The 69,641-nt window shown below is 46.0% G+C and overlaps 3 protein-coding genes and 2 pseudogenes across 8 annotated transcripts; 4 read left to right on the plus strand and 1 right to left on the minus strand.

Moving 5' to 3' along the window:
* The first annotated feature begins 2,199 nt into the window (after positions 1-2,199).
* On the plus strand, positions 2,200-4,654 carry HSD17B10 (hydroxysteroid 17-beta dehydrogenase 10). Of its 3 annotated transcripts, none has more exons than XM_081042263.1 (6): positions 2,200-2,449; positions 2,794-2,958; positions 3,532-3,696; positions 3,800-3,928; positions 4,012-4,120; positions 4,318-4,654. In XM_081042263.1, the coding sequence occupies exons 1-6, from the start codon at positions 2,423-2,425 to the stop codon at positions 4,506-4,508; spliced, it is 786 nt and encodes a 261-aa protein (XP_080898389.1). In that variant the 5' UTR covers positions 2,200-2,422; the 3' UTR covers positions 4,509-4,654. The 3 variants fall into 3 exon arrangements, with proteins under 3 accessions (XP_080898389.1, XP_080898391.1, XP_080898390.1); XM_081042264.1 differs by having other exon boundaries at positions 2,420-2,670; XM_081042265.1 differs by lacking the exon at positions 2,794-2,958 and having other exon boundaries at positions 2,412-2,449.
* A 158-nt stretch (positions 4,655-4,812) lies between these two features.
* RIBC1 (RIB43A domain with coiled-coils 1) lies at positions 4,813-18,735 on the minus strand. Its single transcript, XM_081042457.1, has 8 exons — positions 18,602-18,735; positions 18,164-18,278; positions 13,471-13,587; positions 11,735-11,816; positions 11,187-11,531; positions 5,980-6,098; positions 5,164-5,558; positions 4,813-5,046 (listed from the first exon to the last, which is right to left on the minus strand). The coding sequence occupies exons 2-8, from the start codon at positions 18,170-18,172 to the stop codon at positions 4,965-4,967; spliced, it is 1,149 nt and encodes a 382-aa protein (XP_080898583.1). The 5' UTR covers positions 18,173-18,278; positions 18,602-18,735; the 3' UTR covers positions 4,813-4,964.
* A 201-nt stretch (positions 18,736-18,936) lies between these two features.
* On the plus strand, positions 18,937-55,476 carry SMC1A (structural maintenance of chromosomes 1A). 2 transcript variants are annotated; one of them, XM_081041804.1, is made up of 25 exons: positions 18,937-19,128; positions 23,149-23,337; positions 23,449-23,561; positions 24,518-24,721; positions 24,817-25,055; positions 25,734-25,992; positions 26,087-26,227; positions 26,987-27,069; positions 27,907-28,114; positions 29,288-29,473; positions 29,563-29,742; positions 29,834-29,980; positions 30,070-30,207; positions 31,073-31,189; positions 31,297-31,403; positions 34,611-34,752; positions 37,282-37,427; positions 37,519-37,672; positions 38,687-38,797; positions 50,291-50,447; positions 50,919-51,073; positions 51,191-51,342; positions 52,432-52,501; positions 52,786-52,896; positions 53,327-55,476. In XM_081041804.1, the coding sequence occupies exons 1-25, from the start codon at positions 19,020-19,022 to the stop codon at positions 53,408-53,410; spliced, it is 3,702 nt and encodes a 1,233-aa protein (XP_080897930.1). In that variant the 5' UTR covers positions 18,937-19,019; the 3' UTR covers positions 53,411-55,476. The 2 variants fall into 2 exon arrangements, with proteins under 2 accessions (XP_080897930.1, XP_080897931.1); XM_081041805.1 differs by having other exon boundaries at positions 18,994-19,128; positions 23,149-23,341.
* On the plus strand, positions 35,145-35,521 carry LOC308494246 (large ribosomal subunit protein eL28-like; annotated as a pseudogene). The gene has a single exon. The product of its transcript is annotated as a large ribosomal subunit protein eL28-like (transcript).
* A 2,921-nt stretch (positions 55,477-58,397) lies between the features above and the next one.
* Positions 58,398-58,981, plus strand: LOC308495228 (large ribosomal subunit protein uL6-like; annotated as a pseudogene). The gene has a single exon. The product of its transcript is annotated as a large ribosomal subunit protein uL6-like (transcript).
* The last annotated feature ends 10,660 nt before the right edge of the window (positions 58,982-69,641 follow it).

The following is a 69,641-nucleotide window of genomic DNA, read 5'->3' on the forward strand; positions in this document are numbered from 1 at the left end:
AAAGTGGAGAGGAGATGAAGGTCCCTTAAGTAGAGTAGATGAAGGAATCATGAAGCTGGGCCTGCAAATTCTCCCAAGATTGATTGGTTGGTTGGTTGGTTGATTGATATTGAGTATCTAATACATGCCAGGCAGTGTTCTTGGCATTGGGTAGCCAAGAGGTGAACCAGCATGGCAAGATTCTGCTGCCATTGACGTACCTTCAAATAGGGGAAGAACTGCGCAAAGGCCCACACAAACAAGGCCAGGTTAGGTAAGGCTCAAAAGCCTTTAAGCACAATTCCATAATGCCCAAATTTCTGAAAGGCATAAGGTTATTTTTTCATACTTTGGAGCCCAATCTCATTAGGTGACCAAACCTGACCTGAAGTAGTGCGAGGCTATTTATAATCTTGATTCACACTTAGTGTGAATTTTCATACTTTTCACTCTAGAAATATTAATGTTTAATTATGTGACACTCCAGATCTTTTTAAAGTAGTTATGTAATATAGAGTATATGCAGTATATAGAGTTATGTAATATTGAGTATATGTCTTCCTTTCTAAAATTGAAAAAACTCTGAATTCCAAAACAAATCTGGCCCCAAGGTTGGAAAAAAAGATTACGGACCTGTAAGTGCTTTGCAGAAAATTCAGATATGCAATGTGTTGGTTTGCAAACTGGCTCCCATAAATCGAGGGCAAGGAAAGATGGAAGAAAGAGGCAGACCATTCCAGATTGGTAGGTGGCAGGTTTAATAAGCAAGATAACTTACATATGAGACCTGTCTTGGATGGCCACAAGATGAGCAGATATCTGCACTCGCCTGTCAGAATTTTAAAAGTTTATATAGAGGCCTTAACTGGGTTCAGTCACATATACTGTCCAGATGGTCTCAACGACACCTTACTCTCTCAAGGCTGTGTCCTTCCGTAGAAGAGCTCTGGCTGTGCGAATGGTGGACGGAGCATATATTCTAAGCAGAGGAGGGGGTGAGGAGGCATCGATTGCCTGGGTCCAGCTGGCAGATAAACTGGCAGTCACATTCTGTTGGTGACCTCCTCCAACACAATGCGATATTAACTATTAGGTGGTTACAGCTTAAGTGATCAGGGAGGGGAAGTGACATTTAAGGTTAGTTCTGAATAACAGATAGATAGATAGATAGATAGATAGATAGATAGATAGATAGATAGACAGACAGATGTCATGCAAAGATCAGGGGAAGAGCATTCCAAGCAGAGGGAACAGCTAATGCAAAGATGAACACAAAGAGGCCATTGTGGCTGGAGCATATTGGGCCCAGAGAGGAGTGCTAGGAAGGACTTCATGTGGTCAGAAGGATTGTGAATCTGGTACTACATCCTTTGATGAGCATGGGGTAGTGGCCATGTGTGTGGTAGTTGTCAACAATCAGGAGGCCTAGAAGGCAGTCTTCCTGGGTGAGAAAGCACATGGGGAGATACTTCAGATGAAACAGAAACAGAAAGCTGAATGGGGCTGAAAATGTAGAGTAAGATTTATGGCCTGAAGACCTTGGTTTGGGGAGAAGTATAGAAGGAAGTCAGATTAGGTGGGCTCAAGACTCTAATTGGGGTGCTAGTTGAAAAATGTTCAAGGATGACCAAAGACCTGAGTCTTAAATGACAGCCTCTGGTTGAGGTCCAATCTGCAATGTGTGATTTGTGCTTTTGGATTTAAAATACGTTAGACACAGAAGACAGTAGCAAAGCTTAAACTGATGAAAGAAGTTTTTGCTTCTCTGTTTATGCCTCTCTGGGCTTGTGCTTCTCAGCAGCTCTGTCTCCAAATGTCTACCTCCTAGCTTCTCTCAGTGGTTCTCCGCAGCCATATCTCTGTGATCTGATCTGGCATCTGTTCCTTTCACTCTCTCCCTCAACATATTTCTATCTATATGGCTCTCAGAATCTCCATCTTTGGATATCAATGTCTGTGTCCCAGAATCTGTTTCTCTGTCCTCTTCTGTCTGTGTCTGTGCTGTTAATTACCTCTTTTCCAACTGAACTGTGCCCTCCTGGATAGCATGAACCCTTTATTATTCCTTTGGATATTTCCAGTGTCCCGCACAAAGCCTAGCATATAAGAGTCTCTGAGATATATTTATACTTGAATGAAGGCTTTTTCTGAGAAGTAAGGGACACTCTCTCACTCTCCCCCCACCCCCACGGAGCTGGCCTCCTGCCCCCGGGACAGCTAGAGAGTCGGGCGGAGGGTGTGGTGGTATTGTGTTGCGGCTGTTGGGTTCTTTCCGCAGCTGAAACAAGTCTGAAAGCCCCGAACCGCTGCCTAGCCCTCTCGGCACAAGCCCGTGTCCTTCGCGGCGCACCGCCCCCCTCGCCTCACCGCGCCCTCTCCGCAGCTTTGCCTCGGCCAATCAGCGAGCACCAGCAACCCGCCCCCTTGGAGAGACCTGCGCAAGATGGCTGCGGTGTGTAGGAGCGTGAAGGTATACCGGTCCTCGCCCCTGCGGCTTGTCCCGCTGCACCGGCTGCGACGGTGCAGCGGTGGAAGTAGGGGGAAGAGATCGGTGCTGGGAGAGAAGGCCACGCGTATCTAGGCCTGGTATTGCGGTGGTGGGGCTCGGGAGGTGAAGGTGAACTCTGCATCTCACGTGTGTGTGGGGTGACTGGATGCGCTGTCGGGATGAGAAACCTAGCGGTCCCATTGGTAAGGAGAGGACGCACACCTGGGTAACACCTTCAGGGTGACAGGGAGCCTCCCTCGCAGCAGCCTGGAGAACAGGGAGATTAAAGTGTCTGCACAGCGTAGCCTTTGACCGTGCTTTCACAGGACCTGGTCGCCATAATAACCGGCGGAGCCTCGGGCTTAGGCCTGGCCACAGCAGAGCGACTGGTGAGGCAGGGGGCCAGCGCTGTGCTTCTGGACATGCCCAACTCGGATGGGGAGGCCCAGGCCAAGAAGTTAGGGAAGAGCTGCGTTTTCACCCCAGCTGATGTAAGTGGGGTCACCTCACCTCTTCCAGGGTGTGCATGAGGTCACCGACGCCGGCCTGGGAACCCGTGGGGTCCCCTCCCATAGGTGCCTATGTGAGCAGTGTACCCAACTTCCTCTCCCTTCACAACAGTGGGGCTGGGGATTGGACACATCAGAATCTCCTGGAGGGGGTATGTATAGTTTGACAGTGCACATGGTGCCCTGTAATTTTATAGTTACAAAGCTGAAAAACTTTTCATGAAACAAAGTCCAGACAGTAAAGCTTGATGAAATCATCTTAGCAGGCAGAGGTACAAAACTAGTCTACCTTCATATTACTAATTCTCAAAACACTTCTCTGATCCACAGCAATTGAGAATCTCCATGGGTATGTGAATTTGTCAAAAGAAGGTATAGATCTGAAAAATGTTTTGAAACACTGCTCTGTTAGTAACCCAACATTTTCACCTTTACCCCATCTCATTTTCTCTTGGCCTCTCCCTTGATTACATAACTCTGCCCTCCCCTCCCATACATTTAGTGGTGAGTGTGTGTGCTGGGCGATGAATGCCTTCTCCACTTTTCCCTTTGAAGGTGACCTCAGAGAAGGACGTGCAAGCAGCCCTGACCCTAGCAAAAGAAAAATTTGGCCGTGTGGATGTAGCAGTCAATTGTGCAGGTGTTGCTGTAGCCATCAAGACATACAACTCAAAGAAGAGCCAGGCTCATACCTTGGAGGACTTCCAGCGAGTTCTCAATGTAAGGCCTTAGCGTGTCTCCAGGAGTAGGTGTCCCCAAAGCCTTTTTGGGGAAAAGGCTGCTTCTGCCTCAGGTCCTAACCATGTCTCTACCGGTCCTCCAGGTGAATCTCATAGGCACCTTCAATGTGATCCGTCTTGTGGCTGGTGAGATGGGACAGAATGAACCAGACCAGGGAGGCCAACGTGGGGTCATCATCAACACTGCCAGCGTGGCTGCCTTTGAGGGCCAGGTGTGTGGGCAGGGGGCAAGGCTCGTGTCTCCTCAGTGACTTGTTGGGGCTTTCCCCACCTATGACCTCCATTCCTTCTCCAGGTCGGACAAGCTGCATACTCTGCTTCCAAGGGGGGCATAGTGGGCATGACACTGCCCATTGCTCGGGACCTGGCTCCCATGGGCATCCGGGTGATGACCATTGCTCCAGGTAGACATATCCCCTCCCTGCCACACCTGGGATGGGGTGGGATCCACAGGCAATTGAGAAGGGAAAGTATCCATCACCTGAGCAGCAGCAGCCTTCTATCTCCAGGCTTAGGAAGCACCACAAGTAGGACTCAGGTGGGCGGGACCAGGTAAACATGAAAGCAAGGGCCGGCCTCTGACTCTGGCTGTCTTGTTTAGGCCTATTTGGCACCCCGCTGCTGAACACCCTCCCAGAGAAAGTGCGCAACTTCTTGGCCAGCCAGGTGCCCTTCCCCAGACGACTGGGCGACCCTGCTGAGTATGCTCATCTGGTACAGGCCATCATTGAGAACCCATTCATCAATGGAGAGGTCATCCGGCTGGATGGGGCCATCCGCATGCAGCCTTGAAGGGAGAAGGCAGAGAAAACACATACTCTTCCACCCTTCCTTCCTCTGGCATATTGTACTCCAGCTTGGGAGGAAGCCCAGTAGCCATTCTGTAACTGCCTACCAGTCACCCTCTGTGCCTAATAAAGTCTCTATTTCTCACAGGGAGTGGGTAGCGCTGTGTGCCGGGGGAACGGACATTGGGAAGAAAGGTGAAGGGGCGGAGACTGACAGGGCTGGATGCTCAAATCCCAGGGGTGGCATGGGAAAGGCAGTAAGTACCTAACACCTTTTGTGTCCTATTACAACACATGGCCTTGATTTTAGTGGACACCTTTATTACATAGGGTTGAAGGTAGGGGTGCTGGCTCAGCTCTCTCCCACTGGGGAATGGATTGGGGGAAGGGGTCTGCCGCATTTTCCTGATTCCTAGCCTCTGTGAGCTTGATGGAGAAGGAAGAGAGAACCATCCTGAGCTTAGCGGCTGCTGGTGTTGAACTGTAGGTGATATTCAGCTGTAGGTTGATTGGTGTAGATTATTGAATTCAGATAATTCTCCCTGTGAAAGAAGTTCAGCGGCCTTAGTTGATGGGCATTCCCTCTCTCCCTGGCCCTCACCATCCCCTCCCCGCCTCTCCCTTGGCATTCATCCCTGCTGCCACCCTGTGGAACTCACTGGGCTTTTTGCTCTTTAGCCAGCTGCTGGTTGAAGGAGCCCAGCCCCCTCTGGAATTCAGCACACAGCTGTCTTTCCTGCTCTTCTAGTTCCATGGCTGCTTGGGCCAGGCACGTGGTCTGGCTTCCCCATTTGGCATCCAGTGCTTGTTTGGCCTGGCGCTGTGCCTCCTGTTCATGACGTTGCATTTCTTGGGTTCTCCTGATAGCAGCTCGCTGCTCTGGAGTCATGCCTTTCCAGCAATAGGCCAGGACCCGGCGGGGACTCGCAGAGTGTTGGGCGACCTGGGGGTTCTCAGTTAGTAAGTCACTCGTGATCTGGTTCTGGATCTCCATGAAGTTGGCCTCCTGTTGGTACTGATACTCATGGCGCTTCTGCTCAGCCAGCTCAGCTGCCTGGTGGGGTCCCCAAATATAAGGCCAACTCAGGGAACTCCCAGTCACGGGAGGAGGACATGTGGTCCTACTCTCCTCCACTCAGGGAGCGAAGGAACAAAGACATTGCGTGGCCCTTGAATGACCTAAGGGGGAATGGGGGGAATGGGCAGGGAACTTCCCTGCCCTCTGGAAGTCTTTAGACTGAGAGGCTGGGGGAGGGAGGGCAGTGTTCTGTTCTCATGTCATCCTGACTCCAGAGGTAGGGAATGGTATCTTGTGCCCTAAGAGGGCAGAAGGTGAAGGGGGAGGCCCTCAGGTAGAGGAGATGGCTGGTGTTGATTCAAGAAGGGTTGTGAGGGGAAAGATGTGGCTAAGGTTCCCCAGGACTTTGTTCAGGGGGTTGGGGAGAGCCCGGAGCACTGGATGGCTCAGGCCATACCTTGACTTTGTTGGCGTTGGCCCTGGCAGACGACATGGCTATGCGACAGGACTCCTCCAGCTTGGCCACCTGGGTGGCCCGTGCGTCCATGGCTAGGCGCAGCTGGTCACTGAGCTTATCTACACAGAGAAATATGGACAGAGCACCATACCAACCTGCTCTATTCCTGGTTCACTCATTCAGCCATTTCGTTCAACAAGCGTTGTGGATATGTGTATATGTGTGTTTGGGAATGGGGGTGATTTCCTAATTGTAGGGATGTGGGAGGAGCTCTGTGGGACTAGGGATAGCCAAAGTGGCAGTAACAAAGATTCCTCAAGTGCTTAACTGAAAGATGCCTCCAATAGATCTGGGGCCCAGTGCAGCTCTGTTGCTTCCGAGTTATGTGACCTTGGGGAAATCATTTCATTTCTCTGAGCCTCACAGGGCCGTGCGTTGTGTTCCGAGGACACCACAGAATTAGATCATGTCCTCAGAGAACTCTAGTAGAGGAGAACGGATCAAATATAGATCATACTACAGTGTGGTAAGGTCAATGAGATGTGTACAGGGCATTCATTGTGAGAGCTTTGGGTGGTAGGTGAGAGGAAGGCTTCCAGGAGGAGGTGATCCTTCATGTACATGTTGTTTATAGGCAGAAAGCAAAGGGCATACCAGGTACAACATGACCAAAGGTGTTGACACTTTTAATCCAGCTATACTGATTTTGTGGTTTCTAGAACATGCCAGATACTCCTGCTTCAGGGATTTTCAACAGATGTTATTCCTGGCTTATCTCACTTGCTTCCCTCAGGTCTTTGCTGAGTTGTTACCATTTTAGTGAGGTTTTCCCTCTCCTACCTAAAATTGCAACCTGCCTGCCTCCAACATTTATCCCCCCTTCCCTAATTTTTCTCCCTAGCATTTGTCACCATCTAATATACTCCACATTTTAAATTGTTTTGTCTATTGCCTATCTCTCTTCACTAAAAGGTAACCTGTGAGGGCAGGGTTTTTGTCTCTTTGATTCACTACCATGCAATAGCACCTAGAGCAGAGCCTGTCACATAGTAGGTGCTCAGCGAATTCATTTGAGCACCTACTATGGAGCATAAAATGCAAGTGGCTAGAGAGCTTTACAGGGGTCAGACTGAGGGCCAGGAACTTCACCTGAGTGTGGTGGGGAACGTGGTAGGATTTTAAGCAAGGGGTGACAGTTAAGATTTGCATTTTAGAAAGCTCCTTCTGGTGGGGGACAGTGGAGGTAGGGAAGCCATCTTGGAGGCTATTGCAGCAGGCCAGTTGGGAGGGCTCAAAGTAGGCCAGCGATGGGAAGGATGGAGGGGAAATATACAGGAGGTTACATTAGCAGTACTTGATGGGTTGAATGAGGGAGTCAGTGAGAGAGAAGACTCAGGGCTGCTTCCCCAGATCCTGGCTTAGATAACTGGATGCATGGTGTGGCTACCTCTGCAAGTAGAACATACAGAAGGAACAGCAGGTTAGGGGGCACCCGTGAATTCTGTTTAGGGAGCTGGGTTGGAGGTGGTCAGCTGGCATCTAGATATCTAGATGCAGGTAGAGAGCCCTCAGCACAGAGGTGGCGACATGGTAGCTGAAACCAGAATGAGGGCTGAGGGCACTTGAGGTAAGTATGCAGTATAGGGAGAGCAGTGCGCTAGGGACAGAGTCTCAGGAAGGAAGGAGTGGAAGGAAGACGAGCTCACAATGGGCAGACACAGAAAGATGGTCAGGGAGTTACAAGCAGAATGTGCTATTACAGAAGGCAAGGAAGAGAGAGGTTCAAGAAGGAAGATGTAACCAGAGTCAAGTCAAAGGTCTAGTCAAGGAGAAAAATAAACAGCCTCTTGGACCTGATAACCAAGGGCCCTGGTGATTTTAGTAAGAATAGTGACAGTGAAGGTGTGTAGGGAGAAATGAGACCCCAGGGGCTTGAGGTGTGACTGAAAAGTTAGGAAGAAAAGAAGCAAGTGGAAGCAGACTTTTCAAAAAAGCATGGCTGTAAAGGAAAACAGCTAGCTCACAGCATCTAGAGGAATCACAGGGTGGGGAGAGGCTTTTGTTTCTTTAAGATGGGTTAGACATAAGCATGTCTGCAGCCTGCACAGAAGGGGAAGTCTTGAGAACACAGGGGCAGGGATATTGGGGGGCAGGGCATGGAGAAGAGGCCCAGAGCACAGGCAGAAGGCTTGGTTTTGGAGAGGCATAGGGATGCGGACTTCAGGACTGCCAGGCTAGGGCTGGGGGGAAGCGAGAACAGGGGGTGCTGCTTCGTTTCACTCTTCACAGCAACTGGAGACGAAAGGATCAGCCCCATTTTTCAGATGGGAACACTGAGAGGTTAGAGGTGAAGTAAAAATGCCCAAGATTACACAGCTGGCAAGTAGCAGGTTGGGATTTGAATCCAGGTGTCTGGAGGAATCAGCCCATGTTCCTTTCATCACACTACACGGACCTGTCACTCTCACTCCGCGTAGTGCTGTCCCCATGCCTCGCTCTGCCTTCTCATACGCCTGCCTGCTGCCCTGGGTGCCACTGCAAGTGCTTTGACAAAAATCACCAACTACTCCTAATTTCCAAATCCAATACACAGGGCTCTGTTCCTGTCTGGACTGCTCCAGGGCACTTGACATTATTGATGACTCCCTCTTTCAAAGTCCTCTCTTGGCCTCTGAGTCCCCACTTTCTCATGGGGACTGAGAAGGAAAGTAAGGGGCAGTGGTCAAGGGCACAGGCTCTGCAGCCAGCCTGCCTGAGTTCACTTCCGGCTTCCGTCACGCACTAGTTACATGAATTTGGGCAACTTACTTAACATCCCTGTTCTTCAGTTTCCTCTGCTGAAAGTAGGGATAATCCTTGTACTTGCCTCATAGGGTTGTTGTGATAATTAAATCAGTTACATACGTGGTAAAAAGCTTAGCACAGTATGCGGTACACAGTACGTGCTCAATAAAGGTTTGCTGCTATTATTATTATCGTTGTTATTGTTCTTGTTGTTCTATGCATCTTTTTCCTACCTCCCAGATCCCTTCTCAGTCTTTATTATGGGCTCTTTTTCCTGTACTGATTCATTCACTCAAGATACATTCACTGAGCATCTCCTATGTACCAGGTCCTGTGTAAGTCACCGGGATTGTAGTGGTTAACAAGGCAGCTTTGGTCTTTGTCTTCACAGATTGTACCATTTGCTCACCCTTTTCCCAGGCTCTAGGCTTAGCATTCTGCTCATTCGCACACACACCCCCACCATGGCCCCCAGATCTCTCCCTGTAGCCCAGACTGGCCCTGGAACTTCAGGATCATACAGCTACACAGCTGCCTCTGGCCACCTCCTCCTCGCTGCACGAGTCTTCTACCTGATCTCCTTGCCTCTAGTCTTCCCCCTGTAATCCAACCTCAGCAGTGGCTGCCAGAGTTATTTGTCTGAAACAAGTCGTGTGACTCCAATACTCAAAACCCTCCAGTGGCTCCTGCCTCACTTAGTAAAAGCTGAAGTCCTCGCCATGGCCCATAAGGCCTACTTGATCTGGCCCCTCTCACCTCTCTGATCTCACTTCCTACCACTCTTCCCCTCGCTCACTCTACTGCAGCTACTCCGGCCCCATTGCTGTTCCTCAGACATTGCAGACACCCTCCCTCCTGCCTCAGGGCTTTTGCACTAGCTATTTCCTCAACCTGGGCAGCTCTTGCCTCAGATATTTGTGCTGCTCACTCCCTCATCTTCAGATCTGTATTTAAATGTGTCAGTGAGATTTTCCTGATTTAAAATTGCAACTGTGTGCCCTCCTCCAAAAGTCCCCACAGCCCCTTTTGTGCTTTATTTTTCTCCCTAGCAATTATCTTAACCACTTTATATATTTCACTGTTTTATCCTGTTTATTATCCGTCTGTCCCCATTGCAGTGTGAACTCCATGACAGCAAGGATTTTGTTGTTTTGTTCACTGTGTCGGGCACAAAGTAGGTACTTAATATTTGCTGAATATTGAAATGGTCTTGTCACTCTGCTTAAAACTGGTAAGTGGTTACCCACTGCCTACACAGTAAAGTCACAGTTCCTTAGTTTGCTGGAAAAGGGTCTTCCTCCAAGCTCTCAACCCTGGGCTGCACTGACATGAGACTGTTTGGGTATCCTAAACCCCCCGACCATTCACAGCCCTGGTACTTTTCCTCTTGCTGCCCCCTCTGCCTACAATGGCCTTTTCTTCTTCCCTCTCCCCATCCTGACAAAATGTACCCAACTTTTCAAAACTGGTTCCTGACAGCTGACCTGTGTCACCCTCCTACGCGGCTTCCCTTTCCTTCTAAGAAGTGACTGCTCCATGTCCTCTCCACGTCCTGTTTGCACTTCTACCACATTACCTGTCAGAGTAACTAACAATGTTACGGCATAAACATTTGCTGATGAATGACTTCTGCATGTATCTTTCCCTCTGATTCTAAGTAGATTTTCTGGAAGGTGTGGTTCTATGGGCTTCTGGAGGGCAGGGTACCCGTCTTGTGTACTTTGGTCTTCAACTGTTCATTCAACAATGATTTACTGAGCTCCTCACTGTGGCAGGCACTGTACTAGGCAACTGGGACACAGGGCTGGAAATGAGATGTGGCTTCTCTTTAGTGAGCTGACATTTTTGGGGAGAAGACAGACATTCCATGAAGACTTGCAGAGTTAGTTACATCTATGATAAGTGGTACAACAGCACAGAGTTCGATAATAGGAGTGGTTTGAAAGGTGAGCAGTGCGAGTAGGTAAGAGGCGATCCTTGTCCTCGAAGGGCTCACTCTAATGCAAGAGGAGGATGTGGCCCCAGGCGATGTCCTAGGAATAGTAGCTACCGGTTATTGAGCACGGACGCTGTGCTTCACCTTACAGAATCTCATTTCATTCTCATACAAGCTCTATGTGGTATGGATTATCATCCCCATTTGAAAGATGAGGAAACTGAAGCAGAGAGAGGAAAACTCATTTGTTCAAAGCAGCTAGGAAGCAGCAGGCCTATTAGGTCTGTCGTCGCCGTACTGCCTCCAGGGAATGTGGAATGCTGGGCCCAATGGCTAAACTGTCGGTTCCGGAAGGAAGTCAGGGAGGGAGGGTGGGTCCGCTCAGGCTTTCAGCAGCAGCCCTGGGAGTAAGTGTACCCCCCACGTGCGGTCTCCTGCATGCTGTACCCGACGCAGGGCGGCTCCCCGCCTGGGCCCCGCGCCTTACCCGCGTACTGTTCGTCCAGCCTGGCTTGCTGGCGCTCTTGCATCTGCTTCTCCAGGCTGTACCGGAACTGCTCCTGCTGCATTCTCAGGCACGTGGCCCTGTACAGATCCTCGCCGGCGAAGCACTGCATGCTGGCTGGCCCATAGTAGGAGCTGTAATCACCGGCATGGGCTGCAAACTCCTTCCAGTGTTGGTCCGGGTCCCAAAGGTTCGATTCTTGCCTCTTTTTGAGCTGCTGCTTCTGCTCGCGAAACTCCTGGACTTTTTTGGCCAGGCGACGTGTCCGTTCTGCCTCTTCTTTCTGTATCATCTGGGCTACCACATCGTACTGTACCCGGCTGGTACCTGGGGGTTGTGGGCAGGGACATGGAAAAGGCCCCCCCAGGAGGGACAGAGCACTCAGCACGGCCTCTGCTCCTGAGGTCCATCTGGTTTGCCCCGCAGCACACGGGGCCTCAGGCCCGGCTCTGAGGCAGAACTGCCCCTCCCTCAGCCCACGCAGGCCCTCAGTTACCCTCCGGGACTGGCCTCTGGCCTTGGGCTTTTACCATAAGCTGCCTCCCTGCTCCGCTCTGTTGCCTTCCAAAGCTTCTTCTCTTCCACCTGGCTATTCAGGGCTGCCACATCCACCTGACCGCAAAGAAATGAGCTCGATTGGGGAGGAGGGGGTAGCCCAGCAGCAGGCCTTGACTGCTCCAAAACAATCTGCTCAGAATTTACCTGCTTCAAAATCCTCCTGTAGGTCCCCAGTACCTACTGGACAACATTCTGCCATCTCAGTGTGGTTTGTAAGGCCCTCAGCGGTCTAGCCTCTGCCTCGTTCTCCAGCCTCATTGTGGGGATGGAGCTGGGAGTCCAGTTTTCCAGGCTCTCGGCCTCACGTGGAAAGGTGCTGGCTCGGGTAGTAAATGGCCATCAACTGTGATTGGATGACCATCAGCTGTGGCTACTTGGCTGTCAGCTGTAACCAGTGAGCCATTGGCCACTAATATGCGCTTGCAGCAAATGGGGGCTAGCAAGAAGATGGTGGCTGAGCCTGCAAGCGCGGACAGCAGAGAGGTGGATGCCGCCAGCGAGACTATGGTGGGTGGTATGACTCCCCCATCTATGGCTCCGTCGGTGCTCCTTTTTGGCCTCGCCATGTCCTGCATTCTTATGTGAGGAGCGGGAGGAGAGACCCTGCGTGACACCCTGCACGACACTCATCTCAATACCCTCCTCCCCGTCCTACCCCCAGGAGCTCTGTGCTTCCAGTTCCCCCAACATCTTGGGCTGTTTCGAACCGACGGTCTTTGCTCCAGCTGCTCCCTCCAAAGGAATATTCTTACTTCCTCTCTTTATCCAAACTCCTTTCATCCCTGGAGACCAGCTCAGGCTTCATTTTCCTGACCCCTCTGGCAGGTGCCAGTCTCACAGGATCTCAGACTCACTGTCCACATTATATTGAAAAGTTGGCCTCTGTCGATGATCTCCACCAGACTTCGTGCCCAGTAAGGGCCGAGGCTGGGCTGCAGCTTTCTCTTCCCACTGGGCAGCCCAGTGCTTGGCACAGACAAAGCCCTAGGAAACGCTTGCCAGCTGGATCTCAATCCCTCAGCCAACCACTCACTTGTGTCAGGTACTCTGCTCTGGTTTCAAGCCACCACGTGCTAACACTCACCTCAACACTTCCGTTAGCCTCATTTTACCAAGGAGGAGCTTGGAGCTCAGAGAAGACAGGGGTTGCAGCCAAAGCCACAGATCTAGTAAACGGCAGACCTGGCCCTTGAGCACAGGTATGAGGTATTTTCCAGAATACCATGCCGCATCCCCCCTCCATGCACCCACCCAGCAATCTATGTTTCTTAGACTATCAATATTTTCTTTGATTATAATTCATTTAAAATGGTTCAAAATAGTGCAAAAGGGTATATCATTTAGTGAAGTCAGCGTTCGTCCCTTCTTTGTTCCTCAGCCCGGTTCAGTTTCTTAGGTAGCCTTCCAGAGAGAGTTGAGGCGTATGCAATACCTTTACACTTCTTTTGGCTCCATGTTCCTTGTCTCTCGAGAACCAGGCCACTTGGCGAAAGAGTCAGCTGTCATCGGCTCCTCTTCCCCTGAAGCCCCAGCCTCCTTCCCAGGCCCTTCCCATGACTGGGGGGGGGGCTTTTCCCCCTCTCCTTCTTTTCCAGCCCTAAGACCTGCTCGAATCAGGGAGGTGCTGTATCAGGCACTGCTACGCTCCTCTCCAGGTGCGAGAGTAAGGGGGCTCCTGGTGCCAAGAAAGTCCCCGCTGCTCACTCACCCCTAAGACTCGAGTCCGCACATTGAAGATTTGGCTCTGTCTCTCCTTCTCTCGATTTCGTCTAGCTTCAATGGCTGCCACCTCCTTCGGATCTGGTGGCAGGTCTAGCTTAAACATCTGGAACGAGGAGGTGGGATGGCCCATCAGCGCTACCGGCCCCCACTCCTTTGTCCTCACAGTATCTCACCAATTATTGATTCCCTCTCATTTCTCTTCCTGATATATTTCCTATTTGTGTTCTCCAGCTCTTCTGTCACCACCATAATTCAGGCCTCACAATCTGGTGCCAGACAATATTCCGAGAAGCCTTTGTGCCCGTTCCAGTGTTACCCTCCTTATTTCTTCCTCTGCACTGGTGACCAGAGTAATCCTTCTAAAAGCAAATCTGATCATGGTGCCCCTCAGCTTAAAACACTTAAATGGCTCCTCAGTGTTTCCAAGATAAAGCCTATCTCCTCTGCTAGATTTTATAAGGGTCTCCATGATCTGATCCCTGCTTACTTTACAAGTCTCAAATAACACTCTCCCTTTCATATTATGCTTCACTTTTCCCCATTTCAGTAACTGGTGCCACCATTCTCCTTTTATTTGTATTACTTATTCTCTCGTCAAATGAAAGGCTAGAGGCCTTAAATTTGCCTGTGTTCCTTCATATTGTGGGAAGCACATTTTTGGCGTGTGAGCCAGCCAAAGCCACAGCCAAAAACACTTTTGCAAACATAAACCTGATCATATTTCTCACCTGCTTAAAAGCCTCTCTACTGGCTTCCCACGCCCTTAGAATCAGATCCAAACTCCTAATTGTGGGCTTTCAAGATCCGGTCCCTGCACGCGTCTGGAATTGATCTCATGTGGCCAGCTCCCTCGCTGACAGTGCTCCAGGCACACTGGCCTCCATCACGTCCTCCAATGAAACAACTGTTCCCACCTCCGCCTTTATACACTGCCATTCTTTTGTTTGTCACACCATTCCTCAACTCTTCTTCTAGCTAGTTCCAGTCGTTTTTGAAAAACCATTTTGTAACTATGAAATATTAGAATATACAAGGTGTGATCAAACAATATGGTGAATGTTTAAATAAAGAATTTTTTACAGTAAAAGACACATTGCCATTAATCCCCCTCAAAATACTCCCCCCTTGCTTCGAACACACTTATCCCATCGTTCTTGCCACTTTCTGAAGCAGTTCTAGAAGTCCTCTTTCATGTCTTTACTTCATCCTCCATCATGACAATGCTCCATGTCACACATCACTTCTGGTATATGGCAATTTCTGTCAAAAACATTACAGTGTGTCCTCATCCACCTTACTGTATCTGGCACCGTGTGACTTCTGGCTCTTCCCCAAAAGCAAAATGACCATGAAAGGAAAACGTTTTGAATCGATTCAGGACATCGAGGCAGCCACGACAGCACAACTAAAGATACTCACGAAAGAGGACTTCCAGAACTGCTTCAGAAAGTGGCAAGAACGATGGGATAAGTGTGCTCAAAGTGAGGGGGAAGTATTTTGAGGGGGATTAATGGCAATGTGTCTTTTACTGTAACACATTTTTTCAACTTTAAACATTCACTATATTGTTTGATCATACCTCGTATCTGTGGAGTTCTTACTGTCAGACAGACCCTCCTTTAAGCACTGGGAGACACCAAGAAGCATAAGTGATAAAAATCTGAGTCTCTGTGGATATTACTTTCTAGTGGGGGCAGATATACAACAAAGAGTACACTGAATAGTTTGTAAGATGATAAGTGCTATGGGAAAAATATAGAACAGGATAAGGGGAACTGGAAGTGCCAAGGAAATGGGGGGTGCAATTTTAAATATCGAGGTCAGCAGAGGCAGAACTGAGAAGTAATATTTAAGCGAATATTTAAAGAAGGTGAGGGAGTCACCTGTGCAGATATCTAGGAGGAGAGTACTCCAAGCAGAGGGAACAGAAAGTGCTAAGGCCTTATGGTGGACATGAGGGGCACACATTCAAGGGAACAGCATGTGGCAAGTGTGTGAGTGGAGGAGAGGTAGGTAGGAAATGACATTAGAGAGATAACAGAGGGGACAGAGAATGTAAGACTTTGCAGACCACTGTTTAAGGGCTGTGGCTTTGACTCTGAGAGAAATGGGCGGCCTTTGGAGGCTTTTGAGCAGCGGGAGGAACGTGTTCTGCCTTTGATTTCTGAAGGATCACTCTAGCTGCTGTGTGAAGAATAAACTGGAGGTACAGGAGGCGGGGCTAGAAGCAGGGAGACCAGACAGGAGACGATGGTGACACACCAGGTTGGTAACAGCAGAGGTGATGAGAAGTGGTTAGATTCTGAAGGCAGAGCCGACAGGACTTCCTGATGGGTTGCATGAATGGCGTCAGAGCAGCATCAAGAATGACTTCAAGGATTTGGGCCTCGGCAATCAGAGGGGTGCACTTATTATCAACTGAGCAGTCTGTGTGGGGACATGGGATGCATGGGATGGGGGGAGGGTCAGGAGATCAGTTTTAGACTGCTGAGTTTGAGAGTTCATCGATCACATACAAACGGTATGAGACATTTTATTATTGTTCAAAAAGATCTGCTGCTCCTGGCTACAGGAGCATTCTACATCCTTATCTCATTGCCCGCGAGGTTAGCCATGACGCTTGCTTTGCCCTGTCCAGTGTGAGAACTGACATGTGCCATTCCTAAGCAGAACCAAGGGCTGTTAGGTGATAGCCACTTTTCGTCTTTACTCTCTGCTATGAGACTGGTGATGTCCCAGGTAAGGGCTGCTCCTTCAGCTTAGGTCCTGAGATGACGACACAGCAGAGATGCAGCCGACCCACAATGGACAGGGAGGAGCGAGCAATACATTTTGGTTTTTATAAGCTGCAGCGATTTGGGGGTTGTTTATCACCTTAGCATCACTAACCAATCCTGACTGATACAAAGGAATTTAAAGCTCTAAGGCTGTAAGAGATCTCTAAGGCAGCGCACGTAAATGGCTAACAGTGTCCCAGGGGCAGATGCCGTGAGGAGGACCTAGCACTGCAGGCTCCGGGGGAGTGGCCAGGGAGGTGGGAGAACAACCAGGAGAGCCGGAGGAGCCAAGTGAAGAAAGTGCTTTTGGGAGGAAAGAGTGAGCAACTGATGATAGGTTAAGAGGAGGACTGAGAAGCGATTTACTAACATGAGGACTGCTGACGACCTTGACGAGAACCTTTTGGGGAGGGTTATGGGGCCGAAAGTCTGACTGAAGCGGGTTCAACAGAGACTAGGTTTCTGTGGCACATAGTCAGTGTATTTTTTGTAATTGCAAGAGAAAAAGAGGGAGGAGGAACCTGTAGATTAAAAGAGACATATATACAGATGGGAAAGTTTCTCTAGCCTACACCTAGGAGTGGAAGTGCTGGATCATGACACTTAAAGCGTATTTAACTTTACAAGGTAATGCTAACTTGTTGTCCAAGGACACTGTACCAGTTTACACCTTGACGATAGTGTATAAAAACGCCAGTCACTTCACATCTTCACCGACACTTTGTATTGCAAACTTTTTGATTTTTGCCAATGTGTGGGTGTAAAATCATAGTAACCGATTTTTATTGGAATTTTCCACATCGCTAATGAGGTTGCATATCTTTTCATGTGTGTTTTGGCCATTTTTGTTTACTCTTCTGTGAAGTGCCCATTCATATCTTTTGTTCTTTTTAAAAAAAATCAGGTTGTTTTTCTTATTATTCTTAGGAGTTCCTTATGCATTCTACACACTAACCATTTCTTAGTTTATATGTGGCAAACATTTCCAATTTGTGTCTGGTCTTTTCACTTCATTATGATTTAACAATAGTTTTTATTACTTAAGAATCCCGTGATGTCATAAAGATAGTGTTCTGTATATTCTTCTAAAATTCTAGTTTACCTTTCTCACTTAAGTTTTTAATCCACTTGGAATTGCATTTTGTATATGGTATGAGAGGCAGTGATTCAATTTGATTCTTCCCCCCAAGCTCCAGCTCATCTTTTAAAACGAAACAATAGTTCATGTCAGAGTGCTGTCCTTTGGCCATTTTACTCCTCAGCCTGACCATGACTGTTCCTCCCAGTTGAACTTCATTTATGGCTCTTCTCTACTAGAGTCTATCAACCAAAGTTTCTCACTTTCCTGGACTTGTCCTAAGACTTTAAGACTCTTTTCAGCCTCTGGACATCATTTTAAAAATAGTTACAGGAATGGCTATGGCAACCACCAGACCTTTTCCATGTCTAAGTCTAAGCACCAACTCCAGCCTACTCATTCCATTTGTCACCACAATATAAGGTCACTGAAGGGGAAGACTCAGCAGACATTTTAAGCTTCTTGGACTGCTAAGGCCATGGCCTTGGTAATGAGCAGGTATAACGTGAGATGGGGATGAGGGGACAAAGGGGAGGGATAAAAAAAGATTGGGAACAGAGAGGGGAAAGGGACAGAGAGAGCAGAGTGAGGGGTCAGAGAAGGAAAGGAGAGCGACAGGGCGGTTGGTGGGTGTGGAGTACAGAGGGCAGACAGAGAAGAGGAAGGGTAAAGCAAGGGATGGGGCAGAGGGGGATGGAGAGGAGGGAATGGCATGGAGGTGAGGCACGAAGAGAGAGATAGATAAAGGGGGGAGAAGAGAAGAAGGATAAAGGTGGAGAACACTGGGTTAGGGACCTTGACTCCTAAGAGTTCACACAAAATACCTTTCTCATCAAGGCGTCCCGATTTTGAAGCTCCTAGGTGGGGTCTAGGTTCAAATAGCCAACAAGTGGCTCAGGTCCAAGTCTGTCCTTCGGCTACAGCGTCAGTCTCTGAACTCTGCTGGGAGGAAAAGGAGGGAGACAGGGGATAGGGGCAGTACCTGTGGCCACGGTTTTCCCCAGCCCTATCCCTGTGGCTCGAGTACCCTCATAGCTCTTAACACCCCATCCCCCTTCACACTCCATCTCACCTCTAACCCCACCCCACTCCGCCTCCAACCACGAGCCATAGTAAGATCTGAGCCCATCTAACACCGAATCCTCCCGCTGGCCCCTCCTTCCCGTACAGCATTCGACTCCCCGCTCCCCGGGGCCCTTCCAGTACGCCACTCTATTCTAGTCTGAGCCGTCTGGACGGCCAGGCTAAAGCCGAACTCCCACCTTCCTCTTGCCCTGCAGGGCATAACCCTGTAGTGACTTCAGACTTGTGTTAGCAAGAGTGAACTCTGTCTGCTTCTTCGGATCCTAAAAGCTGTTCAGTCTCCCGCACCGCCGCCTCTGCAATTCTCTCTTCTAGTGGCGGCGCTCTGCGTTGCCGGGCAACAAGAAAGGGAGGCGTGGCCCAAACGCTTGTCATAAGCTCTCGCCTTGGCAACGGATCAACAAACCAGCGAGTCAGCCCGAAGGCACCGCCCCTAGCTCCCGCCCACGCCGGAAGCCGGAAATCCCGCTCGGCCTGCACTTATTCTCGCGACGTTTGGGGTCCGCCCGGCCTGCATTGCGGTGTTTCCCGCGCAGGCTACCTCAGTTCCTCGGCGCACGGCGCGGCCATTCGTACCGCCGCCGGCGCCTAGCCGTCATGGGCTTCCTGAAACTGATTGAGATCGAGAACTTTAAGTCGTACAAGGGTCGACAGATTATCGGACCATTTCAGAGGTTCACCGCCATCATTGGACCCAATGGCTCTGGTAAGATAAAGCCGGCTGCGGCCAAGGGCACGTCCCGGACCCCCTATCCAGCAGCAGAGTAGTACAGCCCAGCCCGTGCCACTTGAAATGTCGGGAACCCTAACAGGTTCCTTGCCGCTCCTCAGGGGGTTCGGTCCAAACCCGCTTTCCCGGTTCAGGAGTTCTGACTTGAACCTTTTCCCCAGGTGTCAGTTGGCCGCTCTTTGCGCGGCCCCCGCTCCGGCCCCAGTGGTACGCCCCGGATTGTATATGCCCCCGCCCTCTGCCCCCTCCCGCCAAAAGTGGCGGTCCCTAGCCCGCTGCCAGCTAGCTGGATTCCCCGCCTTCTAAGAACCCTCCGGAAGAAGTGGGACTGCTGGTAGCCCTCCCGTGGCCTCCGGTCTCAAACGGTACACTTACCCGTCCCGCTTCGCATTGGTACGCTCCGATTCCTCCTCCTTTTTTTTTTTTTTTTTAAACTCTTCTTCGGAGGCGGCACTTTTGAATTTGAGACCCAGCGCTCGCGTCTCGACCCTCCACCCCGTCCCCATTTTAGAGGTGGGGATGCCTCATACTCGCCCCTTTGCTACCACTGAAACCGTTAAAACTCAGAACTTATTCGCTCACCAAATTTGTTGAATGCTTACTGTTTTATAAGGAGTTTTTCAAGGTGCTGTGGAAATAGCGGAAAATAGAATAAGCCTTGCTCCCAGGGAATTTACATTCCAGATGGGAAAGACAATAATAAAGGAGAAAATAGAATAATTTTCGGTTGTGATGACTGCTGTGCAGGAAATAACAGGTTGATGTGATACAGTGACGTGGATGGTGTCTTTGGAAAGTGGTCAGTAGTTAACAATACTGTGTTATATATTTGAGAGTTGCTAAGAGAGTAGATCTTAAAAGTTCTCATCACAAGGAAAAAATGTTAACTATGTGAGGTAATGGATGTTAACTAATCGCGGTGATAATTTTGCAATTTATATAAATATGGAATCATAATGGTATACACCTGAAACTAATATGTCATGTCAGTTCTATCTCAGTGAAACGGGGGGGAAAAAAGAAACGGTGGTTAGATAAGGCCTCTGTTACATATCTTAACTCCCCATCTCTAAATGATACACCATGGATTCCTCCCATCTACCCCCACGAGTGTTTGTTTGGAATCTTGCTGTGCTTCACCCCCGAGTTGTTCTAGCTAAATCATTTCCTAGCCTGAGGGGAGCTGCCCTTGCTGAAGCAGTTCTAATTGACAGCCTTGCCTGGAGTCTTGCCCGGGTTTGGCTCGGTTGAGCAGGGTTTCTCAACAGCGGCCTTATTGACGTTTCCAGCGAGATAATTCTTTGTTAAGGGGTGGGTGCTGTGTATTGTAGGATGTTTAGCAGCATCCTTGGCTTCTACCCGCTTCTGACAGTAGTACCCCTACCCCCCACGTGTGACAACCAAAAATGTCTCCAGACATTACCAAGTGTCCCCTGAAGGGGGTGGGAAATCATCCCCTCCCAACATTGTCTGAGAACCACTGGCCTAGAGGGCTAATGCTTGGGGTCCCACTCCAGTTTCTTAGGATTTTGGTGGGGGGGAAAGAGCCAGGATGCACTTTTTGGCATTAGTCCCCTCATCATGTAGTCCCCTCAGCTGCTCCAAAAGGCTCTTGGTCTGACTGCCCTCCCCTCCCCCACCCCCATTCTTCAATGCCCACCGCCACAAGGCATTCGTGGATTCCCCTCAGTGAATTGCTCTTCCTCTCTGGCACACAGTAGACACTTGATACACTTTAACATTTGTTTTCTCAGGTCTCGGTCTCCTATTCATGGCATATGTTTTTGTATCTTCATCACTGGTCTATGCTACGAGTGCCCCAAAGAAGACATTCCTTGAAACCTTATCACTGTTCAGCTCATAATACATGGTATTAAAAATGTTCACAATATTGAATGATTGTGAGTAGGGAGGCCTTGGGTTGTGAGATGTTCTTACTGTTCCTAGAGAGCATGGGACAAGCCCAAAAGTTGGAAATGGATGCCTAAAAGGCTGACTCCTGGTCTGCATGATGTGCCAGTCCTGCTGTGATGAGAGAGACAGCTGAGTCTAGAACTGTTGTTAGGATAGGGCTACTGTTTTTTGAGCACCTACTGTGTGTCAAGTACTTTATTTATTGGGACCTTTTACATTTAAATTCTCACAATAACCCTAGGAGGGAGATCCCGTTATCCTTGTTTTATACTTGAGACTGAGGCACAAAGAGTTGTGATCACTTGCATACTGATTCTCAGAGCCAGAATCAGAACCCATGTCTGTTACACTTTCAAGCTTTTGCTCTTGCCACTCTAACAGACAACTTTATGTGCCAAGCATCATTTTGGATGCTTTACCTTTTTCACATTTTTCAGGTGAGGGAATAGAAGGTCAGCTAAGTAGTAGTGAAACTAAGGTTACAACCTGGTCTATTGGACTAGAACCCACGCTCTTAATCTCTGTCTTGTACTGCCTCCATGGAAGGACCTGGGCTATCATTTTGATAGCTGAGTTGATCGGTGTTGGAAATCAGATCCTCAGTTCACTGTCATATAACATAGTTGGGGAGAATCTTGAGATAGAATTTATAGAGATTAAACTATTCTCCACCCCCAATCCCAGTCCAGATTTTTTAAAATGTTGTTTTCCTGCGTCTAAAATGAAGAAAGTAAAAACTGTGACTCTTAATGTTAACAATTTTGTGTATTTGTATATGTATAGTATACCAGCTAATCAAGGCATATGGTATAAAATTCAAAAAAATATCAAAGGCTATGCAGTTAAAAGAAGACTCCATTTCTTCCTTGATTTGTTACCTACTATTACACTGTTTACATTTTCTTGTATTTTTTTCCTATGCATTTCCCTCTCCCAAGTTTTTATTAGGAAAATTTTCAAGCATACATGTGTGTTTTGCTTAATCATTTGCAAGTCAATTGTACACTTAATGACATTTCACCCCTAAGGGACTCAGCGTTCGTCTCCTAAAATCATTTCTCCTGTGTTACCAATATACCATTATCACACCTAAGAAAACTAATTTCCTCACGTCATCAATCATCCAGCTTATATTCAGGCTTCCCTAATTGCTCCCCAAAATGTCTTTTTGGTTGTTTTTTTTTTTTGGAATCGGAATCCAATCAGAGTTCGTATACTGCCTTTGCTTATGTCCCAGTGATCTCTCATGTTCTGGAATGGTTCTCCCAACCTTTCTTTGTAGACACCGACTTTTTGAAAAGCCCGGACCAGTTGTCTGGTAGAACATCCCGCATTCTGTGTTTGTCTTAAGATTTCCTCATGGTGTTACCTTGTTTCTCTGACTGCTGTATTTCCTGTCAACTTGAAGGGAGGTCTAAAGGCTTGTTTAAGTTCAGGTTAGATTTTGGCAAGGTAACTATAGATGATGCTGTGTCCTTCATGTTGTATCACAATAGGAATATGTCTTTTTTTAAAAAAAAATTGTGGTAAATGCACATAACATAAAAGTTACCATCTTCACCACTTTTAAGTGTCCAGTTCAGTAGTGTTAAGTATATTCACATTGCTGTGCAACCGAGCTCCTGAATTTTTCATCTTGCAAAACTGAAACTCTATACCTATTTACTCCCCATTTCCCCCTTCCTCAGCCCCCCCTTTTTTTAAAAAAAAAAAAACAACCTTGGTTGAGATCAAACTATATTGGGTTTTGTATCTTGCTTGTTTATCCTATTGTGGGCATTTTTCCATTTCATTAAAGGTTGTAGAACAATCCATTCTGTGAATATACTATTTCCTTAGAAGGGGCTGTGGGTTTTGGCTGCTGTAAGTAGTCACTGCAAAGGGACTGTTTTTCTAAGCCTTTGACTCAGGGCTTTGGTTGGCCCCCGTCTTTATGAGGGCAGAGCAATATTTTCTTCTCCCGTGAGTCTGTGCACTGAGTCCTGAGGGAACATTCCTGTTCCTCTCCATGTCTCCTTTATTCCTTTGCTCCTCTCCTTCTTCTTGACTTCTCCTCCTCTGTTTTGTCCCCTCCTCCCTCAGGTAAGTCAAATCTCATGGATGCCATCAGCTTTGTGTTGGGTGAAAAAACCAGCAACCTGCGGGTAAAGACCCTGAGGGATCTGATCCATGGAGCTCCTGTGGGCAAGCCAGCTGCCAACCGCGCCTTTGTCAGCATGGTCTACTCTGAGGAGGGTGCTGAGGACCGTACCTTTGCCCGTGTCATTGTTGGTGGGTGAGGCTGGCCGGAAGGCGCTCCTGTTGTCCTGGGAGGTGGCTGGACCAGTTGGCTGGGGTGGGAGGAAGACTTGATCGCTGAGTGACTCGTGCATTGTCTTGCAGGTGGTTCCTCGGAGTACAAAATCAACAATAAAGTGGTGCAGCTGCATGAGTACAGCGAGGAATTGGAGAAGCTGGGCATTCTCATCAAAGCTCGTAACTTCCTTGTCTTCCAGGTAGGCGTTTGTGGTAATGATCGGCTCTCTGCTTTGTGCCCGCCTTTGGGCCTGCTCCATCTCTGCCTGCACCTCTCTGAACTAATGTCGCAGCTTCCTCACGGGGCTTCCTGACTCCAGTCTGGCCCCTTCCAGTTCATCCCCTAGACCAGGTTCATCTTATGAGGGCAGCAATCTGTTTCTTTCCCTTCTCACCTTAACATATTTCAGTGATGTCTCATTGCCTTAGAGTGGTGGTTTTTAAATTGTAGTCTCCAGATCAGCATCAACTGGGGACATGTTAGAAATGCACAGTGTCGGCCCCCATCCCAGACCTACAGACTCAGAGACTATGGGGGTGGAGCCCAGCAATTTGTGTTTTACCAGGCTCTCCGGGTTCTGATGACGCTTACTAATGTTTGAAAACCGATGCCTTAGCATGAAATCCTGTCATCCGGAAACACCATCCTTTGGTTCTTGCCCACCTCACTAGCCTCATCTGCCAATCCTCCCCTCCTCCCGCCCTGCACTCTGGCCTAATTAACCCATCTCCAGGTAAATTGACCTGCCGTCTTTGGCCTGCAGGCCTTTGCACATTAACTTTTTTTCCATGTTATTCCACGAATAACCTCGTCTCTTACTTTCTTGGTTAGTTCTTCCCCATCTTCCAAATTCCTTTAGGAAGCCTTCCCAGGTGGACACCCCTACCAGTCTCCTACCCCCAAGCTTCATTTAGCTCTTTTCTCTGTTACTTCTGTCACTGCACATAACACACAGTGTCGGCTTTGCTTCTGTGTCTTCTCCCTGTGCACCTCAAAAGGCTGGGAATGTGTCCTCAAAGCCCAGTGGGAGATATGGCACCCGGTGTGTAGGTGTGGGGGGGTCAGTGAAATTTTTCTGAATGATTGAGTGGGAGTAGATAGGAGGAACTGGCCTGGCGAGGGTCTGAGTAGGGAGAGTGTTTTGATCTTTACTAGGGTGCTGTGGAATCTATTGCCATGAAGAACCCCAAAGAGAGGACAGCTTTATTTGAAGAGATCAGTCGCTCTGGGGAGCTGGCTCAGGAGTATGACAAGCGAAAGAAGGAAATGGTGAAAGCTGAAGAGGACACACAGTTCAATTACCATCGTAAGAAAAACATTGCAGCTGAGCGCAAAGAGGCCAAACAGGAGAAAGAAGAGGTAGGTGGCCAGGCTACGTCTGGGCCCTGATGGGCCAGGATGGGGAGCCAGCGCCTTATTGATGTACTCCCGCCCCTATTCCCCTATTTGCACAGGCTGACCGTTACCAGCGCTTGAAGGATGAGGTGGTGCGAGCTCAGGTACAGCTCCAGCTCTTCAAGCTTTATCATAATGAAGTGGAAATCGAGAAGCTCAATAAGGAACTGGCTTCTAAGAATAAGGAGATCGAGAAAGACAAGAAGCGTATGGACAAGGTAGAGGATGAGCTGAAGGAGAAGAAGAAGGAGCTGGGCAAAATGATGCGGGAACAGCAGCAGATTGAGAAGGAGATCAAGTAAGAGGCAGGCCTGGGCCTGCAACTTGTGGGAAACCAAGAGACTATCCTGTTTCCTAGGGCTTCTCTGAACCTGGAGTCCAGCGCACATACTAGTTTCTCTGTTTTCCCCTTGACTTGCTTTGGGCAGAACCAGGCACATTTCTTGATTTGCATTTTAGACGAATAGAGTATTTAAGTACTCAGGCTCTGGGTAGATACGTACTCAGAAGAGGGAGAACTTAGAACTTGACAGAGGCGTGGCCTTGCCAAGCTAGAGGTAACGAGAGGCCCGGGCACTGGACTGGCGGGGAGTGCCTTCCTAGAAGAGGAAAACTGGCGCTGAGAGTTTACAGGACAGAAATTTGGAAAGGTTAGAGCCGATGCGGGTCAGCTAAGTGAACACGGGGTGTTCATAGGAGTTGTTTACTGAGGTGCCTGGCCTGGCTGGTTGAGGTTGGGGTGGCAGCTTTTCCTTATGGAGTGGCTGGAATGCCAGGCTGAAGGTTCCAGGGGGTAGTCACACTGCCCCTTTTTGAGGAACTGTGGGGCATCAGGCCCTTGTTCTTTGAGGCAGTTCTCCGAGGCTGGCTAGGCGTAGGGGTGGGGCTCAGGCCCCCTTTTCTTTGGATAAAAAGCCGGGGAACCCTCCCTTCTCCAACAGCGTTAACTGGTTTTCTCCCTCCCCTCTGGCAAAAGGGAAAAGGATTCAGAGCTGAATCAGAAGCGGCCTCAGTACATCAAAGCCAAGGAGAATACCTCCCACAAAATCAAGAAGCTGGAAGCAGCCAAGAAGTCCCTACAGAATGCTCAGAAGCATTACAAGAAGCGTAAAGGCGACATGGATGAGCTGGAAAAGGAAATGCTGTCGGTGGAGAAAGCCCGGCAAGAGTTTGAGGAACGGATGGAAGAGGAGAGTCAGAGTCAGGGCAGAGACTTGACCCTGGAGGAGAATCAGGTAAGGTCTGGGGGGTTGGGGGTGGGTGGGGAGATCGCTAGGCTGACATGGACTGACTGGTCATCTGTGTCCTCCTTCCCTGTCCCTAACACAGGTCAAGAAGTACCACCGGTTGAAAGAAGAAGCCAGCAAGAGAGCAGCTACCCTGGCCCAGGAGCTGGAGAAATTCAATCGAGACCAGAAAGCTGACCAGGACCGACTGGATCTGGAAGAGCGGAAGAAAGTAGAGACAGAGGTGGGCATGCATTATAGGATTAGGGGAAAGGAAATGATGATAGCCTTTACAGTAACGACAATAGCTAACATCCAGCAAGCACTTACTGTGGGCTAGTCACTATACTGTACATGTATTCACCCGCTGAATTCATCTGTTTTCAGATGAGGGAACTGTACCACAAAGGAGAAGTAATTTGCCTAAGGTCACTTCATCATTAAGTGGCAGAACCAGGATATGAACCTGGGCAGCATAGATCTAAAGCCCGCACTCTTATCAAGTATACCGTTTTCCTAATAATAATAGTAAAATAGAAAGTTGTTATAGTACCTCAAGAACCTACAGTGTTCAGGTGTTCTGCTAAGCACTTCTTCGGCAGTAGGCATTAATACTAATAGCTACCTTATATTAAGCACTTAATGTGTATTTCTGAAGGGGAGGTTACCTGCGTTTTACAGATGAGAAAACAGATGCAGAAAGGCCCCAAAAGCTTTACATGGCTTTGGTGTGAGCCTCCCTGAGTGGTGAGGAAGATAGCCTAGACTGGGTAGGACGCTTTGAGAGGGTCTCGTCGGGTTTGGGGAGGCCCCGTCAGTTAGCAGAGCCACGCCAGCACGGTCTGGGTCTGCTTTTCAGTAGGTCTCCTGCGTTCGTGATAGATTGTCCAAGACTGTTGGGCTCTTGGGTGGGTGGGCCATAGGAGCTATAAGCCCAGGCCCCATGGCCTTGGAGTTAACTTGCTCAGCCCCGGGTGATGGAGCATATTTGTGTCTCTCCCAGGCCAAGATCAAGCAAAAGCTGCGGGAGATTGAAGAGAATCAGAAGCGGATTGAGAAACTGGAGGAGTACATCACGACTAGCAAGTATGTGGCTCTGCAGCCTTCCCTCTTACTTCCAGGCCTCTTCTTCTTCTTCTTTTTTTTTTTTTTAACTTTTGTTTTAATTAGTTTCAGGTGCACCAAACAACGTAATAGTTAGACATTTATCATTTAAATTCCTCACACAGTGGTAACCCTCACCCACTACCCCCCTGACATCGCACACAGCCATTACATTTCCACTGTCTCTATTCCTAATGTTGTACTCCGCTTTTTGTAACTATATATATATAAAATTGTAGTTGGCATTCATTATTGTTCAGCTTCAGCTTCAGGTGTACAGTGCAGTGATCAGGCATCTACATCATCCCTGAGGTGGTCTCCCTAATGGGACACGTGTCCATCGGATACCCTACAAATTCTTTACAACATTATTGATAACATTCCCCAAATTGACTTTCGTATCCCTGTGGCCATCTTGTGGTTACTGACTGTGCTTTCTAATCCCCTCACCTTCCCCTTTATCCCCCACCCCGCTCCCATCTAGCACCCCTCAGCTTTTCCTCTGTGTTTCTACTGTTTCTGATTAGTTCATTCATTTATTCTTTTCTTTAGATTCCACATATAAGTGAGGTCATATGGTATTTGTCTTTCTCCGTCTGATTTATTTCACTTAATATAATGTTCTCTAGGTCCATCCATGTTGTTGCAAATGGTAAGATTTCTTTCTTCTTTACGGCCGCGTAATACTCCATTGTATAAATGTACCCCAGCTTCTTCTTGTGAACCCTACGTGTCCTGACCCTCCCTAGGCAGAGGCACTGTCAGCCGAGAGCACTTCCTGACCAGCCAGGGTAACCCGTGTGTCCCCTCACTTTGTAGGCAGTCTCTCGAGGAGCAGAAGAAGCTGGAGGGGGAGTTAACCGAGGAGGTGGAGATGGCCAAGAGGCGTATTGATGAGATCAATAAGGAGCTGAACCAGGTCATGGAGCAGCTGGGGGATGCCCGCATCGACCGCCAGGAGAGCAGCCGCCAACAGCGAAAGGCAGAAATTATGGAAAGCATCAAGCGCCTGTACCCAGGCTCTGTGGTAAGAGTGGGGAGAGAACTCATTTCCCGAGCACTTCCTTTCATGCTCACTTCGTCATTTTCCCAGCAGTCCTGTGAGGACGGGATTGCCAATTGCATTTTCACAGCTGGGGAAACTGAGACTTAGGTTAAATGACTTGCTCAAAGGTGCACAGCTTATCAGTGGAAGAACTGCAATTCAAACTGAACTTGTTCTGACTCTTAGCCTGACGTTCTTTTTATCCCACCAATTGCATCTTCCTGAAGGTTTTGTCTTGCTATGTCCACTCCTCTGTGGGAGGTGGGGAAACTGGAGAGGCCCTTGGAAGGGGAGGGGGCGTGGAACAAGAATCAGTCTCCCAGGAAGTAGTTCTGTGCAGGCTTTGCCATGAGCTTGGTTGCCATGTACCAACTGGCTCATTCACCAGACTTGATCAGATCTCTTGGCCTCTTGGACCAAATCCTGAGTTCTTGGGTTCCCTAAATATTATCTGTCTTGCTGTAAGCCCATCCCTGGGTTCAACTTAATTGGGTTCCACAAATACCAGGTGCTAAAAAAATGTATACACATTTTACGAGATGTTAACACTTTGGTCAACGTTGTTCAAGCAGTAGTTCGCAGTAGTCAGAAGTGTCTGGACGCTGATGGTAACCACTTTGAGCACCTCTTGTAATTGCAGAAGTCAAACGTGACTTGTAATCATCTTTTGTTATTGGTATAGATTGAGTAGTACAATTTTAATACAGTTTTTTCCTTTCTTAAAATGTGGGTGCGTTGTTTTGGCACCGTCTGTATTTCCTGGTCTCTCCTCTAGACACTGCTGGAGAGTTTATAAGGGTGAATTAGGCTTAGTCCCTGCCCTTGACGATCTTTCCCTTTATTTCTTGGTTTGGGGGGCATGGGGGAAGTGAAGTGGGAAAAGAGATTTCTTTTGCTGAGTGCTGGTGAGAATTTGAGATAGTGGGTGGCAGTGGTCTGCGAAACGGTAAGAAAGAGGTTCAGAAAGACGACTTGGGATTCAGACATGACTACCTGCAGTCGTTGCTTTGGGGGCAGAGGAGGCTTTTCTTCCATAGCCTGGGGGTTGTGTTCCCCATACAGATTCTGGTCCGTCTCCCTCTCCACGCTGGGACTTGGGGTTTCTGAGCCAGCCCCAAAGCCTCATGCTTTATGTTTCCTTTCTGACTTCCTCAGTACGGCCGTCTCATTGACCTCTGCCAGCCTACACAAAAAAAGTACCAAATCGCTGTAACCAAAGTTCTGGGCAAGAACATGGATGCCATTATTGTGGACTCGGAGAAGACGGGCCGGGACTGTATTCAGTACATCAAGGAGCAGCGTGGGGAGCCTGAGACCTTCTTGCCTCTGGACTACCTGGAGGTGAGGCCGGGGGGGATGGCGTCAGGACAACACGTGTAGGCCCCTCCCAGCCCTCCGTGCTCTGCCACCTACTGAGTTTCTCCCCGCAGGTGAAACCGACAGATGAGAAACTCCGGGAGCTGAAGGGGGCCAAGCTGGTGATTGATGTGATTCGCTATGAGCCGCCTCATATCAAAAAGGCCCTGCAGTATGCCTGCGGCAATGCCCTGGTCTGTGACAACGTGGAGGATGCCCGCCGCATTGCCTTTGGCGGCCACCAGCGTCACAAGGTAGGGATGGCTCCCCTGCCCAGACCGCAGCCGGGCAGGCTTCGTGGGGGAGAGTCCTCTGTTCAGCTCCTCCTCCTCCTGCTGTGTGCAGACAGTGGCGCTGGATGGGACCCTGTTCCAGAAGTCGGGAGTGATCTCCGGTGGGGCCAGTGACCTGAAGGCCAAGGCGCGGCGCTGGGATGAGAAAGCAGTAGACAAGTTGAAAGAGAAGAAGGAGCGGTTGACAGAGGAGCTGAAAGTAAGCGCTGTTGTCCCTAGGAGCGGGGGGTCCTAAGCCCAGGCCGGCCACCTCCTTCCCATCTCGTCCCTCTTTCTTGTCCACTTCAGGAACAGATGAAGGCAAAGCGGAAAGAGGCAGAGCTACGTCAGGTGCAGTCTCAGGCCCACGGACTGCAGATGCGGCTCAAATACTCCCAGAGTGACCTAGAACAGACCAAGACACGACATCTTGCCCTGAATCTGCAGGTGGGGCCTGACCTTCAGCCCTGTTTCCTAAAGGCCATCCTCCCATTCCTGGCCTAGGTTTCTCTGGGGGGCGGGCCTTTGTCCCACGTCCCTCTCTCCTCCCAGGCTGCTGCAGGGAACCAAGCGTGGCATAGAATCAGCCAGGCTTTCAGATCTTGACTCTCTATGGCGTTAGGCAAGTTACTTAACCTCTCGGTGTTAGTTTTTTCATTGTTATCTGTAAAATGGGAATTAGAATACTATGTGCTTTATAGGGTCATTGTGAAGATTGAGTCGGTTAATGCATGTAAAGTGCTTAGACTGATTCCTCGTACCCAATAAGTACTTAATAAACATTAGGGGCTATTAGTGGCATAATTCATTCACTTAATAGATATTTGAGCTTCTCCTAAAAATGAATTGAAAGTGAGCTACAGGCATTTCAGTCCCTGTGGGTAAGGGTACTCTTCCATGTATGTGAATGTGTTTGATCATGAGGTGCTTCCCCAGACCACCCTGCGTGTTATGTAATATGTAGTACATACATTGTTTTGCCTTTTTCTCGAATCAAAAAGTCTGTCTAAGAGTCTGTCCTAAAACACATCTGGCCGCAAGGGTTATAGCTAAGGGAGCGTGTGCCTGTAAGTAATCACATTTACTGTGTGCCCAGCCCTGTTGACGGAAGCAGGCCGGCTGGAGGCCAGGGAGGAGGCTGTGTGCTGGTTCAAGTGAGAAATGATGGAGGCTTGATTGGGACTAAGGCACGTTGTCTCAGTGTGTGGAGAGCTGGCCTTTCCTGTCCCCTGTGGGGACAGTGCGCTTGGGGTGGCCCTTTTCCTCCAAGGAGCCTGGTTTCTTTTTGCCCTCTCAATCCTGTTTCTCGCAGGAAAAGTCCAAGCTGGAGAGTGAGCTAGCCAACTTTGGGCCTCGTATCAATGATATCAAGAGGATCATCCAGAGCCGAGAGAGGGAAATGAAAGACTTGAAGGAGAAGATGAACCAGGTTGGTGGGGGATGAGCCAGGCCAGCATGTGCATCAGGGTAGAACCGGGGCCGGAAGCAGCCCTCTGACCCAAAGGGCCGCTTGCCCTCCTTTGCTTCTCCTCTCAGGTAGAGGATGAGGTGTTCGAAGAGTTTTGTCGGGAGATTGGTGTGCGCAACATCCGGGAGTTTGAGGAAGAGAAGGTGAAGCGGCAGAATGAAATCGCCAAGAAACGGTAGGTGGAAGTGTGGGTAGAAGAGGAGACTGGGACGCCTTTGAGCCCTCAGCCTGATGTCGGGGGAAGTCAGATGCCATCATAAGGCAGGGAGCAGCTCCTAGAACAGTGGGCATTTGTTGTAGGTCAGCCTTATAGAACAGGGGCAGTAGGGAGGCAGTGTCACATAGTCTAGTGGTTAAGAGTGCCAGCTTTAAATGTGGTTTACCTGCGTTAAAATCCCAGCTTCACAACTCATTGTCTTGGGCAGTGACTTGATCTCTCTGAGCCCCAGTTTGCTTATCTATAAAATGTCTCGTGGCATTGTTGGGTAGATCAGATGGAATAATTCTTATAAAGTATTGAGCATAATACGTAGCACCTACTAAACCTACTAAGAGCAATGACTATTGGCTTTTATTATTATCATTATCCTGATGGACAATGCAAGGGAGGAGGAACAAAGTTCTAGGTTGGAAGGATAGTAAGAACAAAACAGCAGTTTCTCCTCTCTTCCCCACTTTCGTTTATTCATTCGTTCACCAAACCTCTGAGAACCTGTGTTGTGCCAGACTGTCCTGTGCTAGGCCCCTCGGAAGGGGCCCGGAGGTGGGCATGCGACCCAGTCTCCCTGACGGGTCGTCCCCTGGATGCTGACCTTCGTCGGCAGTTCATCCAGCACATCGCCCATACAGAAGCTATTCTTTGCTTTTCTACCTCCAAGCCTAGCTCAAGAGATACAGAATTGAATTAAGAGACTGTCCTTGCCCGCAAGGAGTTGAGTCATAGAGCGGGGGGGGGGGGGGGGAGACAAACAAGTAGATCAGCAATTTCAGAACTCTGTGTTTGATGAGATATAAGATACAAGATACCTGAGATATAAGATACAGAGGAGATGGACAAGGAACTGCAAATCAACAAGAGGAAAAATGAAAACTAGAGACCAAATAGAAAACTGGACAGAGGATATAGGTAGCATTTTTGTGGAAAGAGAAGCTTGACTTGCGAATTGATGTTCAGCCTCATTCCTAATCAGAGAAGTGCAAATTAAAACAATCTACTGGTATCTGGTGAGAATAAGTCTACGTAAGCCCTATGACTTAGCAAAGACACTCCTGGGTGTATATCCCAGGGAGAGCCTTGCCACGGGGTCACAAAAGGGACACACTTAGAGTTGTTTATCTTGGCATAATTTGTGATAGTAGGATGTTGGCAATGTAGATCGCCATCACTGAAGGGGAAGTATAAGTTAGATGTGATAAATATACAGACTGGAATAGTTCAAAGCAAGAACTAGATTCGCAGGCAGTGCCAAGGATAAATTTATGACACCGTGCATTTGTGTAAATTTAAAAACAAAATGACATTTTACAAGGATATGCAATTGTCAGGCTATATACATATGTATGTACCGGGGGACCAAAAAAATGTACACATTTTAAAAGATGTTATCTATGTATTAAACTTTTCGAAGTTGAATTACAGTAGCAATGTGTAGTATGACGTTTGCTCAAACGATGGCGTTAATCGAATGAATGCTAGCGGCATTCATTGTATTACAATTTTAATACAGTTTTTTCCTTCCTTAAAATGTGTATACATTTTTGGGGGCACCCCTGGTGTGTGTGTGTGTGTGTGTGTGTGTGTGTGTGTGTGTGTGTGTGTGCACGCGCGTGCATGTATGTATGTCACTTTGGAGTACATGTTCACCATAAGGAAGATAGTGGGAATGAAAATCAGGGATTGAATCAGAGGAGACAAAGGAAGGGTCTTGCACAGATAGCAATCAAGTGTATTATGAACTGTGAGATGTGATTAATTCAACTGGGCCAAAAAGGGAGGAACCCAACCAAGTGTAATAGAAACGAAGAACCTGCTTACTGCCTTCAGAAACGGTTTTACAGAATGAGGAATGATGAACAGGAGACCTGTAGAATGAATAGGCTTTAGCCAGCCAGGCAGCAGGACAGCATGCTCAGAGGTGTGAGAGACCGTGCCTTGTTAATAGTTTTGAATGTCTGGAACATAAAAATGGGGTCAGGTGGAAGGTGGGGGTGGTGGAGAGGTCAGCAGTGGCCAGATCACAGAGGGCTTTATGAGACATGCTAAGGAGATTGGACTTAAAATTGCATAGCTCAGAATTACAGAGTTAATTACATTCCATTTGGATTATAGTGACTAATAGGTTTAAACTGCTGGCATGACATCTGGCAGCATCTGTCACACGATATTGTGGGGAGGGGGCAGTTGGAAGTTAGCCCTGACTGGCCTTACTAAAATTTGTATGCTAGTTACATGCTATTTGAGTTTCTGAAGAGATGGGGAGGAGGGCAATAGCAGGCATCTTGTATTTTCTCCATGATTTTTACTACTCAAGCTCTGCCCCTTAGCAGTTCTGGAATCTTGGGGTGTGGGTGTGCATGTGGGGGTGGTAGTTGGAAAGAGTCAATATGGGCGAAATACCTGGTAATGATGGTAACTAAAATTTATTGAGTACTTACTATGTGCAAGGTATAGTTCTAAGGACATCATACATATTGCTTGGAAAATCTCCCAGTAACTCCGAGGTAAGTACTATTATTATTTGCATTTTACAAATGAAGAAACAGGCATGGAGAGGATAACTGACTTGCCCAAGAGTACACTACTATTAAGTGTGGCAGCGTTGGGATACCAATCCTTATATCCCACCACGTTATATTGTACTGATGCCATAGAAGGAGCCTGGGTTTGGTGTTAGACCTGGGTTCCGATCTCACATTTGCCGTTTACTAGCTCTGTGACTTTGGGCAACGTATTTTACCTCTTGGCCCAAGTTTCCTCATTTGTAAAGTTAGAATAACAATGCCTACTTGTAGAGCTGTTGATTAGAGGGTTAGAGGTAATGTATGTAAAGTACACAAGCTTAATAAGTTTTATTAATAAAAATAAATTATACCTGGTGGGTTCATGTGGACCTTTTGGTGCTTTCATGTAGGAAGTTGCGGGGGCGGGGGGCGGTGTGCTCTTGAGTCCTCCAGTGTTTAAAGAGGGATTAATGATTAATGGATTTTGGCTCAATCTCTCCTGCTTTGTGCCACTTCCACAACGCTAGGCTGAGGAACTTAGTTCTCCAACTTCATGGGACAGTTTTATGTGGATATGGGTGGATGAGCTGAGTGGTGATTGATACTCAGCAGTAATCCTGGGCCCCTGTGCCCTGGGCCTAGTTCTCCTTTCTCCCTACAGTTTGGAGTTTGAGAATCAGAAGACTCGCTTGGGCATCCAGTTGGATTTTGAAAAGAACCAACTGAAGGAGGACCAGGATAAAGTACACATGTGGGAACAGACAGTGAAAAAGGATGAAAATGAGATAGAAAAGCTCAAGAAGGTAAGGAACAAGAGCATGAAAAGACAGACTAAAAACTGCGAGAAAAATTAGAAGAGATATACTAGAAGGCTAATATCCATAATTTATAAAGCTCTAATGGAAATAAAAACACCAAGCCCTAAATAGGAAAAAAGGGAATATGTGGCACAAGCAGTTCAAGAAGAGATTCAAATAGCCCATAAACACATATAATTTTCTTGCTAGAAATCAGAGAAATGCAAAGTAAAACAACAATCAGATGTAATCTGTTTCCTATCACATTACTCAAGCCTTTTTTTAAAGGATAAGGCCATGGCACATAAGACCAGCATTCTTAGGCCATATGGCACCGTGGATCAAGAGTCTTCTGGCTCTTTCCATCTCTGGCTGCCGAAATGAGAGGCACTGTCGCCATGTCCGTGCATCTGCAATGGATGGTCCTGCACAACTGCTCCAGCTTCCTGATCAAAAGGAACAAGCAGCACCGAGCCCAGTAATCCGAGGGCCCGCACCTCCTGCTACAACAGGCTGCCTGACCGTGGGCCTGGAGCCAGCGGCCAATGGCAAAGGTATGGCGGTCGTCATGAAGCGGAGAGCCAGCCACCTCCGTGTGGACCTCCATCAACTAGAATACCTGGGCCCCCTTAGCAGCATCCGGCACGTGATCTGCAAGAACAAGGACCGCCCGGACCTGTGCATGGCTGCCATCGGCAGAGCCAGCACCATCCTGCACAGCCAGGAGTCCGTGTCGCTGAAGAGGAAGCCGGCTCACCCCACCAAGAGCTCCTGAGCCACCTACCCCCCAAAGCAATAAAGCATAAAGTGTCAGACGACTTTCTCCAACCAAAAAAAAAAAAAAAAAGTCTTCTGAATGTTGCTCCCCTCTAACTCAGTAATGCCTGAGCAAATCCACAGTGCTGGCCCAGCTTTGTGCACACAGGCTGATGTTTATTACAAGCATTTGTAGTTCCATTGGGAAACTATCCAGTGTCCCCTGGGAATTAGGAATTTAGCAAATTATGCTACATTCGTACAAGTATTGTGTAGTTTAATGGTCTTCAAATTTTAGTAATACACTAAAGGTAATACACTTTTAAAGTAAAAATATTCCCAAGATCTCTAGTGTTGGCTTAAAAAATCCTTAATGCTGCTTAAATATATATACAAACATACATACTTGGAACACTTAACCAGAAAGCCAAGACAGAGTTACAAATTGAATTTTATAATTAACCACGTTAATTCAGTGCAACAGATGATGGTGTTTTGCTGAAAGCGAGTCCCTTTTCACAGTGCGCCTGTGCTGCTAACTGCCACGGCTAAGTTCCTTTGAGTTGGGCGTGCCTGTGCCGCCGGTTATGGTCTGGTGACTCACTTCCTACACCCCTTCTCTTTACATTTCTATGAAATCTTTGTTCCTCACAGCATCCCTTCCTGAGGTGATTTGGCCTCACTTGGTCTGAACGTATCATGGCTTCTTGGTCTGCCTATATTGTTGGTTTCTGTGTGTGTGGTGTTTTTTTTTTTTTCATTAAACCCCAATGATTAAAACAGTCCTTTTTGGTGTCACCGGAATCGTAAATCCAGATGCAGATTGGGCACTAAAATCTGGGGCAGAACGAGGTGGGCATCTAGGTGATCCAGAAGCATATATTTCTATGACTTTTTGACTTTTTATTTTTAAATCATTTTAAACTTAGCCGAAAGTTGCTAGTAGAGATGGGTAGAGAACTCCCATCTACCCATCAGCAAGCTTCATCCGTCACTAACACGTTGCTGTATTTGCTTGTGCATATCTCTCTATACATATTTTTATGAGCCATTTGAGTAAGTTGCCCACACATCCCCTTTCTGTGACTTGAAGATCAAAACGAAAACAAAACAACGAAACGTTCTCCTTTTAAATAATCGGAACATTGTAAGTAATCCAACAGTCCCCTGTGACCACTCAATCCCAGTGCACTTAGTCTTCCAGGGGCTAACCCATGGAGTGTATTCTGCTAGACCTGCAGGTACTTAAACTTAGGTACTTTACATTCGTGTATGTGTACTCGTAGAAAATAGACCATGTTGTTTATGGGTTTAAAAAAACAACATTAATGTTGTATAGCTCAAGACAGTAGTTTTGATGTGGAAAAGATGCTCAAGTGTAACATTAAGTCCCACTATCAGGTTTTTGTTACAACCTAGTCTTAACTCTAGAGCTGTCTATAAGTAATGCTGGGAGGAAATGGGCTACAATGTTAATTGGTTATCTCTGGCTGGTAGGATTATGAGTGATCCCCCCTCCCCTTAATACTTTTTTTCTATACTTTGAACTTTTCCATAGCAGGCAACTGGTAAAATGGGGTGTTTGGGAGAGGGCAACCAGGTCATTTAGAATAAGATTAAAAGAAGCTTGAGGGGTGATGGGAGTTTGTGAAAACAGAGCTCATTGAAGAGAGGCTCCAACAAACTGCATGGTTTAAAGGGTGGGAGCAAGGGGAGAAGGTCCTAAGGTGAGATAAGGAAAGCCTTCACCTCTTGTCCTGTTTCCGCTGCTGGGACCAGGAGGAGCAAAGACACATGAAGATCATAGATGAGACCATGGCCCAGTTACAAGATCTGAAGAATCAGCACTTAGCCAAGAAGTCGGAGGTGAATGACAAGAATCACGAGATGGAGGAGATTCGTAAGAAACTGGGGGGCGCCAACAAGTGAGTGGGTTCAGGCCTGGGGTTGGGACAAGTAGGTGGAGCAGACAGCCTGCTGGATTTGGGTCTCACCTATCTCCCTGGATCTTCTTAGGGAAATGACCCATTTACAGAAAGAGGTGACCGCCATCGAGACCAAACTTGAACAGAAACGCAGTGACCGCCACAACCTGCTACAGGCCTGCAAGATGCAGGACATCAAGTTGCCACTGTCCAAGGGCACCATGGACGATATTAGTCAGGAAGAGGTGAGTATCATGGCGGATGTGCGTGGCTGTTGGTGGGCGCGGGCTGTGAACAACATTAATCAGGGACGGCGTGAAAGTGTGAAAGTGGCCTGGGAGAGAGAGTGGGATGGGGGCAGGCATGGTGAGGGACAGTAGGGATGGCGGGGTGAGGCTGTGAGGGCCGCTGAGGTGCAAGGCAGCAATGTGGCTGTGAGAGGGAAGCGGCGTGGGGAGGAGTCCTGCATGTCAGTAGGTGCTGAGGGGAGTAAGCCTGGGGAAGATGAAAGCAACCACTAACCTTAGGGACTTGAGCTCAGTTAGCTCCAGCAGGTGGTGGATATTGGTAGGAGCAGGAATTGAGGGACAGCCCAGAGCAAAGCAAGACGGAAGCTGGAGGACCCAAGGACACGGCTCAGCTGCAGTGAGGGAGGTTGGCCAGGAGAGGGTTGGGTAAGGGACATCAGCAATGCAGAGGTGACGAAGCTTTGTTACAGGAAAGGGAGGGACACCAGCTGACAGAAGAGCCAAGGCGTTTTATCCACTGGAAGTGAAGATTGGTAGCGAGGGGGCAGAATGTTCCCTGAGAGGAGGTTTGCATAGGTCTTGTCTTCGACCTGGACATGTATCTCAGTCCCACATGTCCTTTTCCCTGCCCCCTTCCCAAATGCCATTTCAGTCTAATTTAAATTGCAAAATATTTTGAACACCAGAAATGTGCCAGGCCTCATGGTAGCACATGACATAATGATGACTCCTAATTCAAGTCCAAACTGCCAGGCAGGCGTCCCATGTTACAGATGAGCGAACTCCGATCTGATAGCGCGGCTCGCCCAGGATCACACACACACAGTGGAAGGGCCCAATTTTGAACTCAGGTCTTTCTGCCTTCAAAGCTGCTGTCCTTCCATCAGTTCTTTCAAAGCAGGTGCTTTCTCAGTCATTGAAGGCTGCAAGGGAGCCCCCAGCCGCTTCTAGAGGGACCGGGGGCTCCCTTGCAGCCAGTCTGCTCCACTCTATTCCCTTTTGCCTTTGCAGGGTAGCTCCCAGGGGGAGGATTCAGTGAGTGGTTCCCAGCGAACTTCCAGTATTTATGCACGAGAGGCCCTCATCGAGATTGACTACGGTGACCTGTGTGAGGATCTGAAGGTGAGGATCGGCCTCAGGGTGGGAAGTTGGGGGTAGGGACACCTTCTCAGCTGTCCACAGAGAGGGTCAGCCCATCAGGGGGCCCCCCTCTGGACACTAGGGACGAAAATGGGGCAAGCTAGCAAGAGACAGAGGGTGGAGTTGCAATCCACACTCCTACATGCATGCACAGCCCGGCACATCTTCTCCCACATCCCCAGTTGCCCCCGTCCCTGCCTGCTGCCCGTCTTCCCCTTCTGCGCATGTACACATCTCAGCCCAGATACACATGCACGAACAGCCTCCTGTACAGTGAACAGCTAGGCCTCGGGGGTTCCTGAGTGCTCTCTCCTAGGCACTCTCCTTCTCACTTGGCTCTCTCTCATCCTGGATCTTTCTTTCCCTCCCTGGCCTTCAGCTGCCATTGCTATGCTGAGTCCCACAGGTACCTCAGACGCCAGCCCTCCTCCCCACACCTGACCCTTCTCCTCAGTGCCAGGCACGGGTTCAAACCAGAAATCTGAGCCTTGCTCTTGCCTCCCTCTCTCATTTTGCGTATTCAGTGTGCCAAGTCCTTTCCATTATGCCTCCCAAATATCTACTCACCTTTTTTGTGTTTCCACTGTCTCTCTAGCACAGGCTATGTGCACCTCTCACATGGACTGCTGCGGGAGACTCCTAAATAGTTTCTGATGCTTTCCAATCCATTATTATAGCCGGGAAACTTGGTTTTTTTCAAAAGCTTTTTGTTACGGGAATTTTCAAACATGCACAGAAGTAGAGACAACGCTATAATGAACCCCAGGTACCCATCCCCCAGCTTCAACAATTAGCAACATATGGTCACTCTTATTTTGTATACGCTTCCCCCTCCCCATTGGCCTATTTTAAGCCAAATTCCAGATATTATTCCATTCATAGGACTCTTTTAAAAAACGTAACCACAGTATCACACCAAAATAATTTTAACTACAACTCTGTAATATCTATAAATGTTTAGATCTCCATGAACGTCCCATAAATAGCTTTTATTTCAGTTTGTTTATATCAGGATTTAAATGAGGTTCATATGTTAAAATTGGTGTCTTCTAGTCTATAACATTTTGTTATCCCTTTTAATTTTTTTCTTCCTATTTATGAAAGAAACTGAGTCATTGGACCTGCACAATTTCCTACATTCTGAATTTGGCTGATGATGTCCCATGATGTCATTTAACATGTTCTTCCATCCCCTGTATTTCCTGTAAACTGATAGTTAAATCGAGGGTTTGATTGCATTTGGGTTCATTTTGTATTTTTGGCAAGAACATATCATAGGTGGTGCTGTGTACTTGTGTACTCGTCCTTCTGTAACTATCAGTAGACGCTGAATGTCAGTTCTCTCTCTGTGTGATGATAAGGTTGATCAGTGTTCAACATTGCTTATGAAATATTCTTGCCAAAACCTCAAACAAGGACCTGATCAAGCCTTTATATCCATCAATTATATGAAACACTGGTACCAGAGGCACATGTTTAATGAAAGCTCAGGGATGCATTTAGCCAAATCTAGACTTTGGGAAACTAAAGGACAAAAGACCTAGTCTCTTCCATAAATAAATGGGAAGAAAGAAAATAGAGAGGAAGAACTTTTATAGACTATAGAGTAAATGAACTAATTGGAATATATGGCTCTCCCTTGAATCCATTGTAAAGAAAAGAGAGGAAAGGGAACTTACAGATTAAATCAGATTTAAGAGACTTGTCAGCCAATCGCAATGTCTATACTTTATTTAGAACTTGCCTTGAAAAACGTGTAAAAATATTTTTTATAAAACAGGATGATTTGAACATTGACCAGATAATCTATGATGTTCATGAATTGCTATTAATATTTTTAGGTGAGTTAATGGTATTGGGTTTTATTTTTAAACCATCCTGTCTTTTTCTTTTTTTCTTTCAAGTTTATTGGAGTGACAGTTGTTAGTAAAGTTACGTAGATTTCAGGTGTACAATTCTGTATTACATCATCTATAAATCCCATCGTGTGTTCACCACCCAGAGTCAGTTCTCCTTCCATCACCATATATTTGATTCCACTTACCCTCATCTACCACCCCTATCGCCCCCTTACCCTCTGGTAACCACTAAACTATTGTCTGTGTCTATGAGTTTTTGTTTCTCATTTGTTTGTCTTGTTTTTTTGTTGTTTTCGGTTTATATACCACATATCAGTGAAATCATAGGGTTCTCTGCTTTTTCTGTCTGACTTACTTCGCTTAGCATTATACTCTCAAGATCCATGTTGTCACAAATGTTCCTATATCATCTTTTCTTACTGCCGAATAGTATTCCATTGTGTATACATACCACAACTTCTTTATCCATTCATCTATCGAAGGACATTTTGGTTGTTTCCATGTCTTGGCCACCGTAAACAAAGCTGCAATGAACATTGGCGTACACGTGTCTTTATGGATAAATGTTTTCAGTTATTTTGGGTAGTAACCAGAAGAGGGATTGCTGGGTCATATGGTAATTCTATTCGTAATTTCTTGAGGAACCTCCACACTGCCTTCCATAGCGGCTGCACCAGTCTGCATTCCCACCAACAGTGTATGAGGGTTCCTTTTTCTCCACAGCCTCTCCAACACTTGTTACTATTTGTCTTGTTGATGATAGCCATTCTGACTGGGGTGAGGTGATATCTCATCGTGGTTTTTATTTGCATTTCTCTGATGGTTAGTGATGTTGAGCATTTTTTCATGTCTATTTGCCATTTGTACGTCCTCTTTGGAGAATGTCTCTTCAGGTCCTCTGCCCAGTTTTCAATTGGGTTCTTTGTTGTTGTTGTTGTTGAGTTTCATGAGTTCCTTGTATATTTTGGATATTAGCCCCTTATCGGAGGCACTGTTTGCAAAAATCTTCTCCCATTCAGTCGGTTGCCTCTGTATTTTGTCGATGGTTTCTTTTGCTGTGCAGAAGCTTTTAAGTTTCATATAGTCCCATTCGTTTGTTTCGGCTTTTACTTCCATTGCCTTTGGAGTCAAATTCATAAAATGCTCTTTGAACCCAAGGTCCATGAGTTTAGTACCTATGTTTTCTTCTATGCAGTTTATTGTGTCAGGTCTTATGCTTAAGTCTTTGATCCATTTTGAATTAATTTTGGTACATGGTGACAGATAGCAGTCCAGTTTCATTCTTTTGCACGTGGCTATCCAATTCTCCCAGCACCATTTATTGAAGAGGCTGTCTTTCCTCTATTGTATGTTTTTAGCTTCTTTGTCAAAAATTATCTGTCCATATTTACGTGGGTTTATTTCTGGGTTCTCAAATCTATTCCGTTGGTCTATCCTGTCTTTTACAACAGTGGTTCTCAGTGGAGGTGGGGTGGATTTTGCATCCCTAGGGGACATTTGGTAATGTCTGGAGATACTCTTGTCACACCCACTTGTCACGACTGGGGCAAAGGCACTACTTGCATCTAGTGGGGAGACGCCAGGGACGCTGCAAAATACCGTGCGGGGCGCAGGAGGCCCCCTCAGCAGCCAGTCAGCTGGCCCAGTGTCAGTAGTGCTGAGATTCAGAAACCCTGTTTTAAAGATTCAGACTGAAGTATTTATTTATGGATGAAATATGTCTGAGATTGGTTTTAAAAGACTTGAATATAGAAAGGAATTGGATATAGACGGCCGAGTGTTTGCCATGAGTTGATAAATATTAAAGCTGGGTAATAGGTGCCTGGGAGATCATTACGTCCTCTGCATTTTTGTACATGTTTGAAAATTTACGTAATGTAAAGGTAACAAAAGAAAAGCAATCACGACCGCTAGGTTCAGGTGCTGTTAGCCCCGTCGATTTTGATGAAGTTCCCTGTCAGCCTTTCATGAGTTGGTTTTAGCAGCTCTTTATGATCATTGCCTAGGTCCCTTAATGATTTCAAAATGATAATTTTCTAATGCTTTCACTCCTCCTCCACTTAGTAATTGGATGTTTAAAAAGAACTTGCTCGCAGCAACTGTTTAGTTCCCTTGAAATACAGTTCCTATAGAGAAGGTGTGATACTTTATTCTTTTCCTTTATTTACCAGCTTTTAGAATGAGTTGGTTGTTGTTGTAATCTTTGAAGGTGACCAGCGAGGTTTTTAAATTTGTTGTTATTATAAGCATAAGTGTTTAAACGTATTTTGATCTGTTTCAGTCTTTTGGAGTCATTTTCCTGTTGTTGTTTTTTTAAAGATTTTATTGGGGAAGGGGAGCAGGACTTTATTGGGGAACAGTGTGTACTTCCAGGCCTTTTTTCCAAGTCAAGTTGTCCTTTCAATCTTAGTTGTGCAGGGTGCCGTTCAGCTTCAAGTTGTTGTCCTTTCAGTCTCAGTTGTGGAGGGCGCAGCTCAGCTCCAGGTCCAGTTGTTGTTGTTAGTTGCAGGGGGCACAGCCCACCATCCCTTGCGGGAGTCGAACCGGCAACCTTGTGGTTGACAGCCGGCCCTCTAACCAACTGAACCATCCGGGCATTTTCCTTTTTGATATTTAAATTGTTTCATCCTTGGCCATTGGGAGCCACTTCAAGTTGATTTTTGTTTTTGTTATTTTTAGATTTTTATTATGGAAAATTTCACATGTAAAAGTAAAATACAATGCTATCTCATATTGCCATCACCGGTTTCAGTAGTGATCAGCTCATGGTCAAATTTGTTTTTATGTGCACTCCCATACACTCCACCCTCCCTTCCCATCCCTTGGTTATTTAAAAATAAATTCTGCACATCATGTCATTTCATTTGTAAATATCTCAAATGTATCTCTAAAAGAGATAATTCTATAAGATATGTAGAATCATTTTCATACCTAAAAAAACAATAATTCTTTAATATTATGGTTAGTATTCTCATTTCCCTGATTGTCTCTCTCTCTCTTCCTCCTTTTCTCTCTCCCTCCCTCCCTCTTTCTTGTTTTCCCCTCTCTCCTTCCCTCCCTCCCTCCGTCTCTCTCTCACACGCAATTTACTTGTTTGAATTGGGAGTCAAGTGAGATGAGAGATCTAGATAGATCCATGATTGATACAGCAATTGGTTGATAACTGTCTCAAGTCCCATTTAATCTATAAGTTCACCCTCCTTTTTATTTTTCTTTGCTATCTTTTTTGTTGTTGAAGAAATTGGCTCATTTCTCCTGGAGATTTTCTGCATTCTGTATTTCATTGATTATATCCTGTGATATTTAAAAAAATCTCTCCCCAGAACAAAGCAAGAAAAGAGTTCTGCTGTCCCCCACAGTTCCTATAAGTGGGTAGTTAGATGTACATCAGTGCTGCTCAGCACAGATACTACTACCCACGTGTGTAATTTTAAGAAGGTGAAATTCATTTTAATGCTACATTTTGTTTAACTCAGTACGTCCAAAAGAGTTTTTGTTTCAGTGTGTAAGCGATATAAAAATTACTGATGAGATATTTGACAATCTCTTTTTGTTGTAAGTCTTCAAACTCCAGTATAGTTTACGCTTACAGCATATCTCAACTTGGATGCTAAATTTTCCTCTGGAATACTTGATCTGTATTTAGATATCCTAAAATGTATAATTGAAAAAGGCGAACCATGTACCCCCAAGTTGTTCCAAATATACTTAAAAGTTTTCCAGTAACTGAATTGAGTCTCAGTTTTGAAAGTTAAATTAACCAAAGTTCAATAAAATTAAAACTTTTGTTCCTCGGATGCACTAATTGCATTTTTCGTGCTCCATAGTCACATGTGGCTAATAGCTACCTTATTGGACAGCTCATCTGTGGAAGTTTGATTAGATTCAAGTGTTGGGGTTTGTTTTGGTGAAGACTGCTTCATAAGTAGCATTGTTACTTCCACTGGGAGGTTTATAATGTCCGGTCGTGTGGCCTTTTCTGTGCAGTTTCCAGTCGTGATGATCATTACCTAGGTCCATAAATTCATCTGGGGTTGCAAAATAGTGATCTTTTTATTCTGTCATTTCTTTTTTGTGTATTAGCTGGAATACCAGATATTTCCTCTCATCAATTCTTTGGTTACCCTGAAGTATAATTGGTACGGAAGAGGCAGGACATATATGCGTCATTCTTTCCCTCGATTTACCATTTTATAAAATAATGAATTGTTTCTTTGGCATTCTCAAGATTTGCCCACTGAGTTGTTTGCAAATCATTATGAACTTACGGGTTTAAACACGTTTGGTGTGTTGTACTCTTGTGGTTATTATCCTTATTGATGAAGTTGGCGCATTTTTGGCTAGTGGGAACTTGTTTAAGTTGGCTTCTGAATCATTTTTTAAAATTAAATTTATTGGGGTAACATTGGTTAATAACATATAATTTTCATGTGTGCAAGATTATAATTGGATGTCTGTGTACCCTGTTGTATGCTCTGCAACCGAAGTTTAGTTTCCTTCTGTTACCATATATTTGACCCCCTTTACTCACTTCTCCCTCCTCTCACCATCTTTCCCCTCTGGTAACCACCATTCTGTTGTCTCTGTCTATGTGTATTTTTGTTTGTTTTGTTTGTTTGTTTGTTACTTTTTGTTTTATATTCCACATATGAGTGAAATTCAGTTTTTTTCCTTTTCTACCTGATTTATTTCACTTAGCATAATACCCTCCAGATCCATTCATGTTGGCACAAATGGCACTATTTCATCCTTTTTATGGCTGAGTCGTATTTCATTGTATATATGTGCCACATCTTCTTTATCTGATCATCTGTCAAAGAACACTTAGGTTGTTTCCATGTCTTGGCCATTATAAATAATGCTACAATGAACAAAGGGATACCTATATCTTTATGAATAAGTGTTTTCATATTTTTCTTTTTTTAAATTATTTTTTATTAAATTTATTGGGGTGACATTGCTTAGTAAAATTATATAGGTTTCAGGTGTACATTTGTATAATACATCACCATATATTTGACCTCATTTACCCTCTTCTACTACCCCTCTGCTCCCCTCACTCTCTGGTAACCACTAAACTATTGTCCGTGTCTAAGAGTTTTTGTTTGTCGTGTTCCTTTGTTGCTTTCAGTTTTGTATCCCACATAGGAGTGAAGTCATATGGTTCTTGACCTTTTCTGTCTGACTTATTTCGCTTAGCGTGGTAACCTCGAGGTCCATTCAGGTCGCAAACGGCAGTATTTCACCTTTTCTTATGGCCGAGTAGTTCCATTCCGTTGTGTACATATCCACAACTTCTTTATCCGGTCATCCATCAAAGGACATTTTGGTGGTTTCCATGTCTTGGCCCCCATGAATAATGCTGCAGTGAACATCAGGGTACATATATCTTTTTTTTTTTTAAATTATTTATTGGGGTGACAATTGTTAATGAAATTACATAATTTCAGGTGTACAATTCTGTAATACATCATCTATAAATCCCATTGTGTGTTCACCACCCAGAGTCAGTTCTCCTTCCATCACCATATATTTGATCCCCCTTACCCTCATCTCCCACCCCCCACCCCCTTACCCTCTGGTAACCGCTAAACTATTGTCTGTGTCTATGAGTTTTTGTTTCTCATTTGTTTGTCTTGTTTTTGGTTTATATACCACATATCAGTGAATTCATAGGGTTCTCTGCTTTTTCTGACTTATTTCGCTTAGCATTATACTCTCAAGATCCATCCATGTTGTCACAAATGTTCCTATATCTATCATCTTTCCTTACCGCCGAATAATATTCCATTGTGTATATATACCACAACTTCTTTATCCATTCATCTATCGAAGGACATTTTGGTTGTTTCCATGTCTTGGCCCCCGTAAACAAAGCTGCAATGAACATTGGAGCTCACGTGTCTTTATGTATAAATGATTTCAAATTCTTTGGGTAGATACCCAGGAGAGGGATTGCTGGGTCATATGGTAATCAGGGTACATACATCTTAATGAATAAATGTTCTCAGATTTTTGGAGTTATATAACCAGAAGGGGGATTGCTGGGTGTTATGTATGGTAGTTCTATTCTTAATATTTTGAGGAACCTTCGTACTCTTTTCCATGGTGGCTGTACTAATTTACATTCCCACCAGCAGTGTATGAGGCTTCCTTTTCCCCACAGCCTCTCCAACACTTGTTACTATTTATTTGTCTTGTTGATGATAGCCATTCTGACTGGGGTGAGGAGGTATCTCATTGCGGTTTTGATTTGCATTTCTCTAATAGCTAGTGAAGTTGAGGATTTTTTCATATATCTGTTGGCCGTTTGTATGTCTTCTTAGGGGAAATATCTGTTCAGGTCCTCTGTCCATTTTTTAATTGGATTGTTTGTTGTTTTGTTGTTGAGTTTCATGAGTTCTTGTATATTTTGGATATTAGCCCCTTATCGTAGGCGTTGTTTGCAAATACCTTCCCCCATTCAGTTGATTGCCTCTTTGTTTTGTTGATGGTTTCTTTTGCTGTGCAGAAGCTTCTTAGTGTGATATAGTCCCATTCGTTTATTTTTGCTTTTACTTCCCTTACCTTTGGAGTCAAATTAATAAAATCCTCTTTGAACCCCAGGTCCATAAGTTTAGTACCTATGCTTTCTTCCGTGTGGTTTATTGTTTCAGTTCTTATGTTTAAGGTGTTTAATCCATTTTGAGTTAATTTTAGTGTATGGCAACAGATAGCAGTCTAGTTTCATTCTTTTGCACGTGGCATTTCATGTTATTGTGTGTGGCTCTGAATCATTTTGACAGAACTCTTGTAGTCTTTTGTATCTTCTTTGCTTTCTGATATGTCCAGGCTCATCCTCTACATGTCCTACGCCAAGACCTAGAATTAGCCATTTCTCCCAGAAGATCTGACTTCTTTTAGTGAGAAACGCTGTTATTTAGTGACTACCAGGGCGATGCCTGTGGGTGGTCAACATCTGCCTAAGTTGGGAGTAGGAGCTGGGCATGAGTGATAAAAAGCTCAGAACAAACCATCTGGACACTGGAGTGCTCATGATGCTGGGCTGCTTGGTGCTTTTACATCTTTTCGGTAGACTAGGCTAAGAAATGCATTTTTTTCCCTTTGAAGGAAAATGTGTTATGATTTTGTATTGATACTTCCAATTGAAATTGTAATTCTCACAGTTGAACATCATTGATTTTATACTTGAGTCTCCAGTTATTCTTGCTAAAAATCTTGGTTCCTGGCAGCACTAACATAGCAACGTAGTTACTGTATGCTATTCTGTATATCTAGTCTGAAAATCACAATTAGATATCATTAGTAACAATTTAATTATTGAATGCTGTTTAAGATTTTCTTGAGGTTCTTTTTGTCATTAAGGTAATGGCTCATTGGGCATGTACACTCGTGTTTCCTATGTTTTAAAGTAATTTGAAAAAATTCTTATGTTTAACCAGCTTAATGTTTATAGTCAGCTTTCTTTGTTTCCAGTTTTGAAGGGATTCCTTTTTTTAGCATTTTGACTTACTTTTTCCAACTTTAATTTTGAAAATGTTCAGACTTACAGAAAAATTGAAAGAATAGTATACTGAACATGTACGTGTCTTTCACCTTAGATTCATCAATGCATATTTTGCCAGTGTGTGTTCTCTCTCATCTCTTGATTCCCTCCTTCCCTCCCTCCCTCCCTCCGCACTGTACTTTTTTGTTTTTGCTGCACCATTTGAAGGAAGTTGTAGACTTCAATTCTAAATACTTCAGCATGCTGAGAACAAGGGATTCTCCTCTATAACCACAATTGCATATTACCCCTAAGAAAATTAATAGTAATTTCACATCTAATGTTCTGCCCATATTCAAATTTTCCTAGTTGTTCCGAAAGTGTCTTTTATAGGCTTTTTTGTTTTTTTTTAAAAGTATGATCCAATCAAAATCCACATATTGTTTCTGGTTGTCCTGTCTCTTTAGTTTCCTTTCATTATTGCTTAACTTGTTCTTCCTGTAAATTGGAAGTTTGACCTAGCCTGGAGGCTGGATGGATTAGGGTTCACTAATTGTTTGACAAGAACATGTCAATGGCGATGCTGTGTACCTTTTATCGGTTATGCCAGGAGGCGTGGGATGTCAGCATGTCCCATATTTGTGAGGCTACCTTTGATCCTCAGTTAACGTATCAGTTGCCAGATCTCAACACTAAACATTTTCACTTTGTAAGTAGTTAGTGATCTTTAGGGTATTCTTGGGCATCTTGTGACTGTCTTGTTTCCCAACAATTTTTTTACCCGGTGTTTTTCACATTTTGGTTTAATTTATAATTATGTAAAATCTTTATATGGTTCTGAAAACCAAAAGTATAGTACAAGGTACATGAAGAGAAGTTTAGCTTCCTTTCTTGTCCCCTTTGCCTCCCTTCCTCCATGCATAACCATTTTAGTTTGTGGTTTATCCTTTTTTCTGCTGTACTTTTCAAATGCAAATATATTTGTATGCAAATATGTTCATATTCCCTCCCTCAGATAAAGGCTAGCATTGTATTGTACGCTTTTCACATTTCATTACAACACATCCTGAGGACCACCTTATAGCAGTATGGAGAGATCAGAAGGGCTTTTCTAACATGCATATGTGTTCAGTTCTTCCTGTGCTTGAAGTCCTTCAGTGATGTCTCTCCTCCCGTACGATAAATTCCGAACCTCTTACAAGACTTGAAAGGCCCTTTGTCATCAGGCTGCCTTGTCTCTCACACACGTACACACACTTGCTACTATTGCCATATTGAATTGCCTTTTTTGTGTGTATGTGGGGGCTTTTGAAGTTTGTTTGAGTTGCTTTGAATTCCTTGAATGAACCGTGAGCAAAGGCCTGATTTTGCGTACGATGCTCAGTCTGCTGCCCAGAAGACTGTTCCTGCTCCGTCGTCACCTTTCATCCCAAGGCCTGCACTTAAACACGTTCTAGAAGCCTTCCCGAGCCCCGGACTCTGAGTGAGGCGCCCCTGTGTGCTCGCCCAACGTGTGTGTTTAGCACTGTCGTGGTATCACCGTACAGTGTTCTCACTGTTTGCTTATATGCATTCCTCTGTTAGTCCGTGAGCTCTGCGAGCACAGGAACCATGGTTCACAGGACCTGGGGGCCCCAAGGCCCCCATTCAGTGAATAGTTATTGACCAGAAGTGGCAGAAAGGCACAAGCCCAGACATGCATTGCCATATCCATAAAACCTAAAACCAAACTCAACTGGGATTTGCTCAGATCCAGTGATGGGGACCACAAATGTGAGTTGCCTTATTCATTGTGGAGTGCAGACCAGTCTGTGTGGGAGCCTCTAGGTCACCCTGGGATGACGCTGGCTCGTGGCCTGGGCTGAGAGCCAGAGAGGGGCGCCACCAGCTGCTCCTCCTGAGAGACGGAGCGGTTGACAGAACCTGGGGGAAGGGCTCGAGATGGGAAAGCAGGGTCAGCCTGTTATTTCCAGCGCTGGTGGGAATGGTTTCTACGGGAGGAACCGAGCTGGGGAAGAACCTGCCTTCCACGTGGGAACAGGCTCTCAGGCCCCATGCGATCAAGCAGCTCTGGGGGCCTGAGCTCAGGGGCCTGGCCCTTCTTGCTATTGCTGTGCCTTGGATTTACAGGACGCCCAGGCTGAGGAGGAGATCAAGCAGGAGATGAATACATTGCAGCAGAAGCTGAACGAGCAGCAGAGTGTGCTGCAGCGCATTGCTGCCCCCAACATGAAGGCCATGGAAAAGCTAGAGAGTGTCCGGGACAAGTTCCAGGAGACCTCAGACGGTAGGACTTTCCCCTTTTCTTTGGGCCTGAGATGAAGCCAGGAAGGAGGCCTGCCGGGCGCCTCACAGCCGCGCCCGTTTTCACATGCTTTCTTGAAAGTCCCAAGAAGCCTGAACAGTAGGGGTTATCACACGTGTCTTATAGAATGGAAAGCTGCTGAGGTTCACAGAGAGTGAATGACCTGCCCAAGGTCACACAGCTAGTTGCTGGTAGAGCCCAGGGGAGAATCCGTGTTTATGTGGCTCCAAACCCGTGTTTCTTCGCACTATGTGGCTGGCCCACTGGATACAGAGGGTTGTGGGACCGTCTTCCTGGGACACCCCCCCCCCCCCGCCCCAAGGCGTTCCTCTCCCTCTCTGGGATGTCCCTGCTCTGTGCATTGTCATTTGCAGGCCGTTCTTGCCAGAGCATGGTCCTCAGCCTTGGCAGAACCCGGGCACTGAGGGGTAACCTCTCTCTTTCTCGTGGCAGAGTTTGAGGCGGCCCGAAAGCGAGCCAAGAAGGCCAAGCAGGCCTTTGAACAGATCAAGAAGGAGCGCTTTGACCGCTTCAATGCTTGTTTTGAGTCTGTGGCCACTAACATTGATGAAATCTACAAGGCCCTGTCCCGCAACAGCAGTGCCCAGGTAGGCTGGAGCCCCTTACCCATCCAGCTCCTACCATCCTCAGTTGCCTTTCCCTCTAAGCTTCCCGCCGCCATCCCCATCCAGACCTAGACCCAGATTCATCTACCTCCCCGCTAGGCGTTCCTGGGCCCTGAAAACCCTGAGGAGCCCTACTTGGATGGCATCAACTACAACTGCGTGGCCCCTGGCAAACGCTTCCGGCCTATGGACAACTTGTCAGGGGGGGAGAAAACAGTGGCAGCTTTGGCCCTGCTCTTTGCCATCCACAGGTAAGGCTGTGGCCCCTAGGGCAGTTGGCAGAGAGACTGAACTGAGTCTCTCTGGGGCCCAAGGATGTGCAGAGGTCTGCAGAGGTGAAGATGGTCTGGTGGAGTCTGGACTGCATCCCTGATTCCCTGCCTACTACAGCACATCTGCCCTTGCTTTCCTAGACCCGTGTTCCCCATCCGCCCTCCTCCACGCAGCGTGCCCTCCCTCACTGGCTCCCGCAGGTGGTCAGGCCTATCACCAGGCTTTTGCTCCCGTGGTTGCTGGCTACTCAGCCCTTTCCATGCAAATCTAGCTTGATGGCACCTCCTGCCCCTTTACGTCTCGTTCTCCTCCTGTTCTCTAGGAAACCTGCTTTGACCACCGGCCTACCCTGCCCTTCCCCTCCTAAACGCCAGTCGTACTGAACCTGACCCCCACAACTTAGCGCTTAATTGCATAGTATCATTCAGCGAACATTTCTTGAGGGCTGCTCTGTACCAGACCCTGTTAGGGGGTTAGAGACACAGATGAGTCAGACATGCTCTCTGTCCTCAAGGAGCGCATGGTCTCGTGGAAGCCAGATGTGCGAACAGACAGTGAGCTGAGTGTTATGACGGGTGAGGGTGGATGCCGTGGATGCAGAGGTGGGACGCCCCCCAGTGGGCGGGGGTTGTGAGTGAGCAGGTAACACTCGAGCAGGAAATGCATGGAATGAGGAGAAGTTGGCCAGGGAGACCAGTAGGCATTTCAGAGGGGGGGCGCAGTACGTGTACAGGCAGCGAGACCTGGCAGCACGGTGCGGGGCGGGGGGGCACCTCCACGTAGCCTGTGTGGTGTGGCCAGAGCCTGGCACACCTTTGTCTCCCCAGCCAGCTTGGAAGCTCCGGAGAGGACCATGTCTTCTGGTTCTGCAGGCTCCGGGAGCACAGGGCTGACGCAGAGGAGAGCTCAGTGGGGCTATAGGCCTTTAGAGGCTCAGGGAACATGAAGGCCTGGGATTTTAAGTCTCTGAAGAAGTGGAGGGGAAGCACCCCTGTGTGATGGGCCCAGGGGCTGTCCCGTCCCACCCCACCCCAGCAGTGTGATGTCACTTACTGGTTCCCTCCCAGCTACAAGCCAGCCCCGTTCTTCGTCCTGGATGAGATTGATGCTGCGCTGGATAACACCAACATCGGCAAGGTGGGTGCAAGGAAAGCGGGGCCTGGCAAGGGGGCCCCTGGGTTGGGGCTGGATTTCCGGGAGCAACTCCTGAGTGTGCCCTCGCTGTTCCTGCTCCTGTTCTCTGTGCCTGGGAGCCTGGGCCCAGGGTCATCCAGGCCGTGCTAGTGAGTGACTTTCTCTCACTATCTCTTCCCCCTGCCCTCCACCTCCCACCCCACCCCTCTGCCTCTGCTTCTGCCTGGAAAACACAAGGCAGTGTCAGGGCTTCGGCCCTGCTGAGTGCCTGCTGGCCCCTCCCACAGGTGGCCAATTACATCAAGGAGCAGTCGACTTGCAACTTCCAGGCCATCGTCATCTCTCTCAAGGAGGAGTTCTACACCAAGGCGGAGAGTCTCATTGGCGTCTACCCCGAGGTAGGGCGGGCCTGGCTCAGACGCCAGCCCCACTCCCTGCCAGACTCCCCGAGGCAGGAAGGAAAGGCCGCAGTGGAGGGGCATGGCGGCAGGGGAGCATGGAGACTTAGGTCCTGACTGGCCATCTGGGCTTGTTGGAACCCTGCCCTGGGGGCTTAGGCAGCCCAGCTGGACAGGGCCGTCGCATTTGGGGACAGGTGGAAAGGCCAGGCAGAAGCAGCCAGACAGCAGAGAAAGGAGGAGAGTGCAGGGGTGGGCAGGGAGAGAAGGTACATAGGACGGAGTGCATTCCTCCCGCACCCAGAGAGAAGCAGTGCGTGGGCTTTGGGCGGGTGGGGAAGGAGGAGGGTAGGAGGCCCCCACCCCTGGGATGCTAGAGGCCTCTTACTCTCTGCTCACGATTTCCTTTTTCTTTTTCTCCCTCTTCCAGCAAGGGGACTGTGTGATCAGCAAAGTCCTGACCTTCGACCTCACCAAGTACCCAGACGCCAACCCCAACCCCAATGAGCAGTAGCGGCAGTTCTGCCCTCGTGCGCTGTGTGGATCCCTAAGCTGCCCCTCTTCCAATCTCTGGATATTTGGCTGCCAACCTTCCCCTACCTCCTGTCCCTGTTTGCTGTAGTCATGGGATTTCGGCACTGCTATCAGCATGAAGAGGAACAGAGGTGATGTGAGGTCTGGAGCAAAGACCCCTGAGCTACCGGGAGTGAGCGTCCTGGCCTCTGGAGGGAGGTGCGAAGCTGAGCTGAACAGAACTGAGCTGGACAGGGCCATCTGCCCATCGCCCTCTTCCCCCTCCTCGTCGTCCCCCCCCCCCATATCTACCCGTAACCATGGGTCTATGAGACCCCTTGCATTTTGCTTGTGTGTGGGTGTGTGTATGTGTGTGTCCACATGTGTGCATGTGGGAGTGTTTGTGAAATAATGAAGATACTGGAGACCCATTTTAGAAGAAGACTGGGCTGAATTTGACTCCAAGAGCTTAGTGTGACAGCACCCCAGAGCTGGGCAAAGGTTTTCAGGACCTCATAGGCGTCAGGCAGTCACATGGAACTGCCCTCATTCACTCATTTGTGTTTTTATTTATTTGTGTATTCATCAAACACACTCAACGCCCTCTGTTTGTCAGGCTCTTTGTTAGGAATACAGGACTGAATGAGACGTGATCCCTCCTGCTAAGGAGATGCAGTGGGTTTCGGGGTCCTTGTGGCAGCTGGATCACGTGTACGGGCACTTTGAACTTGAGGAGGAAGCCTCACCTGGAGACGGTGGCATTTGAGCTGGACCTCGATAAACTGGCAGGATTTGGTCAGGCACTAGGAGCAGAGCCCAGGTTCTGGGGACAGATAGTTGCGGGTTTTAGTCCCTTTTTTTTTTTTAATCACTCACTAATTAGACCTTTCTGTGCCTCAGTTTCCTCATCTATGAAATGGGGCTAGTAGTATTATCTGCCTCAGGATTTAATAATGTCAAGCTCCTCACTGGAGGCCTTATCCCTGCTTGTAGTCCACTAGGTGCCAACCCCTCAGAATACAGCCTTCTCATGCCTGGACCCCTGAGGGCTTCTGATCCCAGTTGTCAGGGACTAAAGGAGCCTCCGAATCTGGGAGATGCTGAATGCGCTGGCTACTGGGAATGTTCCAGAGAACTGATGGGGTTTACCTGGTAAGCGGAGGGTCTAAGGAAACCTGCAGCATTTATCGTATGACAACCGGGTGCCCGAGCCCCATCGTGAGTTGTGAGGAAGTAGGGGAGAGGTAGCCTGGGTCATACCCCGGCCAATGACACATGACGTTCCTTTGGGAACTAACCACATAAGCGCCAGAGACTGCCGAGACAGCGCAGCCTGCTTCCATGAGGTCAGCCTTTGCTCGTTCACAGACACCGTCACACCATTACCTTGTCCCAATCCATAGACTGCCTTTTTGTTTCTTAAAAGTCAAATCAGTACTAATTACCCAAGTAATGCACGAATTCATTCTTTTTAAGAAATTAGATTGTTAGAAATAAAGCTAGCCTCGTTCAACTACCATTGCCCCCCACCCTTAACTGCTAGTCTCTTTATTGTACGTCTATCTAGACTTTGTTTTAAGATTTACATATATGAATTCATTGGAAATGTTATTGTGTTTAATGCAAATGGCACATGAAATTGTTCTGCAATTTGCTTTCTTTAAAGTTTTTGAGATGTATGCGTGTCGCTAGTAGATTCAGGTCACCCTTTTGTAACTGCTGTGTAGATTGCCGTCATACGACTCTACCGTATTTTACTTACGCATCTCTCTTGGAATAGTAAGACTATTTTGCTATTACAAAATACCACATAGGAGCATCGCGTGTGTGTGTGTAGGTATATGAAAGTTTGCCTATGATTGATTCCTAGAAGTTGAGTTGCAGTCAGACTATTTATATTTTTGTTTTTAATAGATACTTCCGAATTGCCCTCCTGTACTATTTACTCAATATTTTTCTGAGGTCGTCTTAGGTCTAATTCAGTTTCATCCTAAGTAGTGATATCTATGAAATCACGGGTTTGATGTGTTATGTTTTTTCTAATGCATATTAAAAGGCATAACTATCAAAACAAAACAGAATGTGTCTGTGTTGAACTAAAGAAGGCCCCTACCACCGGTGTGGGACTGTGTGCTGTAGTTTGGGAAGTACTGGCATATGTGGGAGAGCATAATTTGGGAGTCAGCCTGGTTCCGGTGCCAGCTATAGAAACGAGCCCATTACTTCACCTCCCTGAGCCCCGGTTTCCTCACGTAGGAAAGGAGGTAATAGCGGCCTACCTTGCAGCAGTGTGGGGAGGATGAAATGAAATATGTCTGAAGCAAATTAGTCGGCACCTAGATAATCACAGGCCTTTAAAGGTAGTGACTGCTATTCTCCCCATTTACAGATGAGCAAACAGGCCCAGGGAGGTAAGCGACCCAGCTGTGAGGTAGCAGTGAGGGTTTAAACCTAGGCTCTCCGATTCAGTCTTGGGCTTTCTCCACTGTGAGGCTGGTTATCAACCTTGACTGTGCACTGGAATCACTTGTAAAGCTTTGTGCTTTTAAAAAATCAAAGCAATGTATACACTGGTTAGAAAATAAACAGTACAGAAGGGCTTATAATGCAAAGCAGCAGTTTCCTGGTGCACGTCCAAGGGACGTGGCGCTCCTTGCTCTGCTTTCCCTGGAAATCTAATTCAGTAGGTGTGGGTAATAATCTGGATAACTAATTCCTGCTTCACAGGGTGGAAAGGATTACATGAGATGCCTTGGGCTAGGGCCCTGGCCCACAGGAACACAAGTACTACGAAGGACTTAAATCCTGAGGACCGGAGAGGTGACGTGGCATGTCTGAGAACCGAGTGTTTCAGTGGCAGAGCCTAGACCAGCTTGAATCCTCTGTGCGTGCCCAGTGCTTTCCCATTGTGCCGTCCTGCCTCGTAGCGTCACAAGGTGACGTGGCTCCGTGAAGGCTGTGCTCAGAGGAGAGCAGAGCAGAAGGCGTGGTGTGTTTCCAAGAGGAAGCCGGATCTGACTAGCTTCCTTAGGGATCACTGGAGGACGCTAGGTTGAACCCCTTATACTCTGGGCCCCGTCGCCTTGCTCTGGGAGTGGAAGAGGACGCCATGACCGTGTCTACCTGCAATGGGGCAATTCCCACTGGGGGTCACATGTGTTGTGCACCAGAAACACAAACAGGAGTCAAGTCTTTATGCTGCCTTCGAGGAGCTCACTCTCCAGTTGGGTAAGCAACTCATAAAACAACTGCTAACCATACCGTGTGAACAGTGTTCTGAGAGGAGCACAGAAGAGGGGCATCTTGCTTAGGTACGGGTTAAGGGAAAGCATCCTCGAGGACGCTTACGTCTAGGAGGTAACATCGGAGCTGAGTCTTGAGGGACTGGCAGGAATTAGCACGTTGAGGAAGTGGAAGGAGTTTCTAGGTAGTGGAGTTGCTATGCACAGAGACCTGAAGGCAAGAAACAGCAAAGCAGTTCAGAAACTGAAGCGTAGGTGTCCCGGGGTGGGGGGACCAGCAGGAATTGAAGCTGGAGAGGTAGGAACCAGATTTGAAGAGGGTCCTAAGAACCTGGCTACAGAGTTCAGATTTATCTCATGGGGCAGTGTGGTTCCCAAACTGGCTACACACCAGAAACACATGGGGCGTCCCATCCCCAACCTCTAAAAATTCAGTTTCAGTAACTGAGGTGGGGCCTCAGAATCGAGTGCTGTGAAGGTCAGCACGTGACGTCAGGTTACAGCCAGGTTTGAGAACTGTAGCATGAAGGCTGCGAAGGAGCCATGATGAAATGATGTTAAGCAGGGGAGACTCTGGATCAGATGTGAATTTTAAAAAAAGACCTGTCTGGCCAGCCAGTATGGAAATACTAGAAATAACTAAATAACACACAGTTATTTAGAGCATCGGTTTAGATGCTCATGCTGTATGCTCCCATGCCTATAGTTTCCCTGTTGTTCAGTTCTCACAGTGTATTGTATATCTTTATTTTGTCTCCGAGTGAGCAGTAAGCACCACAAGGGTGGGCCCAGGGTTACCTGGCTACTGCTGTAGTCCCAGCGAAACCACAGTGCCTGACTTAAAACGGGCACCCAATAAATAGTTTCTGAATGAGTGAATGCATCAATGAATGCATTTGTGAGGGAGAGAAAGAGACGGAGATTAGTTGGGAAACTATTGAAAATATTAAGTTGGTACAAAAATAATTGCGGTTTAAAAGGTTAAACATAATTGCAAGCACCGCAATTACTTTTGCACCAACCTACTACCAGGAGGCCTCCTCCAAGACCAGGGCAGTGGGAATGGATCGGAGGTGATAAGGTGTGAGCTGTTACGGGACGATAATGGACGAGACTTGGTGACGGATGACTGGATATGCAGGCTGATTGAGGATAGAAGGAGTGGCCGTTAACAGGCAAGATTCCTCCCCTAGCCCAGTCATTCCTCATCCATCTGGATCAGAATCTTCTTCCAGACTCCTCAGCAATTGGAATTTCTCCCTCAAGTTAAACATTCTCTGTGCTGTGTGGTCTCCCCCTGCCACCAGCCACTGATTCATTCATCTAGTTCAATAAATCTTGGCTAAGCACCTCCTGTGTGCAGTGAGGCTCTTCCAAGTCAGGACTCAGACTTACCTTTCCTACCGCAGAAGGTGTTTCTGAGGGCTCCCCCAGGTAAGACTCACATCCCTTTTGCAGTAACCTAAAGTGAGATGCCCAGATGTCAGACCTATGAAGGAACTTACAGACTGCCCAACCCCTTCCTGAGGCCCTCGGAGGGGAAGGAACTTTCCCCAAGGCCCCACTACTAGGAAGTGTTGGAGCCAGAACGAGAACCTGTTTCCTTTCCACATCACCCCTAGAGCCTTGATCTCCCCCATCGCAGATCAGGACAGGCAGAGGTGGCCAGGGAGGAGGTGGACTTAGACTGTCCTTGAAGGTTGATACACTGGACAGGCCAGATAAGAAGCTTGCCGATTGCTTTTTGCCGCTTCTACTGCGAGGATGAAGACCATTCTCAGAATCAGTCTGTGGACGTTCCAGAAAATGTCAACATCAATGTGAAGTGACGCACAGTTATTTGGAAGGACCCCAGAGGCACCCTGCGGAGGGACTTCTATCGTATCAATGTAGAACTCAGTCTCCTTGGAGAGAAAAGAAGAAGCTCCGGGTTGACAAATGATGGGGAAATAGAAAGGAACCGGCTCCTATCTGTAGTCTCATACATAATGTAATAAAGGATGTAACACTGGGCTTCCGTTACAAGATGAGGTCTGTGTGTGCTCACTTCCTCATCAACGGTGTTATTCAGGAGAATGGTTCTCTTGTGAAATGTGAAGTTTCTTGGGTGAAGAATACCTCCATGGGGTTCACATGATTCAGGTGTTGCTTGTTCAGTATCTCAAGCCCAGAAAGATGAGTTAATTTTTGAAGGAAATGATATTGAATTTGTATCAAATTCAGCTACTGTGATTCAACAAGCCACAACAGTTAAAAACAAGGATATCAGAAAAATTTTGGATGGTATCTATGTTTCTGAAAAAGGAACAGTTCAGCAGGCTGATGAATAAGATCTACGTTGTCCAGCTACAGAAACACCAAGATGTCGGGTGATTCCTCAGACTTATTTGTGATACTTTAAAGATGCAAGAAAAGTCACAGATTGACAAAAAAGAAGTTTGCTAATGACACCGCCCTCTTCTGGAAACCTTCAGCAAGCCTGCCATGCCCACAGTCCCTTCTAAGGCATTTCTTAACCCTGAGTGGCCATGCTCTGTACATGTGACCTCATAACCCTGGCCACAGATGGTTAGGTTGGGATAGCATCGGACTCAAGGACAGCCAACCTCTAGGCTGGCCAATGGCCTGTTAAGTGGACTGATGTAAGAACTCTGCCTCATAGGGACGGTCTGTATCGAACGACCAATGTATGAAACAACCAGATCTTTTTTCAGTGAGGCTGAGTGTGAGGCAATCAGAAGAAATGAACAATTAATTAGAGTTTAGTGAGACAGAAGTGGTAGTGCATGAGGGGTGCCATAAACCAAATAGCAAAAGCAAGGAGAACCCTGCAGAAACAGACATTTGTAGCATGAGAACGTGGGGCAACAAGAAAGCAGAAGCCATGAAGCATGAAGCCAACAATGGGCCAAAAGGACACAAGCCCTGAAGCGTTTGGAGCCACGATGTAGCAGGAGCCATGAGGAAAGAAACCATGAGACAAACCCCTGAATGTGAGATCCATACGGCAGCAGAAGGCTCAAACAGATAAGATCCATGAGACAGCAGAAGTGAAGACACTGAAAGAGCCACAGGTATCGAACCACATCTCAGCAAGGCAACAGGCTTCGAAGAGGCAGCAGGAATTACCGTGTTTCCCCAAAAATAAGACCCAGTCGGACCATCGGCTCTAAAGCGTCTTTTGGAGCAAAAATGAATATAAGACCCGGTCTTAATACAAGACAGGGCCTATATAATATAATATAATATAATATAATATAATATAATATAATATAATATAATATAATATAAATAGTATAAATAATATAATATAAATAATATAATATAATATAAATAGTATAATATAATACTGGGTATTATATTATAATATTAATTATAATTATAATATTAATATTATTAATAATATAATACTGGGTAATATATTATAATATTATATTAATTTTTGCTCCAAAAGACACATTAGAACTGATGGTCCGGCTAGGTCTTATTTTCGGGGAAACAGGGTACAAGGCAAGCAGAAGATACAACACAGAGAAACCCCAGACTCTTTGGAACTGAAGCCCCAGAAGCCCGGAAGCTGCAGGTGCCAGGAGGTCCACAAGCTGTGAGGCCCCTAATGCCCCGGGCTAGCGAGGAAGGGAGCAGAGAGAAGGTTGTCAGCAGCAGTAGGAGTATAAATACAGCCAGAAAGAAGTGGAGTCACCACTTTGGGAAACACAAGGGAAGGGATCCACAGATGCCTGCAGCTGAGGGGAGTGACGAGATCAACCAGGCTCTAGAGCTGCTTTGGATCATGAACCATTTTCAAGTTTCTGCTCTTCCGTGAGGCTGCCTGTGTAGCTGTTTTTATCTTCCTTATTTCTCTGGGAATGCTTCAATAAATCTCCATCTCTAACGTGAATGTGTCTGCTCCTTGTCATCTAAACACCATGCTGTGCACTTTAGAAGAGCGGGGCAGAAGCTCTTCCAGGTGGCTTTGAGCCAAGATACAGAGGGGGAGACTCACTCTTTCCCTCATATTCTCCCCGCTACACGTATTTCTTCATTTACACATTGGCTTCTTCTTTCATGCATTAATAGAAGTACTCATTCACTTGCTCGTTTGTTCTTTCCTGTATCCACTCGGTCATCACTTTTCCATCCGTTCCTTCCGGAAGCGTCCTGCTCTGTGTCAGGCCCTGCACTGCGTTCTAGGTATAAGATCTATTCCCTAGGCTCCAGGAATTCACAGTTTAATTGGGGACTCAGATAATAAGCAGGTAAGTGCACCAAGTGTGATGGACGATATATGGACGTCTAGATGAGGCAGAGTGAGAATATAGAACCAATTGGATGGTTCTTCCTGGGGTGGCGTGGGGTGGAGGGAGTACTAAGAAAAGCATTTATAGAGAAGGAAGCACTCGAACTGGGTCTTACAGGAAGAGCTGGTGTTTACCATGTGGAAAGCAGGTAAAGAACATTCCAAGCAGAGAAGCTGCCTAAGTGCAGTTACGTGAAGAATGTGAAAGTGCATGGGTTTGGGGAGCTGGCATTATCCCATGCAGTGGAAGAAGTGGCAGAAGCCAGGCAATCAAGCTTAACTTTGACCCTGCGGGCAATGGGAAGCCATAAAACAGTTTGAAGCAGGGGAGTGACAGAGTCAGAGTCGTATTTTAGGAAGATCACTCTGGTAGACAGCTGGGGACATGAAGCATTGACCTAAAGAATATACTTGAAGAAAGAACACGTACGTGTCATCATTTGAGGCGTGAATGAAGACCCTGGAGTCCTAGAGGAGGAAGGAAGAAGTTCTACCAAGAGACTAAGGAAGACTTTGGAGGACGTGGAATTTGAGCTGAGCCATGAAGAATAGGGAGGATTCCTACTGGCCAAGATAAGGAGTAAGGGCTTTTCAGGCCTGGGAGACATGAAAACAAGCAAGGAGGTGGGTGTAAATATGGCACGTTGGGGCTCGCAAATATTCCAGTTTGACTGCAGCAGAGCGGCATTTAAGGGAGAGGCAGGAAGGGAGACTGAAGTTTTCCCAGTTTTCTATGTTCTGCTTCCGTTAGGTCTGCAGGGAAAAGGGGATTTGCAGGGAGGGGTTTAAGTGGTGGGCAGCAGTGTCCTTTTTCTATGCTTTTACAAATCAATTTGAAATACATGTTCATTTAAAAATAGAAATAAGGCATGCTTGCTTCGGCAGCACATATACTAAAATTAGAAATAAGGCATACACATTATTTAGAAATCAAATCAAATCAAATCAGTACAAAAGGACATTATGAAAAGCAAGGGTCTACTGCTCCACACATCCCTACTGCCCACTCTACAATTTTTAATAATTACCAACCACTTTTAGTTATTTCTTCTGATTGTTATATCCATATCTAAATATACGCTTTGTGGGCATTTGTCTTTTATCAATTTCAGACATCACGCATTGGTGTCCGGCTATGACAAATGAGGATTTAGATAATTTACACCAAGTTCAGCTCTTGTCCTTCCTGCTTCTAATATAATTTAGTTTCTCTATTAGATACCTTTCTGAACTTAAGTAGTGTATTTATTTCTTGTTCCATGAACGAGAGAATATTTCGTGAACAGAAATTTGTTAGATGATAATATCTTTTACTTTTGCTCTCTTCCCCACAATCAACCTCCCAACTTCTGTCATCTGGTCCTTTATATTGTCAAAATTGATAACACTGAATTCTGTTCTGTAATCATGACTAAGTTTTTATGTGTGTGTGTTTTATCTATAGTTTGATAGTTTGATTTTAAAGGTTGAAAAGCAATAGACAGTTATATTAATATGACTATACATATTCATTGCAGAGCCAATTAATGTACTTTTTTTAACTTATTGGGCTGACAATTTTAGTAAAATTACATAGATTTCAGGTGTACAATTCTGTATTACATCATCTATAAATCCCATTGTGTGTTCACCACCCAGAGGCAGTTCTCCTTCCATCACCATATATTTGATCCCCCTTACCCTCGTCTCCCTCCCCCCACCCTCCTTACCCTCTGGTAACTACTAAACTATTGTCTGTGTCTGTGAGTTTTTGTTTCTCATTTGTTTGTCTTGTTCTTCTGTTCTTTTCGGTTTGTATACTACATATGAGTGAAATCATAGGGTTCTCTGCTTTTTCTGTCTGACTCATTTCGCTTAGCATTATACTCTCAAGATCCATCCATGTTGTCACAAATGTTCCTATATCATCTTTCCTTAACGCCGAATAGTATTCCATTGTGTATATATACCACAACTTCTTTATCCATTCGTCTATCGAAGGACATATTGGTTGTTTCCATGTCTTGGCCACCGTGAACAAAGCTGCAATGAACATTGGAGCACACGTGTCTTTAGGGATAAATGTTTTCAGATTTTTTGGGTAGATAGCCAGGAGAGGGATTGCTGAGTCATACGGTAATTCTATTCGTATTTTTTTGAGGAACCTCCACACTGCCTTCCATAGGGGCTGCACCAGTCTGCATTCCCACCAACAGTGTATGAGGGTTCCTTTTTCTCCACAGCCTCTCCAACACTTGTTGCTATTTGTCTTGTTGATGACAGCCATTCTGACTGGGGTGAGGTGATATCTCATTGTGGTTTTCATTTGCATTTCTCTGATGATTAGTGATGTTGAGCATTTTTTCATATGTCTATTTGCCATTTGTATGTCCTCTTTGGAGAAATATCTCTTCAGGTCCTCTGCCCAGTTTTCAATTGGGTTGTTTGTCTTTTTGTTGTTGAGTTTCATGAGTTCTTGTGTATTTTGGATATTAGCCCCTTATCGGAGGAACTGTTTGCAAAAATCTTCTCCCATTCAGTTGGTTGCCTCTTTATTTTGTCGATGGTTTCTTTTGCTGTGCAGAAGCTTTTAAGTTTCATATAGTCCCATTCGTTTATTTTAGCTTTTACTTCCATTGCCTTTGGAGTCAAATTCATGAAAAGCTCTTTGAACCCAAGGTCCATAAGTTTAGTACCTATGTTTTCTTCTATGCAGTTTATTGTGTCAGGTCTTATAATTAAGTCTTGATCCATTTTGAATTAATTTTGGTACATGGTGACAGACAGCAGTCCAGTTTCCTTCTTTTGCATGTGGCTATGCAATTCTCCCAGTACCATTTATTGAAGAGGCTGTCTTTCCTCCATTGTATGTTTTTAGCTTCTTTGTCAAAAATTATCTGTCCATATTTATGTGGTTTTATTTCTGGGTTCTCGATTCTATTCCATTGGTCTATGTGTCTGTTTTTCTGCCAATACCATGCTGTTTTGATTATTGTAGCTCTGTAGTACAAGCTAAAGTCAGGGAGTGTGATACCACCAGTATTGTTATTTTTTCTTAAGATTGTTTTGGCTATTTGGGGTCTTTTGTGGTTCCAAACAAATCTGAGGATTTTTTGTTCTATTTCTTTAAAAAATGCCATTGGGATTTTGATGGGGATTGCATTAAATCTGTATATTGCTTTGAGTAATATGGCCATTTTAACTATGTTGATTCTTCCAATCCATGAGCACGGAATGTCTTTCCATTTCTTTGTGTCTTCTTCAATTTCTTTCAAAAATGCTATTTCGTTATTTATTTTTTGTTTGGATGATCTATCCATAGCTATCAATTATGTATTTAAGTCCCCTAGTATAATTGTATTTTGGTCAATTTCTCCCTATAGTTCTGTTTGTAGTTGCTTGGTATATTTCAGTGCTCCCTGATTGGGGGCATAAATATTGATGACTGTTATGTCTTCTTGTTGTATAGTCCCCTTTACCATTATGAAATGTCCATCTTTGTCTCTTGTTATTTTTTTCACCCTGAAGTCTGTTTCATCTGATATCATTATGGCTACACCTGATTTTCTCTGGGTACCTTTTGCTCAGAGTGTCAATTTCCACCCATTCACTTTGAGTCTATGCTTGTCCTTTTAGCTGAAATGTGTCTCTTGGAGACAGCATATGGTTGGGTTTAGTTTCTTGATCCAATCTGCTACTCTGTGTCTCTTTATTGGTGAGTTCAGTCCATTTACATTTAGGGTGATTATTGATATGTGAGGATTTCCTGTCATTCCATCTTTAGTTTTCTGGTAAGGCTGTGTCTCTGTTGAGTCTTTGCCTTTTTGTTGTTGTCTATTATTTCTGTGTGGTGGTATTGTATGAGGTTTCCCTCTGTTTCTTCTTTTATTACGGTACATATTTCAGTTCTGGATTTTTTTTTCTTGAGCAGTTACCCTTACGTTTATGTAAAACAAAGTTTGATATTTATAGTATTCCATTTTCTTCAGCACACTTACTTTCTCCATTCCCATATTCCGGTTCAGGCCTTTACTTTCCCCCTTTTTATGTTTTGGTTGCCATAAATTTTCCCTGTTAAGGGTGGTCGCATAGCCTCCTTTAGTGTTTCTTGTAGTGCAGGTCGTGTATTAGAAAATTCCCTCAGCTTCTGTATGTCTGGAAAGGTCTTTATTCCTCCTTCATATCTAAAGGATATGTTTGCTGGATATATTATTCTTGGCTCATAATTTCTCTCTTTCAGTAGTTTGAATATTTGGTTCCACTCCCTCCTGGCTAGTAGAGGTTCTGCTGAAAAATCTGATGATAATCTAATGGGCTCTCCTTTGTAGGTTACCGTCTTCTTTTCCCTGGCTGCCTTGAGGATTCTTTCTTTGTCGTTGATTTTAGACAGCTTCAATACAATGTGCCTTGGAGAAGGCCTGTTGGGATTGAGGTAATTAGGTGTTCTCTTTACTTCTTGGATTTGAGGATCCAGTTCTGTCCACAAGTTTGGGAAGTTCTCGTCCACAATTTGTTTGAATATATTCTCTGTTCTCTTCTGTCTTTCTTCTCCTTCTGGTATGGCCATTATTCTTATATTGCTCTTTCTGATGTAGTCAGAAAGTTCTTGTAGAGTTCTTTCATTTCTTTTAAGTGTCAAGTCTCTTTCTTCTTGTATCTGTGTAATTTCCAGGTTTCTATCTTCGATGTCACTGGTTCTTTTCTCCATCTGGACAACTCTACTACCTAAGCTGGTTATTTCATTCTTGATTTCTTCTATTGAGTTCTTAATCTCCAGAAATTCTATTTTCTTAAAAAATTTCAATCTCCTTTGTAAAACGCTCGTGTCATTCTTTAATTGTGTTTCTGAGTTCATTAAACTCCGTGTCTGTGTTTTCTTGCATCTCGTTGTGTTTTTTCAGAACTGTAGTCTTGAATTCTCTGTCATTTAAGTCACATATTTCCATATCTTGAAGTTCCTTTTCTGGAGACTTTTCAGTTTCTTTCTGAGCTGTCTTGTTGCCTTGGTTATTCATGGCAATTAATGATTTATTATTTCTCTTCCTAGACATCTACAGGAGTGGCTTCTGCAACAGGTTGATAGGAAGAGGTCTTTCTTTTGTTTTCCAGTCCTTGTTGGTAGAATGTTTTATTTTCTCTCCGACTCCAGCCTTTTTTTTCTCTCTCACACGGTAGTTCTATTATTTCTCTGCAGTATTTCAGCTTCTCACAGAGTGGGGGGATTCCCTGGGTCACGGGCTTCTCCTCTCTTAATAGTTGGCCTGGGTCACAGGGCGCAGTGTCCGTATGGGTATGAGAAGAGCTTTTGAAGTTCCAAAGCTCTTCCTGCACCAGATTCAGAGCCCGTTTGTTTTAGCAGTTCTGTTTACTCCTGCAGGGATCCACCCAGATAGGTGGGGCCAGGGGCGGGGTGAGTTGTGAGAGGTGGCCCAGAGTAATGGCGGTGACCACCACCACAGCCGGTCCCATTTCCACAGATCCCTCCCCTTTGCCGGAACTAGTTGGGCTGTGAATATGTGTCTGCAAACCACAGTTCTCAGAACTGCTAATATTCTGTTCTTTTGATCTGACTGCTACTGTTCCGCTTCTAGCACCGGGTAGGTGGGGCGGGGCGAGCTGTGAGAGGGTAGGGAGGGGGCGGCTAGTCTCAGTGCCTAAGGCTTCCTTTCTCTGTGCCAGTGAGGGCTTAAACCACCGTTTTCAGCCTTCTTCCCTCAGTCTTTTCTCCGAGGTCTCTGCCATGAGCGTTGGGTTCAGCCGTGTTATATGCTGCCCCCTCAGCCCTGTGGGCCATAAGCGGAGCCCTAGCAGTCCGAGTCCTTCCCTCTCCCACAGCTGCGGTAGTTCCGGGATGCAGCGAGCTCGGAGCACTGAGCTACGTCTGCGTCCTGCGACCGTCCGGCTCCGTCTTTGCACTTCTCCCGTCCTTCCTCCCCTGCTCCTGCGATTTGCCCACCTTTAGGTGAATTGAGTAGTGGGCCTCTTCATCTTGCCTGTCTGCTGTGCAGGGAGTCCTTTGTGGAGTTATTGTTGTTCAATTAGTTGTAAATTCCAGGGGAGCTTTACAGTGGCTCACCTCACGCCACCTTTTTGATCTGACCTCCAATTAATGTACTTTTATGTTTTTTTTCCTTGTCATGGTTTTTCATTTTTCCTCAAGTTTCTAATTCTTTTTTTCTCTTTCACTATTTTACTGTATTGTATATTCCATTTGTTTTTCTTTTCACAATCTCTATTACATTAAATATTCCATCAAGCCCCGTTTTCCCCCCAAGAGACTTTCTTTCTGGAACCCTCCATCCCCTTTCTCAAATCTGGACTTAGTAGCTCTCTATACCTGATGGAAAGCTGTCCTTCATTTTGGGACTTCCCCTCATTGCTTTCCTTGGTTATCCCCACTATTTACTTGTTCCCAGGGTTTTTGTTTTCTTTTTTCCCCCCACTTTTTAAATTAGTTTCAGGTGTACAAAACAATGTAATAGACATTGACACCCCTCACAAAGTGATAACTCCCCTCCCCAATCTACTACCCCTCTGACATTGTATATAGCTGTTACAATTCCATCGACTCTATTCCCTGTGCTGAACTCCATAAAGAAGAATGAAATCTTACATTTGCAATGATATGGATGGACCTAGAGAACATTATGCTAAGTGAAATAAGTCAGACTGAGAAAGACAAATACCATATGATCTCATTTATATGTGGAACTAAAGAATAGACTAAATGAGCAAGCTAATCAGAAACAGTCTCAGAGAGAGAGAAAAATATTGAGGATTGCTAGATGGGAGGGGGGTGGGGATGTGGGAGAAGGTGAGGGGATTAAAAGCACAAGTTGGTAACCACTAGATTGCCACGGGGATATGAAACACAGTTTGGAGAATGTAATCAATAATGTTGTAAAGATTTTGTAGGGTATCTGATGGACAATTGTCTTTTTTCCATTGTTTTGATAGTGCACATTCTCAAGTAACTTTCTCAGAAAGGCTATGTAGGAGGTAGACTCCCTGAGTCTTTGCATGTCTGAAAATATCTGTTTCATCCTTACACCTGGCTATAAAGTTTGAGGTTCAATGTCATTTTCCCACAGAACTTTAAAGGCATTGCTCCGTTTTCTTCTAGCACCCAATTTTTTGTGATAAGAAGTCTGATATCAGTCTGAATCTCATTGCTTTATAGGTAACTTTCCCCATCTCTTTTTCTTCTCTCCTTCTGTAACCCCGGTCATATGAATGTTAGATATTTTGGTATAGTCTCTGTTCACTTTGTCCCCCTAGTCTATTTTCTATCTCCTTTCCAGATTAGGTAATTTCTATTGTACTATCTTCAAGTTCACTGATTCTTTCCTGTGTCCTTTTCATTTTGCTGTTAGCCTATCCATTGAGCTTTTTGTTTTGGTGATTGTATTTTTCAGTTCTAAAATTTCCATTTGGTTCTTCTTTATGATTTCTATTTCTTTACTGAAATAGAAGTTTCTATTATTTTCATTTGTTTCAAACATGTTCCTAATTGTACAATGAAGCATTTTTACGATGGCTTCTTAAAAACCCTTGTGGATAATTTTTAACATCTCTGTTATCTTGGTATTGGAGTCTATTGAGTGTCTTTTCTCATTCAAGTTGAGATTTTTCTTGGTTCTTGGTATGATGAGTGATTTCTTATTGAAATTTGGACATTTGGCATATTGTGTTTTGAGACTCTAGATCTTACTTAAATATTTTGTTTTAGCTTGCCTCCTCAGACACTGTTCTGAATGGCAGCATAAGAGGGATACTGCTTTGTTACTGCCAGGTGGGTGTGGAAGTCCAGAATCCACAGTCAGTTTGTGTTGACCCCTTAGGGGGTATGTTTCATCATTACTCTTGGATGGGGTATGGGAGTCCCGGCTCCCCACTCAATCTTCATTGATACCACCCCAGCAGGAAGGGGGAGGTCAAGACTCCCCACTTTGCCTTTGCAAGTGGGACCACAGTTTTTTTCTGTGGTGTTTGGCTGGAGTAGAGTGGTTATTATCTAATTACCACCTTCTCCAACACTAAGTCTGGATTATGTGAGGTGAAAAGCAAAACCAGGGAACTTACCACCCTGTTGCTACTCTGCTACCAAGGTCTTCAGCAGGTTTGTCTTCTTCTTTCCACTTCTCAGAGTCTTCTTATGTAAATACAGAGAGTGCCAACAAAATGTATACACATTTTAAGAAAGGGAAACTGTATTAAAATTGTAATACTCAATATATACTGATAACAAAAGATGGATACAAGTCACGTTTGACTTCTGCAATTACAAGAGGTGCTCAAAGTGGTTACCATCAGTATCCAGACCCTTCTGATTACTGCAAACTACTGCTTGAGCAACATTGACCAAAGTGTCCACTTGTATATATTTTTTTGTCACCCCCAGTATATAATGTCCCAGGATTTTAGCTGTAGTTGAGGAAAGGATTAAGGAAAAGTACTTCTACTCTATCCACCCCCTCTTTAAATAGTTATTTTTTAAAAATTGTATTCTTGATGTTTTGAAATTTCATAATTATGTACTCATGTTTGGAGATTTGTCATTCATTGTGCTGGTCATTCACTAGGTCCCTTCATTTTGAAGTTCTTTAACTCTGGGAATTTCTTTTATTTCTTTGATACATTCCTCTCTTCTGTGATCTTTGTTCTCTCCTTGACTCCTTAAAGTTCAATGTTAGCCCTTCTGAATTGATTAT

Source organism: Rhinolophus hipposideros, assembly GCF_964194185.1.
Source record: "Rhinolophus hipposideros genome assembly, chromosome: X".
NCBI lineage: Eukaryota > Metazoa > Chordata > Mammalia > Chiroptera > Rhinolophidae > Rhinolophus > Rhinolophus hipposideros.

Coding starts and splice junctions, on each gene's coding strand:
- HSD17B10 (XM_081042263.1), top strand. CDS start 2,423: ATGGCTGCGGTGTGTAGGAGCGTGAAG. Junction 2,450..2,793: donor CGGTGTGTAGGAGCGTGAAG/GTATACCGGTCC, acceptor GTGCTTTCACAG/GACCTGGTCGCCATAATAAC. Junction 2,959..3,531: donor GCGTTTTCACCCCAGCTGAT/GTAAGTGGGGTC, acceptor TTCCCTTTGAAG/GTGACCTCAGAGAAGGACGT.
- RIBC1 (XM_081042457.1), bottom strand. Junction 11,817..13,470: donor TGCGGACTCGAGTCTTAGGG/GTGAGTGAGCAG, acceptor CTTTGCGGTCAG/GTGGATGTGGCAGCCCTGAA. Junction 5,047..5,163: donor GCTAAAGAGCAAAAAGCCCA/GTGAGTTCCACA, acceptor CTTCTTTCACAG/GGAGAATTATCTGAATTCAA.
- SMC1A (XM_081041804.1), top strand. CDS start 19,020: ATGGGCTTCCTGAAACTGATTGAGATCGAGAACTTTAAGTCGTACAAG. Junction 29,981..30,069: donor GGTTGACAGAGGAGCTGAAA/GTAAGCGCTGTT, acceptor TGTCCACTTCAG/GAACAGATGAAGGCAAAGCG. Junction 38,798..50,290: donor ACCTGTGTGAGGATCTGAAG/GTGAGGATCGGC, acceptor TTGGATTTACAG/GACGCCCAGGCTGAGGAGGA.